Source organism: Mercenaria mercenaria, unplaced genomic scaffold (genome assembly GCF_021730395.1).
Source record: "Mercenaria mercenaria strain notata unplaced genomic scaffold, MADL_Memer_1 contig_1078, whole genome shotgun sequence".
NCBI classification, from domain to species: domain Eukaryota; kingdom Metazoa; phylum Mollusca; class Bivalvia; order Venerida; family Veneridae; genus Mercenaria; species Mercenaria mercenaria.
The window spans coordinates 1-67,604 of NW_026459049.1; the positions used below are offsets into that span (position 1 = coordinate 1).

At 34.4% G+C, this 67,604-nt stretch overlaps 2 protein-coding genes across 2 annotated transcripts; both read left to right on the forward strand.

The window, feature by feature from the left end:
- Positions 1–4,873: 4,873 nt before the first annotated feature.
- On the forward strand, positions 4,874–30,598 carry LOC128551424 (guanylate-binding protein 1-like; the record flags this gene model as incomplete). Its single annotated transcript, XM_053532275.1, is given in 7 exon segments — positions 4,874–4,941; positions 6,666–7,099; positions 8,082–8,356; positions 8,749–8,964; positions 15,874–15,970; positions 16,663–16,880; positions 23,029–30,598. Coding segments are annotated over 6 exon segments (1,269 nt in total), but the record flags the coding sequence as incomplete, so codon positions are not given.
- An 8,903-nt stretch (positions 30,599–39,501) lies between these two features.
- On the forward strand, positions 39,502–40,424 carry LOC128551425 (uncharacterized protein K02A2.6-like). Its single transcript, XM_053532276.1, has 2 exons — positions 39,502–40,029; positions 40,317–40,424. The coding sequence occupies exons 1-2, from the start codon at positions 39,502–39,504 to the stop codon at positions 40,422–40,424; spliced, it is 636 nt and encodes a 211-aa protein (XP_053388251.1).
- Positions 40,425–67,604: the final 27,180 nt, after the last annotated feature.

A 67,604-nucleotide genomic window follows, 5' to 3' on the forward strand; every position in this document is an offset into this window, starting at 1 on the left:
TTAAAATAGAAAGTTTTTCATGATACAAATTTTTATCCTTCTGCTTTCTGTTTCATACACTGGTAACGGCTGACCGAATCGGGTCCAGTTTTCAAAAGACCACCTCTGAATTTCCAGACTTCCAATCATAATTTATTCCTTCCTTCCCTGTGTAAAAAATACTAACAACAATACATGTATATATTTATATATAGTCAACATTAAAAAACACCATTATCATTATAACCAAACAATCATGACAATCTAATAGAAAGTTTTTCATGACAAATTTTTATTCTTCTGTTGTATGGTAAAAAATTTCATACATTGGTAAAACGAGATCTCATTCAGTTACCACGTGATGTTTGCGAGATTTGCTCTATGTGCCTTTCAAGTTGCGGGTCTGTTTATTCTTATAGGCTTAGCGCTTTGTTTTTAGGCAATGATTAGGAGTCAAGACTCCAGTACCAGACATCTAGACAAGTTCCATTTATCTCTGGACAGATGAATTAAAAATAAAATAATAAACAATGTTTTCTTTAGTATTTAGGACATGGATTGTGCTCATGAATTGTTGAATTGGTTTAAATAATGGTGACAGTCGTTAATTGCTGTTAAAATTTTCTATTCAATATGCCTCAGACCTTCGAGTGAGAGCAACATACATGTATTTATGATTATAAGATAAAAAAAATTAAATGAAGGCAATTTTAGTCTAGGCTTAATATACTCATTTGGTTTATTGGGATGACTTATTTTATGATATGATATTTTTTTATCCCTCTAAGCCTTACCCGTATCAGCATTTTAATGTTAGGAAAACGAGGATATTAAAAAATAAAAAAATGTCATATATATACTTGTCAGACTTACTGCTACAATACATTAAACATTAATATATTCATGTTGAATTTAACTAATAATTTTAAATAACAGACATAAATCTATATAGACATAAATCTATATAATATAATGTAAACAGGTGTGAGGAGATATTTACCCCGACACCTGTTTCAATACGCAGCGGACGCGAACGACACTAACTTGCAGAAAGAAAACACATATACATTAAAAAAATGTCAGTGATGCAATTTTCTGCTTTAATGTCGACATAAATTCATTATCAGAGATGTAATCTATACAAATACATTGTACATGTACCAGAAAACATTCACAACGAATTTCACTGGGGATTTCTTAAGTTTGGACGTGACGGGACAGCGACAGTCAGATTTATGTTATCACGCTGTCCCAAAACGTTCTGCTTTATGACAAGAAATCAGAACTTTTACCAGCAATTACCTTATACACAGTAATACAGTACATAATAAATTAATAGTACATGACTGTACATGTTGTATATTGATGCCCGGACTAGGGGTGTAGCGATATGCTTAGTCTCACAATACAATACATATCATGTGACAAAATTAAAAAAAATTAATGTTCCTTCTCTTGGAAAGTACTTGAAATTTTGCTTTAAAGTTAAAGAAACTGTAATAAATGATACATAAATTTGTTTAGTTGCTATCTTAAACAGTGATTGTATGGAAGTTTTCATTCAATGTCGATCTCTACTTTTCACTGTATCGTAAAACAGACCTATGATACGATACTCTTATCGCCAGACTATATATATAATGTATCGTGATACAGTGAATTTCGATATGTCGTTAATTACACCCTTAGCCCGGACCTCTAGACCTTAATGTATTTATTGTGTGAAGTTGTGCATTTCCGTTTTGCTAAATGAACATGTACTATGATCCATAAGACATAACGTGATGAAAAACAAAAAACTTAAAATATCGTAAAAAATGAAGTTTAAAGGTAATATTAAGCTTACTTATAGAAGTAACACATACCTGGATACCAGCTGCTAGTTACTCTAGTTGTTGGGAAATTCTATTTTAAAAAAATGATATTAAATCAGATGATAAATAGAACAGTAGGTTTTTATAGTCCCCTACAGGTGGAACACCGGAGTGGATTATAGGAATGACGCCTATTAGAGCGCAATAAGTAGATATGCATGTACTTGACTTATGCTTATAGGTCAAAGGTCAGTGTCACTATTGAAGGTCAAGAAAAATTTGTATCTGCTGATGGATTATCTAGTGCTACACAAAAATGTTCCCCATGATGAGACAGTGTGTCAATGCTTGATCTATGCTTGTCGGTTAAAGGTCAAGGTCACTGTTCAAGATCAAGTAAAAATTTGTTTCTGCTACATTAATTGCATCAAAGGATATTTTTAGTACTACACAGAAATGTTCCCCATGATTATGCTATATGTCGCGCACATGACCCATTGTTGTCGGCCATAGGTCAAAGTCATTATTGAAAGTCAAGTAAAAAAATTTTCACTGGTATGGGACTTATGTATTGCCACGGCTATACTCGGTCACTTGTTCATACAGACCTGGTGTCTCAAGTGTTTTATTTCAGGTATTTTTCATCAACTAAAAAGTTTTGTTTCTTTAAATCTCTTGTTTGATATTATTATTATATCAGATGCACATATTATCTTCATATTCTGGTCGGATGATTTTTCAAAGTTATTGTCCTTTGATTACATAACATAGTATACAAAAGTTCCATTTCCTGGAATTCATCAATCTTTTATCGAAGATTTACTCCGAAGAGGAAATGTGCATATTTCTTGATGTTCCAACATCCAGCCAGATGATTTTTCACTGACTTATTGCCCTTTGGTAATTCAACTTAGTTTACTATAGTACCATTTCTTGTCCAGAGTATTCCTCAGCAACCACTGGCTGGAATTTATAGTAGCTTCATAGGAAGCTTCACTGCCAAGAGGAAATGCACGTTCCAGTCAGATGATTCACTGAGTTACTGCCCTTTGATAATTCAACTTTAGTACACTATAGTACCATTTTTTTGTCCCGGACTGGAATCCATAGAAACTTTATCGGAAGTTGCATATTATCTTCATGTTTTGGTCGAATGATTATCACTGAGTTACTGCCCTTTGATTGTTCAACTTTAATGAACTATAGCGCCATTCTAGTCAGGATATTTTTTTGGCAACAAAAGGTGGTGCGCATTTTTAGCTCATCTGAGCACAAAGTGCTCAAAGGTGAGCTTTTGTGATCGCTCTGTGTCCGTCGTCGTCCGTCTGTCTGTCAGTCGTCCGTTGTCAACAATTTGACTGTTAACACTCTAGAGGTCACAATTTTGGCCTAATCTTAATGAAATTTGGTCAGAATGTTACCCTCAATAAAATCTTGGATGAGTTTGATATTGGGTCATATGGGGTCAAAAACTAGGTCATCAGGTCAAATCTAAGATAAAGCTTGTTAACACCCTAGAGGTCACAGTTTTGGCCCAATCTTAGTGAAACTTAGTCAAAATTTTACTCTCAATAAAATCTTGGAAGAGTTCAATATTGGGTCATCTTGGGTCAAAAACTAGGTCACTAGGTCAGATCAAAGGAAAAGCTTTTTAACACTCTAGAGGTCACAATTTTGGCCCAATCTTAATGAAACTTAGTCAGAATGTTACCCTCAAAATAATCTTGGACGAGTTTGATATTGGATCATCTGGGGTCAAAAAGCAGGTCACCAGGTCAAATCAAAGGAAAAGCTTGTTAACACTGTAGAGGCCACATGTATGACCATATCTTAATGAAACTTGGTCAGAATGTTGATCTTGATGATCTATTGGTCAAGTTTAAATCTGGGTCAGGTGGGTTCAAAAACTAGGTCAAATCAAAGGAAAAACTTGTTAACACTCTAGATGCCACATTTATGACTGTATCTTCATGAAACTTAGTCAGAATGTTAAACTTGATGATCTTTAGGTCTAGTTCGAATCTGGGTCATGTCACTTCAAAAACCAGGTCACCGGGTCAAATCAAAGGAAAAGCTATTTAACACTTTAGAGACCACATTTATGACCATATCTTAATGAAAACTTGGTCAGAATGTTAATTTTGATGATCTTTAGGTCAATAGGTCAGGTGAGCGATACAGGGCCTTCATGGCCCTCATGTATCTTCATCTTATGGTGGGATAATATTCCAGTGAGGTTCTAATATTTTATTAATTCAACATGAGTATTTTTAAAACTATATGTGCCCAGTCAGCGAATTCCACTTTTTAGCTCACCAGAGCACGAAGTGCTCAAGGTAAGCTATTGTGACCAGTCATTGTCCGGCTGCGTTCGTCATGCGACATGCGTCATCCGTCAACATTTACCTTGTTAACACTCTAGAGGCCACATCTGTGACACAGTCTTATGAAACTTTGTCAGAAAGTTTGTCTTGAAGATCTCTTGGTCAGGTTCGAAACTGGGTCATGTATGGTCAAAAACTAAGTCAGTAGACCAGATCAAAGGAAAATCTGGTCCTCTTGTTTCTTTTAATATGCAATAATCTTATTTTGGTGAGCATTCATTATTTTCTTGTTATTCTATGCCTTTTATTCTCGGTAAAAAAGGGAAAAGACAATCAAACAGACATGAACTCATCTTTTAGACGTATGTAACATTGCATTAAGTTGATATTCATGCGGATACTTTCGTCGGTATATGGCTTTTATCGTTTTGCTAACATGCAGATAAGAATAAAAAATTTGTCTAGTCAAATATGGAATATATAATGGATCCAATACAGTAATATATTGGACAGTCACGTGGTACAAATGTGATTCGCTGAGAAAAATATGTATTCAATGATATGTGTATATTCTAGATGCAAATTTATAATTAAAATTCAAAATCTCACAGTTTTGAGAAAGAGAAATTTTAAAATATAATCTTCCATTATATTTCATGTCTTCTATTTAAGCCCGCCGCATTCAGCACTTTTAGTGCTTTGATTTCTTTACAGGGAGACCCGGATCATGACGACAAGTTGTTCTGCCTTACCGTCCTGTTGAGCAGCACCATGCTTCTGAATGTGAGTGGCGCCATCAATTATGATACTTGGAGTAAGTTGGCGTATCCTTTGTAAGGATATTTAAGCGCATTGCAGAAGGATGTAAGGTTTTTGTTTCTAAAACGGGAGACCTATCAAAACATTTACAAAACATTAGTTGTATGCATTCTGGATCATAGTGTGTTCCAACGTAAAGAACATCAAGTACTTGTTAATAAGTTTATCAAGTTTTGGTTTCAATAATGTTATGTACATCACTTAAACAATCATAGAACACTTTTCTCGAAAGTCTATTTATTAATGAAATAAACAAAATGATGAGCAATGAAAAAAGGGAAAAAAAAGGACATCGGAGAAAATTCTAACGAGTTTGCCTAAATTTAAATGCAATTTCATGATTTCAATAACAGATAATTTGATATAATGACTTTAAATACTCATTTTTCTGTCAAACAGTCACAAAAAATAATTTTATTTATATTTGTTTTGTTTTGAAATTCTAGCATTTGTCGACTAATGTTAACTCTGTAATATGTGCAATGTGTATTTTCATAAGCATTTGCATTCAAGGAATATTTATTATAAAATGATCTAAAAACAAAACACCAAACAATTTTGAAGTGTAAGACAATTAATAATAATTGAAGCATAGTTTTAGATTTTTAACATGACCGCTTATTCACAGCAATTGCATTGACGGAAATCTAGAGAAAAACTATACCCGATGCATTTATGTGAATATCGTGGACATGACTGTAAATGAAGTTGAGAAATTCAAACGTTGAAACAACCTATAGAATGACTAAATAAAACCAATCTCTTTTTGTCTTTAACTTTTAGTTTTCATGCAGATGTCAAGAATATACACTCTTGTGGACACTTATCGTAGTTGAAATTTGTTATGGCTTCGCGTCAACAATATGAAATATATTAGTAATAATAATTTTTTTTCCAATAATGCTTCCTACAGATTAAGCTGTCGTTGCATATATATGGTGCTATTTGTATTCTTACATCTAATGAAATCAAACAGTGGGTCAGTTTCTTAACTTTATAAATTAAAACAAAATTAAAGTAAGAGCTCAATGATAGGATACTATTTGGAACTTACACGTTATTGAGTGTTTTTGTGCCCCTACCACTAAGTTGAGGAGTGTAAAGATTTGGCTTTGTCCGTGCGTGCGTCCGTCAGAAACAATGTATGTGACTCGCTTATCTCAAAAGGTATTTGATATAAATTGATGAAAACTTGCATGAGTCTTTATCATGATCTTGACTTGTGCACCTCCTATATTTGTCTGCCTGCGTCCCTATAATATTCAAAAATGCACGTTTTTAGCTGGTTACCCCCTATTATCTGTCCCGCTCAACCTCCTTTTTACAGAGTTATGGCCCCTGAAATAGTCAAAAATGTACATTTTCACATTGTGACGTACCTAGCTTAAAGTGTATTTGATGTAAATTCATGCATGAGTTTTTATAAATGATGTGCCTTGTACATTAGGCATTCTGTTTGAAATATATAAAGTGCTAGTTATGGCCCTTTAACAGGCCGAAATAGTGCATTTGTTTGCTTGTGATGCTCATAGCTTATGTGTATATGACCTTAAATAATGAACCTTTTTTATATTAATATGTTTGTCGAGAAGGCTTAACAACCTTAAGACTGCAAACATGTTAAATATTGCCTCTTACTTGTGACAAATGTACCAGTAAGGGCACACCCTGTGTTCTACAGAGTCTGACACATTTTAGTTTATTGTATATTTTCCTTAGCTAGGTATAGTTTCATTACAAACCTCACATCAAACGTTCATGTTTTAACTGAAAATGATGATCAACAATTCAATGCAAGCCATATCAAACTTGCGTCTCCACATTTGATCGTATGTGTTCGGGATTTTCATCTGGAAAAGATACGGGACAACAAGAAAATAACTGAAGATGAGTATTTAGAGGATAGCCTTAAAACATCAACGAAAAAGAACCAAGAAAAAAATAATGAGATCAAAACCAGTATCAAGAACTACTTTCCCAGCAGAAAATGTTTTACGATAGCACAGCCAGCCATGGGAAAAACATTGAACGCGATCGAATGTCAACCTGATGATCGATTAGAAGAGGAATTTATCGAAAATGTTCAAGTTTTGATTGACTATGTGAATAAATGCGAACCAAAGTATATTTCCAATGCAAGCAAGAAAACGATTGACGGAGCGGGTTTGTTTTTGCTTTCATTCTAAGGTTATGCCAATAATCTTACTACCAGCGAATCTCTATTGCTTTAGGAAGAAATTTATATTGCTTTATAATATCCATGCATCAAAGGTGTCATTGAAAATGATTTTGATCTTTGTTTAGATGTACAATATAGTTATTATTTCATAATTGAGAACAAATGTGATATACAAATGTAAAATCAGTTCCTAATATAATTGTGAATAACATTGTTTTTTCTTTTTTAAAAATACAAAATGTATTTGTATATACTACTAGTAGTATCTATGTTGTGCCGCAACCCAGTGACTATAATATCTAAATCTGAAGAAATTGAAAAAGATTAGTTTTCATAAATCTATTGTATGTTCTTCATACAACAATGCAGTACGGATATACTTTGGTTTAACTAAGGTACCACTCCTTTATCAAAACTATTTATGCCTGTTCATGCATTCCTTAAAACTTGGTCTTACACACCCCGTGTGTGTTGGGCGGTGTTCCACTGTGTTGCGTCTTCCTGCTTGCCCGTCTGTTTGCTCCGTGCATGTGTGTTAATGTACGTGTGCGTGTGTCTGTGTCTTTATCTGCTAGCAATGTGTGTGTCAGTGTGCGAGAGTGTTTGCCTTGTGAGCGTGTGTGTTTGCACCGTGTAGAGCGATTGCGTTTTAGAAACTTTGCTTTTCGTACTAGTATTCATCAATGTTTTCACCACATTTCACCAAACAGCACCTGCCTTAAATCTACCCCTTTGCACTTTTTATGTATCGTGCATATAACTGAAATGTTCTTGTTGTGGATTGTTTGAAGTAATCCGTCTACTATATGCGTTACAGTTTCATTTTGGTGCAGGTCTACTTTGCGATACATGGCTATATGGCTGCGTTTGGGCTGCTCCGTGCTTCCTTGTAATCTACTTTTGCCTTTTATATACATGTATTAATACAACTTATAAGAATTCGAAAGATATTATTGTTATTTTCAGACTTTGCGTCTTACGCTACCACCTATGTCAATGCTTTTAGAATGGGATCAACTATTAGCCTGAAAAAAGCTTATGACGCTGCAGCAGAGAGGCGAAACAGAAAGGTTTTAAAGGCAGTACTAGATGAATACCAAAAGACGCTAGAGCGAATAGAGCTTCCAAAAAGAAAGCAAGATCTTCAGACTAAATTTCTCGTCGCTTTTGACCAAGGACTTGCCAGGTACCGCAGTGAATCACTACCATATCGACAAGAGAAGTTTGAAGAAGAAGCTAAGGTAAAGTAATTAATGGCAAAACAGTTCCAGAGACATTCTTTACAAAACAACGTTTTAAAGTGTATTTATATTAGAAAACAGACTTTAATCCAATTGTTGTTTTCGAGGAAAATCAATTATAAGGATGGCGTACATATAGATAAACTTTTGTACGTTTTAGTTTTGTAAAAAAAGATGGTTTTATCAACTCTAATATAATATTTCACAGTGTAACAAAAATGTTCATGCATAATTTATAGCGTGTCATTCAATGTAATTTTAACACTGACATAGACATTCGTCAAACTTAAGTAAGTAACATATATCGCATAAAATCAGTTGTTTAAACTATCTGTGACATACTAAACTTGCAAAATAACATTAAATGAAAATATTGAGACCGAATATTGTAGGCAGAGATGCAACATCATTTTGAAGATCTTACGAAACGTCTCACTCTGAACAGTCAAAAAGAAGGGAAAAGAAAACTAGAAGTACTTTATCGAGATATGCTGAGCAAGCATGAAAGTGAGTACGATGCTAAAGACGGTTATGAACGCTATACAAATGACATGGCACAACTTGAAAAGGATTTCTTTTCAGAAATGAAAGACTACGATAAAGATGATGTGAGTTTATGTTTTTGTTTTTGCATACATAAGCAGTTTGCTTCCTTTTTATATTTCTAGTTCATTTTACAATTTTATCCTAGTGCAGTTATATATCTATTAGCTATTGATTGTCGGACTTGGATTCTTATTTCTGTGTCTTTTAATAATAAGCTCTTATTTCAATAAGTAAAGTGTGTGCTACATTATTGTGTATCTGTTACATATTGTTTACAAAATACAGTAGTTGAGTAAATCATTGGAAGCATCGAATGCAACCAAGAAAAAGACTCGGTCTGATTGTGCATGTTCATGAGAGGTTATGGAACCACCACTCACGCTCCTTACTCCGGCTTAAGCGGAATTCTTTTCATAGATATTGGATGGACTTCATGAACCCAAAGGACCAGACAATACAAAAACAACACTTAAAGACCTATTTCTAACTGCTATTGTCGCTTAAGTGTTGAGTAAAAAGATACAAAACATATGTTGTTTCTGTATTTTTAACGATATTCACAAATACCATCAGGGTGACACGATACTCTTGTAAAGCGCTTGAATGTCAATCTAAACGCATGGGGTTCGCATTCTGGTTCCGACATTTCCGAGATGCTCTTGTCAATGAGTGTTTCCCACCAAATTAAGATACCAGAACTGGTCATTTGCAGGAAGACGGTCTTTGTGCTTATTGGGGCACATTGTAAAGCAAGACGGTCTATTCACAAAAGTGGGCTACTTCAACTGGACACGCCCGTATACAATTTTTTGGTCTCTAAATTTCATGGGACTTTGTGTTGTTTTGTTCCTCCTTACTTGGCAGATCAGAATGTATCTGTATTGACAGATGATTTTACGTCATATAATCAATTTCGTTTTTGTGTATATAAAAAATCTTCAAATGCGTTTATCATGACAAGGGCAAAGTATAAACTTGGCATAACATCTATTACTAGAATACATATTTATTTATTCTATATTGATGTTATTTGCTATAATACGGTGTTTAATTACATAAATGAAAGATAATGCGAGCGAATTGGACCCTCTTGTTATCCTAAAAAGAACCTTTTCCTATGATCTATATTAAGAGTATTATTTAATAATAATAATAATAATAATAATAACTTTATTTAAAGAAGGTAACACATAAAGATATATAACAGTGTTAGAACATATTAAATATCTTAAGTTTCAATGTGGCCTTCTGTAATATTAATAAAAACAGTTCAACACACAAAAATAGATTAAAACTGATTATCTAATTATAATATAAGACAGAATAAGAATGATGAACATTTAAGTACAGCATTCACTCTTGACAAACACTCCATTTAATTAGAAAATCAGAAAATTTCATCCATTCGAGTTCTTTTAACATTTCAGATTTACTTGTCTGCAGTTCTTTATTTAAAACAATTCTAGCAACTCTTCCTAGAAGTGCAAAAATCTTATTTAATGAGCGCTTACTGCATGTAGCCAAATTGTACAGCAATAATCTAAAACAGACAAAATATATGCATTGTAGAATTTTTTTTTCATATCCTCTGTTAAAAAATAAATAATCCTCTTCAATAGTGCAATTTTTGAGTTAATTTTCAAACATATTTTATCTATTTGTATATTCCACGAAAGTGTATTGTCGATATAGATTCCTTAAACTTTTTGAACTGCTACATTTTCTATGATAGATGCACCAATAGTTAATTTCAAATTGCCGTTCAAGTTGCGCTTCTTGTGTTTTGTACATATAAGCATACATTTTGTTTTTGATGGGTGTAACAGCATGTTGTTTGAAAAACACCATTTTTCGATTTTATCTAAATTTTCTTGGAGTTTACTTTCAACAATCTTCATATCATAATCATATTCATATATTGTCGAGTCATCAGCGTATTATTAATGACATACGTTTAAGAAGCATTGTGACGTCACAACAAACACTATTCATGAATATTACTAAGTACCTAAATTAAGGCAGATCGTATAATTTTCTGTTAAAAAGTTGATCGAAATTAGTAATCTGATTCTTTTTTATGTTTGTTTATTTAACTCGTTCTACCCTAAGGCGTTATCTCTACTTCCACTCTGCCGATATTTATCTTTCAGACACCTAGGAGGTTGATAAGTCAATCTACCCCTGCATACTTAGAGATGTTTTGAGAGATAACATTGATTTTGCAGGTTTTTTTTGCTTGGGATATTGTTATTAATTAGTGACATATGACATCAAAGATGTGTTAATTGGTATGGAATTTGAACTCTTTGTAAGTAAATTGAAGTAGTTACACAACAAAGCTAATTTCATGCAGCTGTGTAGTACAGTCATTTTTAACAGACAGTTGAATTAAAGACACAAAACAAATAACCATAATCTCCAATCAGATTTTGTTTCGGCTAAACAACATTTATAAAGTTCTAAATGTTATCATGCACAAATCTAAACAACAAATAAGAACAATTCTTAAAAATAATTCTAAATAAATAATGTCATTTTCTAACACTGATTTTACTCATTTATGCGCATACGGGCAATCAAAACGCATCAAAATAAAGTTATTTCTCATAAAAAATGTGTTTGTATTTACTATGAAAATGTAATAGAATGAAACTAAGTGAATATTTCAATTATCGTAGAAAGAAAAAATGGGATTATTTTGGGCTAAATCCGATATGAAAATTTGAAATTTGAAACAATTTTGTAGAGTTTCTAAAGTATCAAAATGATTGAGTTATTATTAACAGTTTATTCTATAGATCAAGATTAGCAACAAATAAACAAATAAATAAATAGATAGATACCCATGAAGATGATTTTATTTTTTCATACACACATGAGCATTGTCATATCGCATAGGTAAAGATGAAAGATCTCGTGTGCATGAGTGGAAGATAGCTTAATCTTACATGTAAAAGAAAATATTTTAGTTTTTCTTTCCATTATGATATAATCCACAATTCTACCAGTTTTGTCCAAGATATGTGTTGTGTGCATCGTCACGACGAAACTATTTGACAATGTTCACGCGGTATGAAAATATAAAATAATTTTATGAGATTTTTGTTTGCATTTCGGTATGATTCTTACACATTCTTTTTGTGCGGTAATTATGTACATCTGTCTTTATTGAAGTGTATTTTTATAACAATACCCAATTATTTACAATTCATTTTTTTCCAGACTCGAATGTTTAGATCCAACGCCTTTTCTAGTTCCATAGCTGGGCTCTTATTTTTCTCTCTGCTAAATTTTGACAGATCTGAAGATCCCGCAGATGGAATTATTTGCCGTGTAGCGACGAACGACAAAGTTTATATTTTTGGGTTGCGTTATTTCAGTTGACATTGCTTAGTGAATCTTCGTTGGTATTTATTTATTTATTCATCTTTTTACTTATTCTTTTATGTTTCGATCATATAAAGAATCATCAGTAATTTTCAAGCTTCAAGAAATCACAAATTATAACTTGAACGACGCTCGCTTTTATAGCTTTCTTCAGCGAAAGCATTCATTATTTTCACAACATCCGCTTTTATTTATGTTTTGAAAATGTGATGCAACAAAAAATTTGATCGGTCCAATTTGTTAGAAAGAACTAAAAGGGTTTATTTAAGACCAAAGAAATGTGACGACTGAAAGCGTCACGCGGAATTCAGAGTTGTTACTATGAAGACGCATGTATGCGGCGTGCGGTTTCCAGATGTAGATAACAACACCGCCTAGAAGCGGCACGCGGTATACAGATAAAACTCGGCTGACGCATCAATGCGTCGCGCGGGCAGAATGAGTTAAATGAAATTATTCACGTTTCCAATCGTTTGCAAACTATCGTTGTCTTCGCTGGGGTTTCTAAGTTTTGAGTTACCTGATAATGTAATTTGTTTCATATTGATAGATAAATTTAGTGCTTCTTCTCTGCTTTGAAATCCAAATGCAAAGTTTTTTGTATCACAGCGAAGGAAATACTGAACCCTATCCGTTTGTTCATCCGGAGTCTAGGTTTAAGGGTTTGGGAGAATGGCAAGGCATTTGAATTGTTAGGAATAGTTTAATCCGTAGAAATCAATCTACAACAATATGTTTTGGCACCGATGGTATTTTGATATGATAAGAATTTAAAAATTACATCTAAAGGTTGACTTTTACCACACTTAATGCTATTCATCAAATTGTGTTTGAAAAAAAACCCCGCAAGCATTGCAGTCAATTCTCTAAAACCGCATTGAAAGCTTTAGCTTAGTACGATACAGGTTGTCTTTATGGAAATACGTAGTTTGAGGTAAGTATACTACAATAATGGTTGAAATTTCCTATCATGGCATTACTGTAATCTTGGACAATAATCCCTTTAACTGTAATACTGATCAGACTGAATTATGTTTCTGTTACCGTTTTCTGAACTGACCAGCAGTAGAACTCCTAACATCTAAAGCATTTTGCAAGATTATATAAGTATAGGTAGAAAGTACCGCCTTTGCCTGATGATCATGAACTTACCTTTAACGACAAATTTCACAATAAGAGTCGCCTCCTAAGAAGGTATCATAATTAAAAAGCAGACTGAAACGTCTATACAGATTAAAGATATTTTGATCGTTATATTGAACGCTACACGCACACCCAAGCTGAGATAGGAAGAACACATGGTTTGAATACCGGACGAGGCATTCATGTTCTCCTTGATGATTGGCTAAAGACAATACGTCTAAGATTATTCATTCTCCATCTTTGATTTATGGGGAGTTGTCAAGAATTTGTAGAGAACAGCTTAAGACTAGAAAGGAACCCATGAATACTTATGTAGTCTTATCACAAGCATGACCTTGTTTCTTGCAAACACCAACAAAGTTCTTTCCCATTTCGGTATACTAGATTGTTTTGACAATACTCCTGCGCAGATATTATTGTTTTTGCTCACCTGAGAAATGCTCAGGTGTGTTATTGTGATTGCTCGATGTCCGACGTCTGTCGTCTGTCTGTCAACATTTAGCTTGTGTATGCGATAGAGGCAGTATTTTTAACTGATCTTCATGAAATATGACTACAGTTGTATCTAAACTTGAAAAGGACTGGGTGCTGAAGAATGAGGGCCTTGGCAAGTCCGGTGGCATGAAAGACTGCCTTGATAAAATCTAGGCCAAGTTTGAAAATTGATCATCTGGTATCAAGAACTATGTCACTAGGTCAAATAAATGAAACCCACTGTGTATGCGATAGAGGCTGTATTTTTTCTATTGATCTTCATGTAATTTGGTAAAAATGACAGCCTTGATGAAATTAAGGTTAAGTTTGAATACGGGTCATATTGCGTCAGAAGCAAGGTCACTACGTCAAATCAAAGAAAAGCCTTATGTATGCAGTGGAGGCTGCATTTTACACGGGAGTATTTTAAAATTTAGAACGGTTGCCCTGATGAAATACGTCAAGTTCGAATATTGGTAATCTGGGGTCAAAACTAGGTCACAAGGTAAATGGAAGAAAAAACTTGTGTATGCGATAGAGGCTTTATTTTTTAATTGATCTTCGTGAAATTTTGTCCGGATGAAAGTCTTGATGAAATCTAGGTCAAGTTTGAATACGGGTCATCTGGGGTCAGAAACTAGGTAACTATAACAAATCAAAGAAAACTCTTATGTATGCAATAGAGGCTGCATTTTACACGGCAGTTTCATAAAATTTATAAGAATGGTTGCCTTGATGAAATCTAGGTCAAGTTCGAATATGGGTCATCTTGGATCAAAAACTATAACACTATGTCAAAAAAGGAATTACTTGTTTACACTCAAGATTTTTTCTCAAATTTTAATGAAAGTTTGTCAGAACATTTTTTTCCAAGAAATCACTAGGTCAAACATGTTTACACTGTTGTGGTCTGTTTCTCGGGTGAGCGACCTAGGGCCATCTTGGCCCTCATGTTAAGGCAAACCGATACAGCGGAAAAGCTGTTTAGTAGGAAGGTTCTTTAAATAAAATTGTTCTATATAAAATTCTCTTTGAATATATCTTCGAAAATGGCGTCATGAATGTTTATGTTTGGCTTAAGATATTGTAACTATCTAACAATACCTCAAGCTACGAGCACTTTACGAGGGCGTTAAAAGGTGTTTGGAGAAATAACTGCCCTAGACTTACCTTAGGTCTATCGTAAACCATACCTAAACTTGCGATATGAATTAGTTTTCGAGATAGAGTCCCCTTATTGGTCATCTTATATGCTATTTAATTATTCTAGATCAGATGAATTCAGATTATTACATGTTTCTGTTTCATAAGTAAAATAAAAGACATAACAGCCTTTTACTGTTTAGATTTTAATGAAAACCTAATTGTATGTTTGTCTAAAATTTTGATAGTATGTTTTCAGGGTGAGTTGTGTTCAACCATAAAGATGACAGCATTGGCCACATGTCTATAGGACACTTCCACATCGCACCACATCGTACCAGCTGGCAGTTACAAGAAAAATATATTTGTATTTTTTGTGCATTGGAATGCTATCAAATACTAAGACGTATATCCTGCATTTCTTGTTTGTTGTTTTTGTATTTCGGTACGTGAAATAAGTGAATAATTGATAATTAACTCACGACAAAGCAATTTATTTTATGTTGACTCTTTATCTTATACTTATTTTAAATTAGCTCAGAAGGGAGAGCGTTGCTCTACGGATCGCGGGGTCGTGAGTTCGATCATCGGGCGGGGCATACTTTCTCCGTGACGATTTGATAAAAGACATTGTGTCTGAAATTATTCGTCCTCCACCTCTGATAATTCATGTGGGGAAGTTGGCAGTTACTTGCGGAGAACAGGTTTGTACTGGTACAAAATCCAGGAACACTGGTTAGGTTAACTGCCCGCCGTTACGTGACTGAAATACTGTTGAAAAACGGCGTTAAACCAAAATCAAACAAACTTATTTTAAATTACAGTTGTATTTGGCTCTTCGTACTTTTAAAGAGAATGAACAGTCATCCAGAATGGTTTGGTACAATGATGAAACACGGAATAGAGATTCGAAACAATTCGGTTTGTAATTATTTTTAAATTTCAGTCGGAAACCCTTCGCAAATGAATTAAATACAATGTAATGACCCGAATATGTAGTTCTTAAAACCTAGCTAAGTATCTGCTATTGGCGAGTTCTGATTTCATCAAATGATACTTCACTAAAAACATTTTATTACGGTAAATACATTGTAAGAAAAGTTCGTTATTGTTTGTTTGTTTGATTTTTGCTGTGATTTTAACTAACGCGAATAAGGAAGTTGACTGTGAGTTATAAATAGTGTTGTTCTTATACGTTGCTACTAAATACATATATGTCGTTTTACACATAAACAACCATTTTGTTCTGCAAATCTGCATTGCTTCTACCAGTTACAAGTGCACATTGTAGGCACTTCATTCCCTTTATGATCAGTGATAGGAAATAATTAATTCAAGTATATAATTACATATTCATTTCTCGAGAGATTCAATACAAAACAAATGTATATTTGTAGAATATCACTCTTTATTGACTTTTCGGCCAGCAACGTTTATAATGAATGTTACAAAGCTGTATTAATGACTTTATGTTTATATAATGGATTTTACATAGCTGTATTAATGACTTTTTATGTTTTGATAAAGGCCAGATTATTCAATAAAGAGTGATATTAAACAAGAATTATATAGTTACTTCCCTATGGAAGATGTTTGAATGAATATACTTGTAGGGAAATTGAATGAGGAGTTCAGGAAGGCAATTACTGAAAGAATGGAAAAGGCTTATAAAGCGAATGCGGAAAGAAGGGAAAAGTATATGAACGAGCAGATGGCGAAACTAAAAACGGAGTACGACTTACGTTATTCAAAACTTCAAGAAAAGGAGAAGTCTAGTTGTATTATATTGTGAAGACAAGTCTGACGAAACTATTACAAAAAGAACTGACATGTATGTATATATGTTGCACTTACATATTTCAAAAGTATCCGATTATCCAAATATAAAGCCCAATCTTACACATGTGGGCATGTAAGATTATAATATCAGAACAAAAAGAATACATGTCAGGAAGTAGTATCAAGTATCGTTGGAAGTAAGTTCGATGTGAGGTCATATTTTGCATTTCTTTAAATCTAGACAAAAAACGCACTATTTTGGTTTCCTATTTAAAAAGTATTCTACTAAACACTGTTATCTCGATCGATAGTAAGATAAGTTTACATAATGTTTCTTTGGTTACCCTTCTTAGAATAACTACAAATGTACTTTAAAACTTTGCCGCCAGAGATAGGACATCTTATATTAGTCCCCTACTGGTTTCTTCCCCGACTTTATGATTAAGTGTTCCGCCCATCCAGACGTCCGTCTGCAATTTTATGTTGAGAGGTTTTAAAATTGACACAAGTTGGCATAAATAATTTCCATGATGAGACAAAGTGTTATGGGCAAACCCAGACACCTATATCAAAAGTCAAAGCCATACTTGGAATTCAAAGGTCAATAAGGCATTTCTTTTGTCCGCGCTCTTTAACTCGATAGGCTATGAAGGGAATTTAACATTACTTAGCACAATTATACCTCATAATAAGGCGACATGCTATGCGCAACACCAAGACATCCATCAAGACTTAATGTTCAAGGTCACACTTTTAGGTCAGAAGCCGATAGGTATTACCTGTCTTGTCCCTTACTATGTCATGTCATAGGTGGTTCAATGTTACTTGGCACAAATGTTTCCCATGATGAGACAACCAGTCTCTCGCAACAGGATAGTCCCTAAAATAAAGATCAAGGTCACTGGCAGAAGCCGAATATCAGTAGGGGCTTTTTGTGTTTGTTCCATATTTCTGTCAACTATAATGGTATTTTAATATTTATTGACATAAACAGTCTCCAAAATGAGACAATATGTCATGCACTTTACCAAGAACCTAACCGCAAATGTCAAAGTCACACTTGAAGGTCAATGTCAACATTGATCTTTTTCCTTTCAGTCTGTAATATATTTTAATATACGCTTATGTGTCATATGGACCCGATTAAATCTTATAATGTATTTACATCAGCACTTCTTCCCTTTAATATGATGATTGTTTACACTTATCTCATATTTTGTCTTAAATTTTTAAATAAACTTTTATCAACATTGACATTAAATACCATTTTATGCTCCAACATCTATTACGCTACCATATAGGATGGCTCCTTTCTGTACACCCCTATGTCCAGAAATCTTGTGTGTCTGACCTCAACCGCACTGTTAGCTTGATTTGCTTAAAACTTTCACAGATGCTTCGATACGATATGTAAATGACTGTAAAGGAGGAAACGTTTGCTGTGACTATTTTTATTACATTATGGCCCTTTGATATTTTTGCTACATGGAGTATAGAGAAAAATTGTTTGTCAAGATCCTCACACACTATTAACCTGACTTGCTTCAAACGTTCACAGATGTACAATCTCGATGTTCAGATGACTATTCAGGAAGGAACGTTTGCTGCGGCTATTTGTATTGCAGTTACGGCCCTTTCATAGTTATGCTATATAGAATATAGCAAAAATGTTGTGTGTTCAATTCTTCAAACACTATTGAAAGGTGAAAGGATATATGTAAAAGTTTCACAGATGACACGATCATGATGTAAAGATAACCATAAATAATGAACTTTGGCTTTCTTTTTTCCAAGAATTATAGCGCTTTCGTAATTTCACATAATTTGCATTATTGAAGAAATTTGATGTGTTCAACTCTTCATTCACTTTTTGATCGCACAGACTCGAAGTATTTTAGGTGGGCAACCATGGAGCCCAGGGACCCGACACGCTGTCGTTATTTCTTGTTGACAATTTACCAGTAGGTTGTATCGGGTGCCCATTTACTATTTGTCCACTATATTTGTTTATCTGGCAGACACAACAACAGTGTTACAGTTTGATCTTTTACTGCATTGAAAGTCATGAAAAATGATTCTTATGTCAGCGTCCTCGATGCAACTAATTTAAGTTGCCTGGAAAAGCTTTCAATTGTTTCCTCTTCCTGTTAACCACCACCAACGTCTTTCCTGTATTAAAGGGCTTGCATGATCAACACTTCTGATATACATCTAGCCAAGTCAATTTTGCATGCAGGAAGTGCTAAAAAACTTAGACCAGTTATTTGGTAATGGTGCATCCCTACTTTTCATTTAATTTAAACAAATTTATTTCGAAAATACATCAAGTTAAATTTTTACAGGTATATATATATAACACAAACAAGAAAGGGATTAGAACGAAAGAAAAACTTATATAGTTCCTTTCCATTTCGCATCTCACTAGTGTCAAAGATATGTCCTAGTGCGTTGTTTCCTAGATTTTGATTTTATAGAGTGTCAAGCACTATATACATCGATTCTTTCATAACTGTACCTTTGTTCAAACCTGCCTTATCATAACTATAAATCAGAAACTGACGTATATACTTCGTACTAAAGCTTGGCTATCCACAATGTATGCAGCCTATCCTTGTATTTTTATTTGGTCATTCATCTCAATGTTCTTTACAAGTTCTTCTAAGAAAATAAATTCCTTGCCCATTGTGAGAGTTCCATTTGCTTCAGAAATGGAAACAGAAATTGGTAACAACAGATGATTTAGCATATCCTCCATATTGACATACCTGCCTACTTTATATGCATATCTCTAAACAATGCCGGGTATTTTGAACTGCTTTGAATCTTTTGCCCTTTTCAACTGTTGACTTTGGTACTTTATCAATGTTGTATTGTACAAGTTTTTGACTTGTCAAAACATGTTCCAAGCTTTCATTATATACGCCTATAAAAATTAAAATGAAATCCAGAAACATGTTTTAACAGGTCAACTAAATAGTACAACTCAATGGAGCATATGCAGATGGATTGTTCTTGTTTATTTTCACGTATTGATACATGTTCACTGAGTTTCAAAATTATCAAGTCGTGTCTTAATTTCAGGGAAGACAATAGAGAATTTTATATTGTGTCCATTGCATTGGCTTTAGTTACTACACTCGGCAAACTTTCACCTTGCAAATGTTAATCTGCCGAACTATGTCTTTACATACATAATTTATACTTATTCTTCAGCGTGTTTGTCTACAGCCTTCTCTTTGATGTTTCAGTGTGCAAAATTGGCTTCGTCATTGACCTTGTAAATATACTTTGTCAGAAGGATATTTGATACCTCAGATTGTATGATTAAAACAATCTAGTAAAAAAACTGTAGGGGTTCTAGTTATACCAATTGTTTCTCCATTGTTGTTTTCAGCTGAATTAAAAATACCTCACTTTTACCTGGGTCAACCTGATTGCGTTTAATGTTTGACCGTTTTCCCACAACGATGTGCACGCAGCTGATGTCCCACGCAGCTGATGTGCATCGAACAAATAGACAATTCAGATAGTGCAACATTCGTATGATCATATTGATGAAATGAAAGCAGCAGACTCAGATATGCGTAGAGTAAAGATTCCATAGATCATCCCTTACAGTGCATTTGAACAGCAGAAGCACTAAAACCATTCCCAGGTATGTCCGTCAAAGATGCAAGTTAGGAATTTGATAGTTCTTAACAAAATTGTCTAAGTGGCTTCTAAATTTTTCGTTTTACAATTCAGGGTCGAGATTTTCTACGCTCTCAAAACCCTTCATTTTTATTAATGTCCAATTTATTTAATGTCTCTCCTAAAATGTAATTCAGTGATTGGGGAAAAAGCCATGTTCATAGAGCCTTTGATGTTGTCTTGTGAGCCCTCATTCTCATGTTGTAGTGCTTTACGGCCAATACCTGATCTGTAGCTATAGGACACAGAAAATCGGATTAAACCCATACATCATGTTATCCTGAATCTTTCATAACTTATGGTCACCTTTTATTTTCAAATAATTCAATATATTTCAATGATGTAAGCAAACAACACATTCTAGTAATAGGCAACAAAAAAAAAAAAAAAAAAAAAATCTTGTCAAAATATTATACAGGCCAAACTTGGCCTGTAGATAGATGGTTAGGAGACAAAGGTTGGGATTGCATTTGGGTAAAGGTCAAAGTCTCTGTTGCTAAAAAGTAAAGTTGATTTCCGCACAATAACTATAGTTTGTATTGATGTATTGAAATTTAAACTTGGCCTATGGGTAGCTTATAGAAAAAAAAAACAATGTTGGAACTGTATATGGGGTAATTGGAGTCAGGATAACTTATGTAATCTTCACACTTCCACGGTGGCGCAGTTGTCTAGAGCGTTGGACCAGTGCTACATTTTAGTCAGTAGGGCGGACGGGCGTCAGTTCAAATTCTACTAGGACCTTTTTTGTGATATGAGGATATTCTGCCATTTGGTCAATGTCTCTGTCCACGAAATCATACGCCTTCCTTAGATCAATGAAGGCTGTATACACATTGTCGTTGTTGTTTTACAATAGCGTTTAGAGTATAGACAGGATCCTCTCATGATCGGCCTTTTCTGAATCCGTTTTGTTCTTCTGTCAGACATTTGTTCTCTTCTAAATATGTCGAGATCCGCCTATGTTTAAACGAGCTATATAGTTTACTAATACATGTGTGAAGACTAATACAACGGTAGTTTAAGGGGACACTTTTATCCGAATTCGGATCTTTAAGAATAGGACAGATTACCGCTTTTCTCCATTCACTAGGTATCAGACCATTGTCAAATGTCAACTGAAAGCGTTTATGTAACACACTGATAACTGTCGGGAACTTTAAAACAGCACAAGGAATACTGTCGATGCCTGCTGCAGACTTAGAATTGGCAGCCATAACTATAGACGAGACCTCCACTTTGGAAATGTTATGGTTTAACTGGTCATTTGGTGTGTAAAGTGGGTCAGCTATATCGAGTTTGATTAAGTGTGTGTGCAGTTTCGCGCGGTCGTACATGTATAAACATATTTAATGTTGGTTTGTTTTGGGTTTTACGCTGTTTTTCAACAGTATTTCAGTCATGTAATGGCGGGCAGTTAACCTAACCAGTGTTCCTGGATTCTGTACAAGTACAAACCTGTTCTCCGCAATTAACTGCCAACTTCCCCACATGAAATATCACAGGTGGATGACAATTGATAACAGACACAATGTCTTTTATCAAATCGTCACGGAGAACATATTATAAGACCCGCCCGAGGATCGAACTGGCGACCTCGCGACCCGTAGACCAACGCTCTCCCTACTGAGCTAAACGAGCAAAAAAGAATATATCTGTTAATAAGAAAGTGGTGTTAATCATTTTCCAAATATCTTAAATATGTAACAAACTAGTTTAATGCAGATGCTTTTCCACAGTCATGTGACGTACCGTTATATATTGAACAGTTAAACTTCCAGTCACGATAGACGAGGTTTCAGAAACAATTACCTCAATGAATGAATATAAAGGCGCAGATATTTCGAAATTTTGTTGCTGATTTACTTTTATTTGCTCATATTTGTGGTGTTACATAATATGGCTAAAATATTTTCTTTAATACTTCGCAATAGAATCAATAAATGGTGCCAGTCGGAGATAGTTTAATCGATGTACAGTTTGATTTCAGATATTCAAGATCTACAGCTGATGCTATTTACATTCCTAATTCCCTTATTCAAGTTTTGCTGCAATTTCATTGTCCATGAAAAGGCGTTTGATACAGTTACATGATATGCTTTATAGATTTATCACTTTGTTCGTTTTGTACTTCGTCGGCTTCCTATTTGATTGTGTGTTCGTGGCTTTGCTTGTTGTGAGAGTTTGTGAGTTGGTCGTGTGCGCGCTCGCGTGTTGTGTTAACGTTTGGGGAGGCTGGTTATTTTTTTATTTTTTTTTTGAGCTTACCATTCCCTTTTTGATATACATCCTTGTTTTTAACTCACCTGAACACAAATCTTCATCCCCATACTTCATCCTCGTACTTGCCAGAATATGAACATTGTAATTCTATCAATTACAATTAACGACTGCCACATTAAACAAGATTTAACATTTATTAAAAAAGAGAATTTACAGGTTTCAGATTTAAAAGTCAGTGAATGTTTATTTATGAAAACTAAATTTAAATAAAATTCTTTTATTTTCAGAAGGAAACTTTTATACCGGCCAACTACAATTGGATGCCATATTTGTGAAACAATCCGGATTATTTTTTGACTGAAATAAGGCAGTGATTAATTTTTACAAAAAAATAAAACATATCATACAACTTCAGTGGTTAAATCAGGATCTAAAGTTATAATAAGACAGTGATTTGTTGATGTTTTAAAAAAACATACATTTATTTATATTTTTACATACATTGCAATTTTAATGCGAAACATTATTAAATGATTGTTGCATTTCTCGTAATTTTGTTTATTTAGAAGGTTACTTTTCAAATTTTTACGAATGTCTTGTACAAAATATTTGCTAAATGTTCTTTGCTAAATGCTACTCTCTGCATGCCTTAACGTTATGACGTCACTTGTAAAATATTTCTACATTTACTATTTATTTTAGACTGTCGTAATTGTGATGGCAGTTTAATAAATGACGTAAGCTTAAATGGCCTACACGATTTTGAACATTTCCAGATTGATGATATTAAATGGAAAGACAATATTGTTACCAACAAGAATGTATTTTTTTCAATACTAAATGTACTTGTTGTAATCAGGATTATTAATGTAAATATGAAGAATCAGACTGGCTGCTTTCGAACAAAGTGTTTAAAATCTCTTTCATTAAAATCTAGTGATTTAGAGAATATGTGTTTGTTTAAGTGCAAGAGCGAAATACATTTGAAGTGTGCAACAGTTGCAATATTTTACAAAAAATGTCGAATAAGGTGTTTGCGAAAAAGAGATAGTTCGACTTTACATTTTAAACAAACACAATTTTATTTCATGTTTTTTTAATATATGGTTTTGAGTTAATTACGCAAGCTTTACCCACACAACATGTGGCAACTTCACACGCAAAATCATGGTGACACAAAGTTAAAATTTGCAAAAAGTTAAATGATTCTCAGATAATTTCTGATTTCTTTTACATGTAAATATGGTGAAAGCACTGGTGCATATTATGAATTTGTTTACGTACTGATTTCATTTTATATCTTACTGATGGTAATTAGGAATAATTTGTAACTATTCATATTGTGCTTAATTCATTTTTTTGTGTTCAAATGTTTCATACTAGTAAAAATCATATAATGGAGATGTCACTGGAACAGTGGAAGTTTAAAAAACGAATCGTTATGTTTCATGAAATAGGAAATATAATACTGAATTAACACCTTTATAATATAACTTGCCTTATGCTTAATTTTCTTTTGTTGCCTTTGGATTCAATGCCGCCTGGCAATAGTTAAGCTTCCTAACCAGCGTCTTTGATTCTGTTCCAGTACATTCCAGCACACACATATTCACCGCAAGTAATTGTCAACTACTCAATTTGAGTCAGTGGTATTACCATAGAGGACTAATAGCTCTTTTATCAAATCTTCACGGACAGTATCGCACTTTCTCTCTATAGCTAAGCGGACGGGCTCCACTATATAGAAATTCAACTTAACAAAAATGGAATCAAAGATATCAGTTCAATTGTTTTACGACCACTATCGCTTTAAAAAAAAAAACATAAAATAAAAATAAAATAAATACACGGTTATTAATTTCTTTGTTTTAAACTAGCATATGTCAGTGATAACTGTAGGATGCAGACGTGTAGATATTGCATATCCCTTATATATAATCAAATATAGAATGAAAGAAATGCGTATTTGGTCTTAATCTAAATCGAATCTAAATGCAAGAAAAAGTGAAATTCACCGAAAGTATTAAGTAAACTAACAAGATATTAAAGACATTATGGTAGTTTTTACAAATTCATTGACTAATTATCTTTTGATAGATCTACAGATGTTTTATTTGAACAAAATACATTGATGACGACCATGTGCCTGTTAACTGGGTGTCTTGTTTTGTATTTGGCAAAGGTTGTCCGAACGTGAATTTCTCTGTTAGATAATTGTCCTTGCTTTTTGTGAATAACCATCTGCAGATTGACTACATATAAGACAATAAGTAGACTGCGTGTGATTTTAAGATAGGTTGCTATATTGATGGTCTTGAACAATTTTTACCTACCGGCTTCTTTGTTCCGATGAGGTCTATAGATACCTTATAGACCACTTAAGAGGTCTCTAACAGTATCCAGACAATTTCCATACGTGTCCTACCTCTACTGTTTACAAGAAAATGACAAATGCCTGAATCGAAGTCGAGTCGCTCGGATGATAGTCCAATGCTCTAACCACTTAGCCAACTTGTCGACACACTTACGCACTTGTCAGAGATTAAATTTAAAGTTATGCGTAAGCGACCGATACAATGCAGTAGAATCATGAGAAATCCGTGCCTGTCATTTAAGGTGAACGCGTGATTGACTCTGTAAATATAGTATCATTTGTTTCAAAAAAAAAGAAAAGAGTACGATTTAATTGAGAAATTTCCGAACAGTTTTACATCCTGAAGGTCTTGATATTTGTCCGAAAATTAATACGAGCCAACTCGTCCGTCTAGGAGGAGAATGCTTCATGAAACAGGACATTTTATATTACAATGAAAAATAATAACAATGATATAATTGCAAAAAAAAAAAAACAACAAAAAACCCCACAAATTTCCTCCTGGTTAATCATTAATCTGCTATTGTAAGTTGTGACGATTTTCTGTACAATCAACATGGAACATAAATTAAAAAAATAGCCCAGTTTAATGATCGTGATACATTCCAAACGTATCTGAAATAAAACTGACAGTTTAAACATATTTAAAGGCAGTTTTTAGGTAGTGGTAATTAGTGGGTAACTGGTCAAAGTACATTTCTTGTTTTCTGAAAAATGTTCTTATTTTGCTGAATGTCATATCAAATTAACAGTTGACATTTTATGCCTTTAACCTTTCGCCCACTAAATTTCTATAATGGACTAGTCTATCATATAATTTGGGCAGTGCCATTTATTATTTGAACGGGCTCATACTGAAAATGAACTGACTGAACAGTGCAGACCATGATCAGACTGCACGGATGTGCAGGCTGATCTTCGTCTGCGCTGGTCACAAAGGCAGGATCATTTCCCGACAGCAGGCTAAAGGTTAAATATTTATATGTTATTAGCTTTGTATCGGGAAATACGCACGAGTTCTTCAGCGGAAATAATGCGCGACCTTAGGAGCGCAATATTCTTCCGCTGAAGAACGAATGCATATTTCCCGATGCAAAGATAAAACCTTTTAATTACATACGCATCTACACGTATAAATATAATGTAAATACCATAATTTTGTTCAATAGCCTGAATAGGATTGACAATACTGAACTAAACAGAAGAAAAAACAGTGCAACAACACGCACTGAATTACGTCACGCACCCGATATGAAATTCTGGCGTCAGTGTATGGAAAAAATATTGACGTTCCCGGTACCAGTTTAACTTAACGGGGAATAGAAACAAGTATTTAATAAGATAAGATATTTTGCACTGTACAAAGTTTTGCCGACCTGACAGTCTTCCATTCGTGTAAAACTGACAGTTTCCTGGATTCTATACTTGTATTTACATCCACAAGTATCTGACAACTTCTCACGTGAATCAGATGTGGAGGACCAGAACGACTATAAACTATATGATATTTATGCATTATCATTATCATTGCCATGTCAATTTAAACAGAGGCCCCGAACTACAAGCCTCTTAATTAGTTGTACTCATTACTTTCATTGTCAATAGACTGAAGGTTTTTATATCTTCTAAATGGTGTGCGCGCAGTTTTTTAGCACATTTCTTAGAGACAGTACCTAAGTTTTTCAAATCATAGGTATGAATTTAGAAAGCTTTGAAATGAAGACAAATGTCCATATGTTTCTCAAAAATAGATATATTGACAATATTTTAACCAGAAACGTAGAGTTACAAGCATTTAATATCTTCATGTAAAAGAAAATTTTGTGATCAGGGAAATGTAACTCTTCTTGAAACTTGAGAGCAGAAACATCAAAGGGACATAATATAGCTAATATTTTCTACTTGGGTGCATTTGATTTAACATTCAATTGTGATCTGGATTTCTACATAATGTGTGCTAAAAATATAGAACAACTGTAACAGTCCTTTAACAGCAAAAAGATGCTGTTGCAGAATGCAATTTGTTAAGCTCTAACCAGGACTCGAACCCAGGACCTCTCACACCTAAGGCAGACACTCTACTACTTCCCTATAACAGCAGTAGCTATAGCTAGGCAGTTTAAGTGCACCGATTACATGACGTGAACTGGAACAATTGTGTGACAACAACATCATTGGAGTACTCCGGATTATCGGCGTATTCGCTTTGTTACCTAACGGCAATTTTCGTGTAAAGAAAAAATATAATGTAATGCTGTAAACGTTTTAACCGGTCAAAACTGCCCAAATTTCTCTGACGTGTTTTTTTGAGAGTATGAACTTACTAACTGGTAGTACCAGTGAAATATAACTTACACTGAATCTTATATATTTGCCTTTTTAGCAGCTGGCGAGTGGCAAATATAGTGGGCTTTGTCCAAATATAAGCAATTACATTACCAGTTTCGAGAAGATCTAAATTAATAGGGAATTACAGTTACAAACTAAATACCTTTCTGCAACACATGGAGTCATTAGCATGCACTGTCAATCAGTATTATGACTAAGATCGACGATCATCCATTCATTCAAATAATTTATAGACAGAGTCCGTTGTTTACATTTTAATCGTACCCGGTGCTCTTGTAAAAAACACTTTTTTTTTTGAAAAATCGAAGAATGCGAAAAGCTAAAGTACGGTCTCTAAATCATTTCGTTGTGTCTTCATGGAGTGTGCTTGATCTCGTTATATAATGATAGCATTTCTTGTGATAATGTAATGATAAATCTATATCGATACTTTTGTACACGGCAATGTTGTTTAAGTAGTAAATTAAAGAACTAAATAAACTAACAGTTTCTTATGATAATGATGAAAAACAAGAGCTGTCACTATTGGTGACAAATGCCCCCGAAGTAGGCCCCAGAATGCCACAGTTGTATGCGCAAAAAATCACGTATCGTTTTGTGACCTTGACTTTGCCTTAAGAGGCCTCAGTGACACATCTCAATATAGTTAACATTTGAGTCAGATTATTTTCAAATCCCTTGATAAATGGCAGAGTTATGGACAAAACAAGAAACACTTTTGACTTCTAAGTGTGATCTTGACCTTGGAGCTAGGGGTCTGGGTCCCGCGAAAGACACCGCAGCTCACTATATGGAACAATATTATATGCCAAGTTATTTCAAAATCACTTCATCAATGGCAGAGTTATGGACCAGACACAAAACATACCCTGTTCACCTTTGAATTATAAGTGAGCCCTTTACATTTGGAGCTAGGGATCTGGGTCTTACGCATAACACATCGTCTCATTATGATAAACATTTATGCCAAGTTGTTACAAAGTCCCTTTATGGATGGCAGAGTTATGATCAGGACACGAAACGGACCATGTTAACCTTTGAACTTTAAGTGTGACATTGACCTTGGAACTAGGGGCCTGGGTTTTGCGCCTGACACGTCCTCTCATTATTGTAAACATTTATGCCAAGTTATTACAAAATACCTTTATGGATGGAAGACATACATCCCGGACATGAATTTACCGGACAAACACACGGACGGACGGACGGACAGTGCGATTTTTATCTGCCCATCATGCGGGCATAGAAAACTTAGAAAATACCATTCGCGTCAAATTCTGACTAATTGACTAGATACACATTGATGATTTCAGAAAAAGACTATAATCTTCCGAATATTTGCCAAATGTGCACGGATTTTTCATGGAAAACAAAATGTCATCTCCTAGTTACTGACAAATATATTTACAGGTGCGTAGCAAGTTGGGCCTTTTGTTAAATTAATAGTATCCGATAAATTGTAGCACATATTGTCTTGTTCCTTCTTCTAACTAATTGTTTGTAATCATACATGCACGTTACAAACGTTCTTCAAATCCGAAACCAATCTGGACTATGTACAAACAAAGAAGCATGTACTAGGTAAGTCAGTTATCATTCTCGGAATAGGTTTGCATAGTGTTTATAGACCTGTGAGGTGATTTGAAAACCTCGCTCGCTACGCTCGCTTCGTTCACAAATTCCTCACAGGTCTGTAAACACAATGCAGACCTATTCGTCGAACAATAACTATTACTTAATGAAACCGGATTTATACCATGTTGAGCTTCACTTACTTGCTACAGTTTTGACCGTAATCTCTCCTTGCGTGTCTTCCTAGGCGTGCTTTTGATTACTTTTGTCCCCATTGCCTACTAAATAGTTTGCTGTTGCTGTATGTCGAGAGCTTTTGACATTTCAAAAATATGTACGTGTCAGTTAAAGAGGATAACCGTTATTGAAACTAAAAGACGAAAATTGCTTAAAAATATTGCTTTCAAGGTGCTCCGTAAGCTTTAGAGGCGTTTCAGGAGAAGCTATTAAAATTTTCAAGATCAAGCGTAAGTGTTGCTGTAATGATGTTGGAATACATCGAAAAATTATTCAGCATATGCTTTACTTTTCTATTTGTAAACCAACAGTCTGATTAGTTACTTAATTACTACCCGCCGTATAAAGGAGTCACCATACGGGTTGGTAGTTATATATGAAGAAGTCGAGTGTCACATTTTTATAGAGATTAGTTGAAATTCCATACGCATTATCACAGTGCAAAGAAATTTGACAGTGGTACATATAGTTATAGGTCAAATTATTGTTTTTAAAACGATGGTGTGAATTTCCTTTTCAGTGCTAAAGAAATTGTATCAAATCTTCACAAACGATTGCCAAAAGTATAGAAGTATGTGACATATATTTCCAGAGTCGGGGCAACTTTTCAAAGTTATGAAAACTTAGATTTTAGGTCACATATAAAAATTGTACACATATTTATGTTTTAGAATTGCTTTCACCATTTTATATAAAACTTGTTATGCTTTATCACCAAAAAAAAATCACGTCTGTTGAGGCATTGCATCCTAGAATTTTGACGAATGTTCTAATATGCTCTTACAAAACGGTTTTCGAAAGCATCAGTCACATTCGGTGATGGTTGTAGTTAATTTTAGAATGTTTATTACATATGTATACACTTGATACTATAATGATATGGTTTACAAAAGTCTTGTCATGTAAAATTATGCTTTTAAAAGACTAACTTTATATGTGTAAACTGGTGTGATCGCTTCTTTTGTATAATTTACACATTAATGCTTCTAAATTTTCTAAACTTCATCAGTCTTGTTTGAATATATAAAGTTTCAGACTTATGAAATAGAATAGATTTTATGTATATAAGTGTAAAATGCGCTCATTGCTGAAAATATAATTACTTCAAAATATTACTACTTGTTTACAAATGTATTAATCAAATGATTCGTGTTGATAGTATCATTATTCAATATGCCAACAATATCCCCTGAATACATTTTGGATCATTTATTTGACATTTATAGAATAAAAAGATTAAAAAAGTTATGGAGATTGTGAATCAATCAGTATAATAAATGCATGCAAGTCTATCAATAAAACGGATTATTTAGTTATAAAATATTTGTTTTTGTTGTTGTTGTGTTTAACGTCACACCGACACCATTATTGAATATATGGCAACATTTCAGCTTTGATAAAAGAGGAGAATCCAAAATGACCTTTGGACATTTTTTAAGTACGGGCTTGCACCTTGGAAGAACCATAGATCTTTCTTAATGCAACTGGATGGATTCTTCACATCAAAAACTTATTCACTCCAAACGGGCTTCAAACGCACAACGGTAAGGAGCAAGTGATGGATCTTAAACACACAACCATTGAGGCCTGTAGACTATAGTCGCTTACAAGGACCGAGATGCCATCCCTCTTTTACAGAAATGATCAGAGCGAAACGCGTTTTAACAGTTTTACATTTGGCAAATTGGTACCAGATACCAATAACATTTGTAAAGTCAAAGTATCAGCCCATGAAAGACCCTCGAATATTTACTAATAGGCGAAATATTGTTCTACAGTTGTAATAAAATTCTGTTTGAAAATGCGCATTATTTGAAGTTGGTGATACTTTCTATTTTTGATAAAAAAGATAAATTATTCCATGATTAGTGTTATTGTATCACTTTATTTATGTCAACTATGATTAATTGTAGGGAAACAACATATATAACTTATAACTTGCGTTTTTTGAAGAACGCACCCAAAGGGATAATTTGAAGACATCGTGTCTAAATTATTCATTTTCTACCTCCGGGTTATAAGCAAAAATTGTAAGTTACATGAAGACAAGCAAGAAATTTTACACAAACACTGGTTAGATTAAGTGTGTGTGTGTGTGTGTGTGTGTTTGTGTGCTTGTGTGTGTTCGGGTTTAACGTCTTTTGAAACAATTTTTCAATCATATAAACGACGGTGTCTATTAAGTGGCCGTAGGCATAGGACTGGAGTACACTCAACAAAATTCTTAATCGGTCAGTTTATATTTGTATCACTATTTTGTTAATAATGCATGTATTTACACGAAATTTCACATGCCGACATTTGAATAGGTACTACAGCTAATTATTAATTTATTTTTGATCGACTCAGTTACTTTGGGGTGAGTCGGTCAAAAAATGAATCAATAATTAGCTGCAGAACCTATTTAAATGTCGGTATGTGAAATTGCGTGTAAATACATACATTATTAACAAAATAGTAATACATTAAAAACTGACCGATTAGGAATTTTGTTGAGTGTAATCTTTAAAAAAATTAAAATACAGGCATCTATACAGATTTGTAACAAACGTTGTTATATAAATGAAACATTTTTTAAGTCAGACAACACTAAAACATTGGGACAAGTATGAATGTAAAATTTTTGAAACTCCTATATGATTTTTTGTTTGTTTTTCAAATGTTGGAATTGTATTATTGATTACAGTACTAATCATGTTGTGGCAGTCACTGAGTCCTGTTGCAAAGTTTTATGTTTTTATACATAAAGATTTGGAATTTGTTAAAAATACATCTAAAAGAGAGGGACTGAATTTTTTGTGAAACAGGTAGCCTCCTTAATAATATTGTTTAGACAAAAACGTTCACAAAAATCTGAGATATTTCTTCTTTTGGTTTCTGACAATAAGTCACAGTTTAGGTTAACCCACGACTGCATAATGGTCATAAAAATTTATACATTTATCCAGTGTTTTGGTAAGATGATCAAAGAAAAATTCATCATTTTGATTTGGAGGTCTATAGACATTTAGAAAACACCATTTTGTTTAGTTCAAGTTTACCTCTATAACAATATTTTCTAAGTGATCTGATTCTAAATCTTTCTTTCTCCTTGATGGAATGTCACTTTTGGTATATGCTAATAAACCACCACCATTTATATTTCTATCGCGTCTCTCCAGTTTGTAGCCTGGCACACTTACAGTAGCATCAAGAAGTGTTGTCCAGTTCGTCGCTGAAAGAAATAACAAGTCTACTATCATATAATTTAAGATCTCAGATATTTCTAGAAATTTTGATATTAAGCTATTAATGTTCAAATGTGCCAGAATAAATATTTTAGGATGTTTAGTTCTCACTTCCCACAGTTCATGGAAAACAGATGTTTGTGAATTTTCTCTTGAAGAAGATGAATACGTAAGGTCAATAAATGAAGAATGTTCTGATTCCAAAGAGTTGTTAAAAAGGAATCTGAAAAATTAAAGAAGTTGCATGCTGGACATAGCCATGGCTCATCAGAGTTGCTTATTAAGTTATATTCGGATGTAGTAATATTAGCACCATATGCCACCATTTGTAGCAGGCTTCACAGTACACTGCTCGGTGTATTTTTGCAACTGGTTTGCAACAGTTTCCACAAGGATACTTTATTTGCCCTGGATTTAGGGAGATGTCACCACTAATAGGAATCATTATTATTCAACTTTACAATATAACACACTGTATAAGATCAATTGCAAACATCATATGAAACAGACAGAGCTAATACAAAACCAACTGAGCCAATATGAGAAAAACAGGGCCAATACGAGAAAAACAGGGCCAAAACGGAATTCAAGCATTTTGATTGGTTCAAAAGAGAGGGCTAATACGGAGAAGTCACTTCCGTTACATTTTAATTTTGTTTTACATCAGAGTTATAGATTACATTTTTTTTAAATTTTGACAAAAAATCATCTTACATGTTCATGTAATAACCAAGTATGATTGAGCGGGATGTACCTCTCCAAAGATTACAACGATACTTTCGCTTATTCGGTATTGTGTAAAATGCAAGTGTTTCCTGTCAGAAATTCTGGTACAAGGAAAATAATGTAAAAATACGGAAACTCAGATTAATTAAAAGGATGAGGCTTATCTTTAACAGACATTTTGATAGTGTGGAATATTTGTGCAATGATAAATAGCGATTCAAATGCTGGAAAATGGATGAATAAATTGGCGAACAAGAGTGTCAGTTGTGAACTGCAAACAATTTCGGATAAGAATTAAACGAGGCATGGGAGTGTATAATTTGTTCTTGGTTGGTTCTTTTATCTTGATCAACACATATGTGTACAATTTTGTGTCTCGTTGCCTGCAGCCAAAAAGGAAATGACTTTTAAAGAAGTTTTTATCACAGTTCAAATGCTAAGATAACTCACTAAAGAAAATAAATAGGAATTCAAAAATAAGGTAAGTTCTAGTTACTCTTGATTATGTCACATCAAAAATATCTCTCAAAATTATTCTCAAGTACCTACATACAAGTCATTCTGTTTTACCGGCTAAAATGATTATGTTTTCTAAAATAAGTCTGAACAACTTGTCAAGTTTTTTCACCTGAACGCGCATAGCTGCAATAAGGTATCTCACAGAGTTCTTATACTGTTACCACCAACAGTCGGAAGTTGAATAATAATAATATCATTAATCAAGCAATGTCATATTGGCCTAGTTATTTGTCCTCGGGCAGTCGTATTGGCCCGAGGCAATACGACTGCCCGAGGACAAATAACTAGGCCAATATGAAATTGCTTGATTAATAACATTATAATATAAAAATTTGATGAATGTTTTGAGAACATCTAATCTCTGGTCTACTAGTCATTTTTCTGTTGTGTTTTAAATGATACAAAGCTATTAAAGCATTGTCAGTATCCAGGTCTGACGAAAGAAGAAATGATATTAGGTTCTCATTTTTATGCCTCAGCACAAACTTTTCAATAGTACAAATTTGCCAGTTCAATTCAATCTGCCCGTTCAATATTGGTACCTGATCATTTTTATATGATTGTGGGGGCGATGTTACAACATCATTTTCGCCTGTACATGCTTGTATGAAACACAGAATAACAAAAATCTTCAATATTCTGGTGATAGCACTGGTTTTCAACATGCTTCCGGGTTTATGAATTGGCGTCAAGGTCATAATTGATCTTTGGTATTTCTGAAGCTTGAGAGATTAGATTTTTTTTGGAAAATCCACCTTTGGCACTGAATTTGCTTTCCTGTTGAATGAAAAGTCGTACTATTGGTTTCGTTTTACCAGATTATTGTAATATAAACCTTCTGTCTTTGTTTAATATATTAAATTTTATAAAATTTTGACTAAGAAATTTTGGCGCTATTTACGCAAAGAGGAAAGCGTAGCGTCCAACTGTAAAAGGGCTGAACACCAAACATGCGGTGTGTCTCAAACAGTTGGGTCACAACATCTTTTAATAAAACGTTTAATGACTTTACTAAATACAATTGGAAAATTGCCATGACCCAAAATCTTACGAATTTTGTAAACCACATCCCCATAAAAAATGGGTTTTGATATACCTTCTCGCAGAAGTGTCTTTAAATTGCTATTGTATTTCAAAGAAACCAAATCTGAATTACGATAGTAAAGTTTAGCAAAGTATTTACGTAATTTATTATAACGATAGCCCTGCTGAAGAAGCTTATTTGTTATATATTGGTTACGTTCATTGAAATCCTCAACATGACTACACGCTCTTGCAAACCGAATTAACTGAGAAATATATATCTCATAGCCTGGAATACATCCAAATGGGGGAAATTTACATTACTGAAATTAAAATCATCCCTCTTGTCATAAATTTTGATATGTATAAACTTGTCGTAAAAAGAGAGATGTAAATCTAGAAATTAAGCAGTAGTATCCGAGTTGTTCGTTTTATATAACTGCAGCTCCCGGGGATCGTCAATGTGATGAGAAGTTGACTGACCAAAAATCTCTCACTTACAGCGTTTTGGAAGTGGAAGAATGGTACAAACTATGGAATCCCCTCCATTTGATCTTCAGGCATACCAGCCTCCAATATCACCATGGAAACTGGTGAAACAGTATGTACCAGATCATGAGAGGGAGGAAATCAAGAGCATGCTGGGAGAATCTCTCATAGATCAGAGCATGGAGCTCCATGAAGAGGTGACTTCTTTATAACAGAAAGAAGGAATAATTTGAAAAAGACATCATAGTTAAGCTCTGATGTTTGATATCCTCCTATAGATAAGTATATTGGATGGACTTAAAGAGAGAAATAACCTTATACTTATATCAGTTGTGAAATATTGTTAAGGAGTCAATCACTCACTTGGATTTTGGGAATGAGCTTATATGAACCATAAGTACATGTACATGTACCTTCATTTGTGTGTATTCAAGATTATATATTTATAGTTGTCACAAGTAATAGATCTGTATGGATAAGTTCAGAATGTTAGTACCAGGTAGTTGTAGGTATTTACATATGGGGCAGAGGCCACCCAAGTTCTTTTATATGCAAAGCATCCAGGACACTCGGAAAAGATACGTTTTTAGCTCGACTATATGAAGTATATGGAGAGCTATCCTACTCAACCCGGCTTCGGCGTCTTTCCGCGACCCCACCTTGGTTAAAGTTTTTTTACACTTTCTCTTTTTTCTCCTTATCTCTGTAATTACTTGATGGATTTGCTTTAAACTTAAAATAGTTATTCCTCATCATCACTCACATCATATGGCACAAGGGCCATATCTCTCACACCAATATTTCATGAATTATCCCCCCTTTTTACTTAGACTTTCAGGTTGAAGTTTTGATGCACTTTCACTCTATCTCAGTTATTCCTAAATGGATTTGATTCAAACTGAAAGTAGTTGTTCCACATCATCTCCCACATCATATGACACAAGGCCCATAACTCCGGTACCAATTTTTCATGAATTATGCCCCCTTTTACTTAGAATTTAAGGTTAATTTTGATGTATTTTCACTGTCTTAATATTTAATGAATTACGCCTCCCCACCCCCCTTTTTACTTAGAATTTCATGTTAAAGTTTTGATGCACTTTCACTGTCTCAGTTATTACAAAATGGATTTGATTCAAACTTAAAATAGTTGTTCAACATCATCACTCACATCATATGACACATGGGCCATAACTCTTGCACCAATATTTCATGAATTATCCTCCCTTTTTACTTAGAATTTCAGGTTAAAGTTTTGATACACTTTCACTCTATCTCAGTTGTTACTAAATGGATTTGATTCAAACTTAAAATAGTTGTTCCACCTTATCACCCACATCATATGACACAAGGTGCATAACTCTGGCACCAATTTTTCATGAATTATGCCCCCTTTTACTTAGAATTTAAGGTTAATTTTGATGCATTTTCACTATATCTCAGTTATTACGAAATGCATTTGATTCAAACTTGAAGTAGTTGTTCCACATCATCACTCACATCTTATGACACAAGGTGCATAACTCTTGCACCAATATTTTATGAATTATGTCCCCTTTTTGCTTAGAATTATACTTATATAGTGTTTTGATACACTTTATCTTTACCTCTGTTATTACTTAATATTTTTGACACAGACTCGAGCTATTGTGCAATATCTTCGTCCACCATTGGAGTCATTAAACACTCCAGTGACAGCTCCAGTTTCTTCAGATGTGCCAAGTTTCACTATCCAGCATCGAAATAGTGGAGCGCGCTGTCTCCTGTGACAGCTCTTGTTAGTGTTAGCAGCAAACCTAGCATCCAAGTTCCACAGTCCAGTGTCTTTATCACTTGACATCATCGAACATATTAACTGGGCAACGAGTCCATTCTTTGGTAGAAATAGGTTGGTTTGTTGTCTTTTTAGCTCATCTGTCACATAGTGACAAGGTGAGCTTTTGTGATCATCCGTCGTCAGTCCGTCCGTCCGTCAACAATTTCTTGTCTGCACAATAGCAGCTTCATTTATGATTTCATTTTAACCGAACTTGCACACAACTTGTATCACCATAAGATCTTGGTTCCTTTCTTGAACTGGCCAGATTCCGTAATGGGTTCCAGAGTGATGGCCCCTGAAAGGGCCAGTATTAGCTATTTTGACATTGTCTGCATAATAGCAGCTTCATTTTTGATTTGAACTTAATCAAACTTCCACAAAACTTGTGTCACCATAAGATCTCGGTTCTTTCCTTGAACCAGCCAGATCCCTTAATGGGTTTCAGAGTTATGGCCCCTGAAACATTATCCTCCAACTGAGCAAAATAAAACGGATTATCCGTATTAAGTATATAATCTAGAGAGCGTGATGTACTATTAAATGCAGTAATAATGCCTGCCTGTGTATCTGGACAAAGGCCCAACATAAAATCTCTTTCATAACAATATAAAAACAAATCTGCGACAAGGGGTGCACAATTTGTTCCCATGGGAATACCAATTACTTGTCTGAACACTGCATTCCCAAACCTGACGTAAATATTGTTCAATAAAAAGGAAATTGGCTTTACAAACTTCGTCACAGGTCCACATAGTATAATTCTTTACAATGCAACTAGTAAAAAATGCTTTATCGAAATTGCAAGCGAGAAAAGTAGCATTTTCTCTGGCAAAAGTCTTTTGAATTAGAGCAGATATTTTTTCATCTATTAAGTTATGTGGTAAAGTGGTATACAAAGTAGAAAAATCGTATGTTCTGACTGAAGACACCTTGTAGTTATCAATTCTAAATTTATCCAGGATTTCGCCATAATGTTTTACCGAAGCCTTTTTCCAATGTTCAACTGTAAATCCTGTACCAAACTACCTCCAAGGATTGAGAAATGATAATGTAGACTATGAACTTGTATATGAGCCAGGCAAAGATGTAGCAGATCCAATGGATTACTTATCACGACACACTCTCCCAGATACCGAAACTGATGACACTGAGAAGACAATAAAGTTGATAGTCATAATTGAGCATGGAGGTGTCTTAAAAAACATAAAAGAAGCCACCTGCGGTGCTTCAAGATGTCATTAAGAGAATGAGATACCTAAAACAGCAAGACATGCATTATCGGCTGTTTTTGGAGAAGCATATCCAGATGGTCACTGCAACCTTGTAGTGATAGATAAAACACCCAGATACCCTGTCGTTGGGCAGACAACATCGACAGCCAGCCGGGTTACTTGTGACAAATTGGGAACCATTTTTGCAACACATTGAATACCAGAGAGACTGGAAATTTATAATGGATCCCCTTTTAATTCTGCAGATATGAAAACATTTTCTGAAGAAAAAAAATGGGCTTCCGACACCACAGAGTAATGCCAGAACATCCCAGGGAAGGACACAAGAAAAGGGCCGAGATAAGACCATACTATACTCGGTAAAAAAAAGTTCTGCACACATGGATGTTTTGGGTGACTATATTTTTATGATATGACACACAACAAACATAAATATATCAGGTTAAACTTTAATCAAAGCTTAACACAGAACTGAAAACGAAAATAAAATTAAAGTATCCGTTCTTGAGTAACTCATAAATGAGGTCCTCAAGGGTCCTCTGTCAAAAATGGTTAAATCACTGTTTTACTACCAAACACTTATAATGCGGAAAATGACACTCTGCTTGATACCGCTGATTAAGACAAACAACAGTACTCCGGTGAATTCCAAATATCGCTGCAACATCCGGTAGTCGCATACCAGCTTGTAAATGTCCCAGGGCACGAGCCCGGCCTTCATTAGTTAGTCGTCTTAACAGACGCCTTGGCAGTACATTAGCCATTACTGTGACGGTGGCCAAACTTTGAATATGGATCGCAAGTTTATTTTCCTTTTTACAAACAAAGAAATTAAGTAATTAAGCTACTAAGTGTTTGATTGATCAACAATAGAATAAATTACTCATATTCAGGACTTTGCCTGTGTGTATGGTCAGTGTGTGAGGAAAGAATGCAAGCAAGACTGTTCTGAGCACTTTTCAAATTTACTGCTAATTTTGCCATTTTTGAAGGCTTACCCCCAGTGCATATAAACTGTTATAACTTGATCATTTATGTATCGATTTTCATTCTGTTTCGACAAGTGTCCTTGTAACAGATATCTGTTGACTATGGTAAATCCAAAAATGCATGTGATTTTTTATTTTGCGCTATAATAAAGAATACATCCAGCTGTGCAGGACTTTTTTTTTACCGAGTATATTTAGTTAGACATGAACTGTCTCGAGCAAAAGGACTTATCTTTCGATGTAACCAGAAAGTTATACCAGAGAAACTGCAAAAGCAATTCAAGGACGAAACAGATGCTACGGGTAAAATACTGGTTCCCAGACAACGGTACGGTTGAAGATACTATATCAAGTTGCTACCAGTGCCAGATCACCACTGTTGAACGTAAACAGGAGCCAGTGAAACCATCTGAGATACCTAAAACAGCTATGCATGCACTATCGGCTGTTTTAGGAGGACCACATCCAGATGGTCACTGCAACCTTGTAGTGACAGATAAAAGAACCAGATACTTTTTCGTTGAACAGACAACATCGACAACCAGCCGGGTTACTTGTGACAAATTGGGAACCATTTTTGCAATACATGGAATACCAGAGAGATTGGAAATTGATAATGGATCCCCTTTTAATTCTGCAGATATTAAACATTTTCTGAAAAAAAAGGCTTCCGACACCAGAGTAGTGCCAGAACATCCCAGAGCAAATGGGGAAGCAGAAAGTTTTACAAAGGTACAGTGTTCCTGGATTCTGTACCAGTACAAACCTGTTCTCCGCAAGTTACTGCAAGCTTCCCCACATGAATTATTAGAGGTGGAGGACGAATGATTTCAGACACAATGTCTTTTATCAAATCGTCACGGAGAACATACGCCCCGCTCGGTGATCAACCAATGGCGCCAGACGGAAATCAGATAAGCGTACTATTTATAGAGATGCCTCAACATTAAACAGTGACTTGAATCCAGGAGTGAAAACTAAAGAGAAAGGTTATTGCGCTCTCCAACTGGTATCAACAGACTGCTCCAAACAGAACAGAAGAGAGAGTACGCAGAGAACAACAGGGACAGGACAGAATTACGAAAAACAAAGAAGTGGAAGTGATCCAAGAGGAAAACGAAAATTAAGAACAAATTACAGAAACGGGACATACACGTCAAAAAGAGAAATACATCTTTACAGGTATATTTTAAACAACAATACAGACACCATATTAACAAACAGATGTTCAAACATTGCCAAGAAAATGTTGGAAGCAATTTTATTGATGTGTTTCATGCAGAGGCTAAAACATTTCTGAAACGATTGTAAATTCTCCACAGGTATCATGTCAATTTTCATCGAATGCTGTGTATATTTTATGGAAGAGCGATTTTACATGGTTAAAGAGTTTCGCGACAAATCAATTTAAATGGGTCAATATATGAATGTCACATCAAAAGGAACAGAAGTAGAAAGTAACTTCCAAATGGGAACGTGAAATTAGATAATAGTTATACTGTTTTGTTCTATAGTTGAGTCCATTTGTGTTAAATAGCAAGACAAGAATTCACTAAAAGGAAAAGAGTTCTTTCATTCAGCAATAGTCCACATGAAAAATTATATTACTGTTTATTATTATACAGTTTTGAAGGGTTGTGAGTTTAAATCCCTGCGCGGTGACGGTGTTTTTGTTTTGATTATTTCTAATCTGTATACTACTTTCAATTACAAAAATGTATGTAAGATAAGTATTATTAGATAATTATCAACATTATTCTATTTTTTATTTACATTCAGTTACGATGTATCATTGAAATATCTTCATCAAAGCTTTTGTTTTATTTCACGTCCCTTTAAGATGCACTATGCTCAATTTTTACGTAAATATTTCATTACATACTGATAAATCTAGTAAATCCTCATAAAACACCTTTAACTATTCAACTTTAAATATATAAACTAACTGTGTATACTGCACTCACAAATAATTATCTATATAGAAACAACCATTTGTTTCCAACTTCCAGAATTTTAGTGGGTGGTTTATACACATTAATTTCTATGTAGTATCTAAACGTTGTACCGTTTATACTCACAAACATGTTTATTATTTCATTCCATAAATAATATGCGGTTATTGTTCATATATTCAGATATTACATTTGGGCATAATTATCTTGAAAGTGGAATTATGAGCATTTTTCAAGTAAACATCTAGCTGAAATAAATGTGTGTGTAAAACGGGGGAGGATATTATAGCTTTTAACCCAATATACGGAACTCTTCCTGTTACCAGTACGAAATTATAACTTTCCAAATATGACTTTTCTTATTTTGACTGCGGCAATCTTTTCAAGAAAAGCCAGACTCCACGCAGGAGTTGCTTTCCGTCAACTTCAGAAATCTCTACCTGTTGGTAAGCGAGATCATTCCATAGAAGACTGAAGAGATGAACTTTTATTTTATTAGTTTGATTATTATTTCTAAAGCATCAATTTCAAATATTTATGCGGCATTATAGTTGATTTAACACATTTAAATGCACAGCAACCGAAAATTGCTTTTATAAAACATTTACCAAAAACACACTATGTGCATTAAGATGCGCATACTGCCACTTTAATTTTGTATAAATTACGTTTTTAAATAACATTATGGGAGATAATTATGTATTTGTAAGATGTAAAATACAAAAATCCGCCCTTAAAGCATAAGAAAACAAACAACTCCAATTAATCTTTTCAAAATGTTGACAGGTTTAATTTAAAAAATGGCTGCGATTTTGATGAAGTCATAACTCGATCCAGTCGCAGAATTCAATTTCCAATCACCCGGGACCCAAAATATGGCTCTTAGTGAACACACCAAGATTCAAGAAGTTTAAATGCTGGGGGCGTGGAGCAAAAACTTGCTTATCAACGGGGGTGCGGGGCGAAAAGTCAGTCGAGATCTTAGAACTCTAAATACTGGATTTCAGGTCAAAATAACGCTTATTGGCGTCTTTTCGTTCCGCGACTCCGTATGATGTGTCTTGAATCTCGTCTTTGCGACCATTTAGTAAGTTTTGCAATTGAAAAAATTTAAATATCGAGTTTCCGCAGTTAATAGTCTGAATGATAGGGTCGCACTGCAAAAACACCATAATTGGCGGGTTCGCGCATGAATTTCGTCTTTTCTCTTAGCGCCCCCACTAACTGGGCCGGATGACGTCACGTGACGTTGCCATGAGGACTGATAATATTTCTCTTAACTCGATGACTTAACAGAAGATATAACACCAAGAGAAATACAATTAAGAGCACGATGAACGTAGGACACGTATCAAAGCCGTCCGTCCCTAGAGATGGATATAAGAGCTCAAAATCTAAACATTAATGGATATGGACACAGGATACAAGTTATCTCTCATTGAATCGACTTCAACTTTTTTTGCTATGCAGTTGGAAAAGCGACATTCCAAGAACGCTCATTCCTCCAACCTTAATCCTATAGCAGTGAATGTATGGACATGTGTATAAGTAATACATATACAAAAATAAACCTTTGTTTCTATTTTTGTTTTTCCATTCTCCTTTTGAGACTTAGTACTGTATCTGGCATTAATTCGAGCATATTTAAGTTCTACAAAGAACAGAATCACACTGGATAACCGGCTATCCTGACGCCCGCTAGAAATGTAACCCAGCTGGAAATGTAACCCAGCTGTAAATCGGTAGGTAAAGTTTTTCATTTATTTCTATTAAAACGAAACCAATTCTTGCAAATCAACTTGACAGTTTTGTCAAGGAATGACCATGGCTTACATTTACAATTTCTGGGCCAAGAACGATCGTTATGTTTTGAGATATTCGCTAACAATTTCTTCAGTTTGAAAAATCGAGCAAAAATCCAAAGATTTGCGCAAATTGTTTTGTTTATGAACAATCTGTGAAAACTTTTATCATCTGGTTTAACAGATGTGTCCTTTCGGAACACCTCTGTGAAGTTTCCGGGTTCTACGTTATTCCTGAAAAAGTATATTAGCCGTTAAATAGGCATGATCGAAAACGGCCGCTGTATTTGAAATAGGCAGTCGTTGAAGTCAGCTGTCGGCTATCGAGAATACAGCTGTATAAAAGTAAAAAAAACTGTCTTGTAGACATGTTATATGCCCCGTAGTGTCTCTTCTTTATGTATATTTTGTATCTGTTTAGTCTGTCTGTGTTTTTGCGATTCCTTTCGTCTTTCATTTGTGTAAAATGTGTATACTTGCAGTCAGTAAACAGTTTGTATTATGCTTATGTATGGTCCTTATTGCTATGTCGAGTAATTCTTGTTGATTTCATTATCATTGTCCTTTTGGTGTAGGGTCTAAAAGTTGCTTTGTTCCTTTCGTCCGTCCTTTCGTCCGCCCGCAGTGTCTTGACCGGGCTCTGATTCTTTAACATGCATGGACTGATTTTTAAGTATTGATTTTTAAACTTCAAACATGTGTTACCAATGATACGAGTATTAGTGAGGCCCATTTATTAACGACCACCTCCAATGTCAGTATAACAAAAAAAATAATCTTTAACACAGAGCTATAAATAAGTATTTTGTGTCAGACTGGCAATTCCTGCATGCATTGACAAAATTTTAAATATATTGAGTCGTATAGTAGAACTTATATTTTCAGCGGTTTTATTTGATAGCTGCCTATGTAAGATCGTAAACAAGCAAAGAAATTTCCGATCTACCGTGTTATATGTTGATTAAAGCTACATGTGGCTGCCATGCTAAGAAATAACTGATTAACAGTCATGTGAGATTTTGCAAAGTTCTGCTTATTTAGATTTGAAACAATCGTTTTCAATCGTTTGCTTCTATACATCAACAACTTGCAGTTTTAGACCATGAATAAACTGCTATTTGTTGAAAAGGTATTTATGAATAAAACAAAATGACAGATTTACATTAGGAGCAATTAAATGATTATGCATGAGCAAATAAGATTATACACCTATCAAGCACCGCACTAAGAACACTTTTCAAAACAAGAACGGGCATTTGAGATTCATTAAAGATACTAAATTCTTCAAACGAAATTCAAAGGACTGACGACCAGAAGCAATCATTTAACCCGAAGTTAAATTACTTTCTGTAGTAGCCCGGAGGCACCTGTAGTGGTTTTCCTCCACCATCAAAAGCTGGCAAAATGGCAATATGTACTAAATTGCTTCGGTGTAAATGCAAAAAATATATGGTTGGCTTTCGCATGGCGGAAAAATGGCAAGAACGCGTGAACTAGATTAAAATTCAGCCCGGGTGTGAAGGAATATAGTCCTAAAGCCTCTTGAAATGAAAGTGCCATTTTTAAAAATAATTATGTTTCCGCCAAATCACTGCAAGTAATACTTTTTACATACAAAAGTATTCAAAATCATCGGGGTTAATGGATAGTCTATAAATGTTAACATCCGAGCTCAACGACAGCACTAGCGGCCGTTTTCGACAGTCTTTTTCTTTCGACCATGCCTATTTAACGGCTAACATACTTTTTCAGGAATAACGTAGAACCCGGAAACTTTACACAGGTGTTCCGATAGGACACATCTGTTAAACCAGAGGATAAAAGTTTTCACAGGTTGTTCATAAACAAAACAATTTTCGCAAAACTTTGGTTTTTTGCTCGATTTTTTCAAACTGAAGAAATTGTTAGGAATATCTCAAAACGTAACGATCGTATTCGGCCCAGAAATTGTAAATGTAAGCCATGGTCATTCCTTGACAAAACTGTCAAGTTAATTTGCAAGAATTGGCTTCGTTTCAATAGAAATAAATGAAACACTTTACCTACCGATTTACAGCTGGGTTACATTTCCAGCTGGGTTACATTACCAGCGGGCGTCAGGATAGCCGATATTCCAGTTTGAGAATAGAATAACACATCTGTCAGTCGGTAATGTTGTGTGTGCTAAGCATATTTGGAAGGTAATGTCCCGCCAAATATTGAATTTTGCACGGGAGTCACGACATAGCCGTGAACTCGGACTGTTCCCGTGGGAAAGTATATTTAACAATTTAAGGCCCGTTATAGTGATTTTGGAGATAAAAACGTAAATTGCTGAAGTTTTAAAAATTATAAACTTCCTTATTACTGAACCGAATTTAATGAAAAGTTTACATGGAAATCTAAATTATCAAATGCAGAAAAACATAAAAGGTATTTTATGAGACAAATCTGACATTTTCCTCAATAACTCAAAAATTTACAAAAAGAAGATGCAATATCTGTCTTTATACTACAGTTACTCTGAGGCCCGTATGTCAGTTTGTGACAGACTTTGGCTACAAACCACCACTTTTTGATGTAGTTACTTAAAATGGTTTCCAAACACAATTCTGGCCACAAAAGTATCAAACAACATAAAGGTAAATCAGTATTCCATTTTGTGTACAGAAATTAGTGTTCTATTGTGTACAAAACTTTATACCCCCCACAAAACGAAGTTTCGGTGTGTGGGTGGAGGGGGGGGGGGGGGCGGAAGTGGGGAGGGGTGGATGGATGTATATAAGATTGAGCTTGTCTGCCGGTCTGTCGGCCGGTTCGTTGGTTTTTCAAGGTTTCCGGACAATAACTCATGAAATGCTTGGCGGATATAAATAACTTTTGGTACACAGGTGAAACATTATAAAATACAAGTCAAGTTTAACTTTGCGTTCAGTAGGTCAAAGGTAAAGGTCATAATTACCCGTAACAATTAAACAGTTTCCGGATGATAACTTGAGAACGCTTGTGCCAACTTGAAGGATCTTAAATTTTGGTACACAAGTGTTACAGCATAAAATACAGACAAGTTTGACTTTGAGGTCATTAGGTCAAAGGTCAAGGTCACGATGACCTGGAACAGTTAAACAGTTTCCGGATGAAAACTTGAGAATGATTTGGCATAGGATAATAAATTTTGGTACACAGGTGCAACATCATAAAATACAGGTCAAGTTAGACTTTGAGGTCAATAGGTCAAAGGTCAAGGTCGCAATGACCCGGAACAGTTAAACAGTTTCCGGATGAAAACTTGAGCGTGCTTGGGCTTAGGATCATGAAAGTTGATAAGGAGGTTAATCATGACATGCAGATGATCTCTGTTGATTTTGGAGTCAGTTGATAAAAGGTCAAGGTCACAGTGACCTGGAACATTTAAACCATTTCCGGACGATAACTTGAGAATGCTTGGGCCAAGGATCACACATTTTTGTACACTGGTGTAACATCATAAAATACAGGTAAAATTCGATTTTGAGGTCAGTAGGTCAAGTGTCAAAGTCACAATGACCCAAAACAGTCAAAAGATTTCTGAATGATAACTTGAGAAGGTCACAGAGACCTGGAACAGTTAAACTAATTCGGGACGATAACTTAGGAGCGCTTGGGCCTAGGACGATGAAAGTTGACAGAAAGGTTAATCATGGCAAGCAGATGACACTACATTTTCATCTCACCTGTCACAAAGTGACAAGGTGAGCTTTTGTGATCGCGCAGCGTCCGTCGTCCGTGCGTAAACGTTTGCTTGTGACCACTCTAGAGGTCACATTTTTCATGGGATCTTTATTAAAGTTGGTTTAAATGTTCATCTTGATGATATCTAGGTCAAGTTTGAAACTGGGTGATGTGTGGTCCAAAACTGGGTCAGTAGGTCTAAAAATAGAAAAACCTTGTGACCTCTCTTGAGGCCATACTTTTCAACGGATCTTCATGAAAGTTAGTCAGAATATTTAACTTGATGATATCTAGGTCAAGTTTGAAACTGGGTTACGTGTCTTTAAAAACTAGGTCAGTAGGTCAAATAATAAAATACCCTTGTGACCTCTCTAGAGGCCATATTTTTCATGGGATCTGTATGAAAGTTGGTCTGATTGTTTATCTTGATGATATCTAGGTCATGTTAGAAATTGGGTCATGTGCAGTCAAAAACTAGGTCAGTAGGTCTAAAAAGAGAAAAACCTTGTGACCTCTCTAGAGGCCATACTTTTCAATGGATCTTCATGAAAGTTTATCAGTACGTTTACCATGATGATATCTAGGTCAAGATTGAAACTGGGTCATGTGCCATCAAAAACTAGGTCATTAAGTCAAATAAAAAAAATGTGACCTCTCTAGAGGTCATATTTTTCATGGGATCTGTATGAAAGTTGGTCTGAATGTTCATCTTGATGATATCTAGGTCAAATTCGAAACTGGGTCACGTGCGGTCAAAAACTAGGTCAGTAGGTCTAAAAATAGAAAAACCTTGTAACCTCTCTAGAGGCCATACTTGTGAATGATCTTAATGAAAGTTAGTCAGAATGTTCACCTTGATGATATCTAGATCAAGTTGAAACTGGGTCACGTGTTGCAAAAACTAGGTCAGTAGGTCAAATAATAGAAAAACCTTGTGACCTCTCTAGAGGCCATATTTTTCATGGGATCTGTATGAAAGTTGGTCTGAATATTCATCATGATGATATCTAGGTCAAGTTTGAAAATGGGTCACATGAGCTCAAAAACTAGGTCACTATGTCAAATAATAGAAAAAACGACGTCATACTCAGTTCAAAACTTAGTCACGTGGGGACAGGTGAGCGATTCAGGACCATCATGGTCCTCTTGTTGAGGTTAGTAGGTCAAAGGTCAAGGTCACAGTGACCCGAAGGAGTTAAATCGTTTCCGGACGATTACTTGAGAACGGTTGGGCATAGGATCAGAAGCTTAATAGGGAGATTGATTATGACCAGCAGATGAGCTCTATTGATTTTGAGGTTAAACTTTGATCTTAGCTTACTTCTGTGACAAGGCCGTATTGTGGTATAATTCGTTACTCCTATGACAGCTCTAGTTTTTCTATACATAAATTGGTATTTATTTTTTTCTGAAAACATCCAAAAAATCATTTTGTCTTTGAAGTAAGTCTATAATCAATTATTTCCAACCTTACATATTCATTATACTATTAAAACAAGATATTTACATAATAAACTGTATAATAACTGAAATCATTGTCTAATTATAACACTAGGCTCTTCCACAAACACTCGTTTCGTTTTTTGTACCTTCAAGTTTCACCATCTTGTGGCCATTTCTTCCATATGGTTGCCATTTTTCTGTGACAAGGCTATAGTTTGGGAGTATTGTTAGTAACTCCCTTGACAGTTCTAGTTTTATATATATTTTTATTTCACATATTTATTAATAGAAACTTTATACATACAGTCTGCTTATGTTCGAAGAATGGTGTCCATAACATCATTTGTAGTATTGTCAGGATACGAGTTATATGACCCAGGGAAGTGCCTAAGCCTTCAGTATCTTGAACAATGAATTGGGTCCAATCGCTAAGGTGACTATGTCTTAGACTAGCTGACAAACGATATAGAATGTCCTTTGTTAAAAACGTAAAGCTGGTGAGACCAAATATCTCATAGAATTTTCCTCTGGCTACCTTGCCTAAATGATTCGTGTATCAATGATTTGTAAATTATTTCTATTAGGAGCTAAATAATTTCAGGGATCAGGCAAATCACTAAATGTTTCAAACTAACAATCTTCAATTAATAATAATAAGCTCAAACTCCCATAGGCTGGAGACTCTATACTTGACTAGTCTTTTTTTTTGAAGTTCCCGTCAGACAATGTCTTTGAATCAACAACATACGAGTCCTATCGCATAGATGCTCGGCTTCCGTCCTCTTAATTGAAGTTACAACTCAGTATGATCGCCCTAACTCCTGGATGCTCAGCGCCTATATGCTATCACACGTAGCATTCAACTACCATATATGTATATTCCCTATGCCTTGGCTGTACTTCGCCAATAACGCTGAACCTTCCATAAGATGGAACTCTCCTACTATCTCAGTAGATTACCAAACTCTGGGTCTCTGTCTCAGCTTTCCGATGCTCAGCCTATATTTGCTATCGTCTATAGCATCCAACTACCCTTAAGGTAAAACTCCTATGCGCTGGCCCTATTGCTCGAAACCTTCTTGAAATTCTGCAGCTCTTCTTTAATTAGTCAATGAACTTCAAACGTCTTCTTTTTAATAATTTATCCGCCCTGACAGGGTAGTTGCAATTACCTCCTTATCAAAGGTACTGGGATAAATTATTAGTTGAATCCTCGATGTGTCTTCTTCGATCGCTGGATACCGAATGAACTCTCTGTCATCCATCTACCTATTTATACCCTAGCAGACGTGCTATTTATAGAACTTGTTTCTGATTGGTCCAAATTTATACATAGTATTTTACAACTAGTACTTGCTCTAACAAATATCTGGTTCCTTTTAACTGTTGTATATGACAAAATGTGTGATGCTGGGATCCAGCTATCAACATAATGGACCCAAATTAGCCACAAATGACCCAACTCCTATTATAAACAGCAATTCGACAATAATTATAGCAATGATAGCATGAAAAAGCAGTCAAGCACTATCTGTGCTTATGTGTTACGTTATCAATATATGAAACATACAAATTATTCTGACAAGTATTCCTGAAGCCACTGCGTTTTAGTTGGGGAATTTCCATGGTATTTATGCGAAACAAATACACATTGAACGGAAATGTATATCTGACTTATTTATCTTCTTGAAATACTTAAGCAAGTGTCCTTTCTTTGTAACAAAACCCATCAAAAGTATTGTTCTGTTCCAGTTTACGTACAAATTTACATATTTGTTTAATGTAACACTTAAGCCATAGTTAAACTGGTTTTGTAAATTACTTTTAAATTAGAAACTATCCACAAGAAACCCGTTTCTCTTTCCATATCTACTGTTCACCTCAAACCGTTTTCTCTTTAGATTCACCTGTGTAGAAGTTTTTCATAAGGTAACATTGAAACATAAAATCTGTATATAGACATGATTGTTATGTCACACAAGTCAGAATATAATTTATTTCCTTTTTGTCGCGAGATCGATCTGGTCGTGCCTCATGCCATCTTCGAAATTCTGTCAATCAGGTTGGTGTCTCATTTTTGTTCAACTGGCTGCAAAATACCGGTGGATTTCAATATCAATGCCATTTATAATTATTATTCTTATGAATAATTATATTCACACGTTTATCAAGGCTTGGCTCTTGGTGTTCTGAATTTTGGCATCACAAAGCGTTCTCGACGTTTAAGTTCATTGAGACCACGTGTAATGTGCCAAAATAAAACGATACCGCGGTCAGGTTTAATACGGTAAGTAACATTTCCCGGATGTAGGTGTTATACTGTCTGCTGTATTCTGACCACCATTGTACAAAAGTAAAAAAATATCAAGAACATGGCTCATTTCATCTGGAAGGTATTTGCCCTGTATACATTCATGTAATTTGGAATTAACTCTTGATCCTGCGCTGTTATGATTTAAACAAAATGTCTTATCTTTCTAACTTCTAGTTGAGTGGCCGTAATCAAGCAGAAAGGAAATCGACATCTGGAAGTGTATTATGTGCATGTATAACTATTTATACTAATTCGATACCTCATTCCTGATGCAGTCCATCACCACCAGGATATAAGAGAAGCCAGTTTCCCTTTTAATGCTGGTAAAAGTAGTGTGTCAACCTTTGTTTTGCTGTTAAATTATGTCCTAAAAACTAACGATCATGTATGGAAACAGGTAAAATCATCTTACATTAACCTTATGATTATAAAGAGGATATAAAATAAAGTCGGATTAGATCAAGCTGTGTAGCCAGTCCACACGCGCAACAGCCAAACGACTACACGGCAAAAAGAAAACTTGAAACTTGTTGAAAATCTGATCTGATTTACATTTCTGTGCAATAATTGTGTGATTCTATGACACACACAGTATAAATTTCAAAATCGAGAAACGGCTTCTTTTACTGACGTTTAAACGATAGTGTTTGAGTTTACAATCTGTGATAACAACGTTTTTACAATTAAATAACAGAAACTTTGCCAGGCATATGAAGTACTCCCTTAAAATCTTTGAAAATGATATTTGTATATTGATAAAAAGGATATTAAGTTTTTAACAGACAACATGCATAAAACCCAGAATCCTAGATCAAAGGTTAAGGTCACACTTGGAGGTCAAATGTCAAAATGGCTTTTTGTTGCCTTTCCGGGATGTAAATAAACAATTCATAAAGGGTGGCACACATGTTTCCCCATAATAAGATGACGTGTCACCAGACCTATCTCAAAGGTCAATGTCATATTTAGAGGTCAAAGGTCAATAGGTGTTTTTTTTCCTGTCCGGTCCATAACTCTGTTATCCATTAAGTGATTTAAATATTACTTTGCACAAATGTTTCCCATAATGAGATCATATGCCTTGCGCAAAACCAAAATTCCTAACTCAAAGGCCAAGGTCAAAGTCAGAGGTTGAAGATCAATAGTTTTTTTCCTGTCTGGTCCAGAACTCAGTCATCCATTTAGGGATTTTAATATTACGTGATACAAATGTTCCCAATAATGAGAAAATGTGTTATGCGCAATACCCAGACCCTTAGCTCAAAGGTCAATGTCTCATTTGAAGGTCAAAGGTCATTATTGGTCTTATCCTGTCCAGTCTGTAAAATAATCTTATATAAGCTCATATGTCATATGGACGCAATTAAAACAATTGTCGGTGTATTTCCTTTAGAATTACTTCCCTTTAACGTGATGACCTTTTACATTTTCTCTCATGATGAAATGTTATCAAATTGAAATTATTTTTTTTATACTTTTTTATATTTATAAATGTTACGAGCGATCAACAACTGTAGAATTTTATAAATGCAAATTTTAATCCAAACTTCGTTTTATAACATATTGTATATATAGTATAATACTGTTAATACATCTTCGACATAAATCAATTCATTTTGTTACACTGCAGTAGAGAAAATTAGTTGCCTTTAAGTAAAAGACTTTGTTTTGCATGACAATACTTCATTCACTTGTTTGTGTTATGAAATGGCAGCCTAAGTCACGAACAAATTTGTTGTTGTAACTTTTCTTAAACACCCAGATGTATTTAAAATTTATCGTCCAATATTACACCGGAATTTACCTTTAACAATTTAATGATTTTCTTTTTGCCGAACGTAAATAGTTATATAAACATGTAATTATACGAGATCGACCGTTATACAGGCGCCACTGTCATATTTCGTGTCATGTTTTCAAAATAACACAGATTTTAATCAAAGATAATACTATCTCATATTAGATTTAATCTGAAATATATACCTTATCTCCATTTACATAGAATTATAAATTGATTTGTCCTCCTACGTTTCGAAAAAACTGTGTTTTTATGTAATACTGAACAATATATTTCAATTTCTTGTAAAACCTTGAATTGCTTAAAAGCTCTTTATGCGTTTCTTTCAATTCAGTTTTCATTTCTTTCTTTTTGTTTCGCTTTACGGGCCTCCGTGGCCGAATGGTAAAGGTCGCTGACTTCAAATTACTTGCCCCTCATCTATGTGGGTTCGAGCCTCACTCGGGGCGATGCATTTTTCATGTGAGCAAGCCATCCAGCTGGCTTGCGGAAGGTTGGTGGTTCCACCCAGGTGCACACTCGTGATGAAATAATGTACGAAGGGGCACCCGGGGTCTTCCTCTAAAGCTGGAAAGTCGCCTTATGACCTGTAATTGTGTCGGTGGGACGTTAAACCTAACAAAATGATAAAATTGTTTCTCTAGGAGAAATTTGTTTTTCAATCAAACTGTAAGTTCATGAAGTTATTAAGAATGTTTCATTAACAACACCTAAAGTACTCAGAACTAAATTCTTTAAGTAATACTTTGCAATATTAGCATAATTTCATGACATTTGGACTGAAGTCTAAAGTTCATACGCACATGTTAAGTTTTAATAATTGTATGAATTTGAGACCTATTTCGTGATGGTACCTTAAATTGAACTGTATCTGATATTGCTTTCTGAGTAGAGCAAAATGTTTAAGGATTTATAAGAGTTAGTTTGTATTCTTCGAGTTTCATGATAATTGCCAATATTAACTGCGAAAGCAATTGATTGTATCTGGCAAAATGGATCACGTCATATATCTGGAATAGTCGGTCATATGAAATAGCTCGAAATGGTCAAGGACTGGAAATGTTAGGGTCTAACGAAAGATAACTCTTCCATAACTGGCTATTTATAGATCAGGATGTGTTCTCAAGACCATAGTCTACTATCTTTCACTACTGGATGCACATGCCATAAAAAGGGTCATGAAATTGGCCTTAATTTTTTCCAACGTTTTTAACAGATCACCATTAAAATTCACCCTTACTTCTTACTATTTAATGGGATTTTCATGACCATAGTTTTAATGCCATACATTAAAAAGCCATGAAATAAGTATATTAAAACATTGGTAAAATATACCTTGTTAATTCGACTTTGATGGCCATGAAAAGCTGCTTAAAATAAACCATTAAAATAAGTAAACAGGCTCCTTAAAACTCATGAAAAATTTTAATTGTCATGAAATTAATGTGCCATTAAAAAAGTACCCCTCAATTCCACATTAATTAGTAAGAACTCATGGGGCCATTAATTTTTTAAATACTCTGTTAAAGGCCGTTAATTATTAAAAAATTGATAAATGGTCTCATTTAATATGTCAAATTCAATTTTAATGGGTTAGTAATATTTTAATGGTATAGCAAATTAAGGGTCATGAAAATTTGCCATCAGAATTAGACATCTAATAAGATAATCAACTTCATATTGATATTTGCCGTATTGATTTAAACTACGTATTACTACACATGTAATAGTATCTATACATATGTACTGTTTTGTAAAATGCTAGAAGAATATTTGTTTCTTCTCTTTTCTCTCATTATTTTGTAATGTAAACACATGTAACAGGCTCGTACAAACATTTGTCATATTGTATCGTTATCCTGTCATATGTTCGTATGAAATGAGAAAAAAGATGGATATGGTATTGTATTGTGTTGTACTGAGAAGGGTTTACAGGTACCGGTTTAATAATCAAGTGACCATGTAGGTAGTTTTAACTATTCAACATTATAATATTGACAGACATTCTGACCAAGTTTTTATTGGTACAGACATTAGGCATCAGGTGTATTCAAAAAGCAACTGTTGATGACAATGTCAGCGCACAATGGGCAATCACAATTTAGCCCTTCTTCAGTATTTTGTGCTCAGGTGCAGCTAAACAGCTAAGAGCAAATGTTTGAGGGATTGCATCACAAGTAGCTTCCCCCCACCCCCCCTCCCCAATCAAGCGTACCACACTCTTTGATTCATTGAAACGAAGATATTTATTTATTTGTTTATTTGGGTTTTACGGCGCACCAACACAGTATAGGTTATATGGCGCCAAACAGGACTACAAATATTGGTTCCACGTCTCATTTACATCGAAATAAAAATATGAGGTATGGAATCAAAATTTGCATACCTGCTGGAATCACAGAGTTACTGCAAAACCAAGTGTTAAGACCCTATTAGTCGCCTCTTACGATCATGCAAGGGTAAGGCAGTGGTTCCTATTCTTTTCATAAACAGATCGTCCCAGAACCACATTGATCTGCCCATGCCCCAAACGAATTTAAATCAGACTGTCAATCTTCACAATCATGTGTACTGTTCACTTCTCTATAAACCTTAGTTTTTATTCAAGGATTGGAAAATTTGAAAATCTAAACTGGTCTGAACACATTTTATAATGTAAATTCCTTACCCCATCCATTTTCTTATACAAATGCTGATTATTTGGACATGAAAAACAAACAACAGAGAAAGTGGCATGCATCAATTCGTATTTACCCTTACCAAAATAATGTTGATTGATGTTATCAAATAAATTGATATGTTTTCATCCAACTTTCATTGAAATAAATCCGATTTTTGTAGGAACACAATTTGGAAAACATTTGAAAAAAATGGCGTAACTGCATCAAGGAGAAATAACTTTAATGCAACTAAATATAACATCATGATATATTATAGACGATGTGTGCGTAGTATGTATTTATTGTGATTAAAATCCATTTTAGTACAATATGGGACTGGAATTATAAGCATTCAATGGGAGTGCAAACCAAAAACAAAAAAAAAAACGAAGAAAATATACGAATCACATTTACAGAATGTAGGATATAATGGGCATCACATTGCTGTTAAGGGCCATTAATTTTACTCTTAAATGAAATCGTACAGAACCTGAACATTTAATGGGCATTAAATCAAATTTAAGGGCCATGAATAATCCTGTTAAATTCAAAATATACAGAATTTCAGTATTTTTTCAAAGCCATTAACTTTTTAGCTACCAAACTAAATTTTTAATGGCATGATTCATGGTCAAAAAAGGGTCTTTTAATGGAATTTTAACATGTAACCCATTAATATTGTGAAACCTGTTAAATAACGTGATGCAAGAATGAATGGGGTTAATCAACGGTTTTTCCTATTTTAATGGATATTTTACAGGGTTTTAAACCATGTTTAATGATATGTGCATCCAGTAGTGTTTTGGTTATTATAAAAACAAGCATCTTACAAAATCTTAATTTTTTTAAAGTTTATTACCTAGCGGAAAAAAGATATTTACTATAATATAACTACTGATAATTTACAGGTAAGGCATAGACGTAGTGAACACCATTCATAAAGAAATAAAAACATATAGGCTATAGAATTATAGGTTATCAAAACCCTTTGCGTTTTCTAAGAATAAAGAGCTCACAATATATCATTGAAACACAGTGATTTATACATGCATGTTCTATCCAGTTATAATAGTCTGTGGCAAATTGTAATCCTGTGATTTTTTTCCCTATATTTTGAAAAGTTATGTTTTTTATGAAAGCTTATGTGATACTTCTTAAGAATTCCACTGGAAACATTTTTTTCGGGCATTAGTGTGGATTTCAAAATAGCTGCTATATTTCAGTTAGTATGCCCTTATTTATTCAATCTAGCCTTCAAATAAACCTGTTTTTCTAATAAACAAATGAAAAAATATATTTCTAAATAGTAAGGATTGTATTTATAAGGTTTCTTTAAAGTTTTATTAAAGTATTGATTTTATATACGTGAAAAACATAATTTTCAAATGAAATTATAGGTAGAAAATCGTCTTTTTATACATCTAATTTTTAAATGGTAAAATGTGGTCATTCTGTAAAAGAAATAGTATATTTATCCAAATACATGCTTAAGACATTCATCTTAAACATAGTATCAATTATTTAAAGACATTGTATTTATAAATCTGAATTGACAGGATGTAGAAAAAAGTCCTTGCTGCAACGAATACTATTATAGTGTAAGAAAACACAAAATGGATAATGGAGATGAAATTAGAGTTGTTATCTGATTTTCTTTTCGTTTAAACATCATTGTAACTAGAACACTCTTTACACGTAAGAGTACAGTTTTTCCAAAGCCTGCTACAAATAAAATATGATAGTGTCATAAACTGGGATACTGTTGTAGAAGGCAACATAAATTAGCATTTCCTTTCTATATCGTATTTACCAGTTTGGTTAAACTATTACTTGAAATGTCGACTATCTATTGAGACTAGAAAGAAAATGCCGCAGGACAAAACTGAAGTGTTGTATGAAATTCCTGAGATGAGGAAAAGTTTTACTACTCATGCTGATATGTATAAATATTTTCATTTCTAGTTAAACTTGACTCTGGCTGAGCATCACTGAGTTTTACAGTGGTACTTTACTTTATTCTTTCAAATTCAACGCCTTTGGTCTTCTTTTGTAATTATATATCATTCATCTTGGCCCAGTTAATGTCGAACTTTTTCTACATTTTAAACGGATGTTATTGACATACGAATTGAATACCCAGTTATATGTAAATAATTTACTACATGTATTAAAAACTGGAAACCATTAATGCAAGAAAAGCAAGAGAAATATCTAGCTACTTATGTAGAATCTTATCTGTTTTTTAAAAATCATAATTAACTCATTGAATAACACATTACATTTTACAGAAATGTAAATAATGTTTTATTTTTGACAATCTAACTGGTCATCTAGTACAGTTAGCAAGGTACCACCAAGTGGTGAAGGATGTCGGTATCAAATCACTAGACCATAGTCTCTGAGGGTCCGAGCCCTGCTTTGGTCATAATGTGAATCATCCAGCCTGCTTTCCGAAGGTCAGCGGTTCAACCAGGTGCCCACATATGCCCGAAATAATGTCAAGAAGGGCACATGAGTCTTCCTCAACAATTACAAGATAGAAAGTTGCCATTTATCCTGCACTGTGTCAATGTGATGTAAAACTTTAAACATAGATAATTATGTACAACATAAGAGTTGTCTTCAAGAAGTGGGCCATGAAGTTTTGTTTAATTTTATGGTTTTTGTCCTACAAAACAATTTAGGAATATGGCAATTTTTCAGCTCTGAATGGTAAAGGAAGGCCCAGGCGCCTACCATTATAGGCATGGGTAGATGCCCGGGTAGAACCAATAATCTTCGGTAAATAGCTGCATTGCTAACTTAACTGAAACAATTTTACGTCACTTGAAAGATTTCAACCCAACATAAGTGGTGGCAAAGTGATTTGAAAGTCAATTTCCAGTTTTGAATGGTAATAGAAGGCCTTTTAAGCACTCAGTCATGCATTGCTTTGAGACAGCCGCCATTTAATAAAAGTATAACACCACAAAATGAATATTTGATAAAAATTACAACAATTTATCTATAAATTACTTCCGGTATTTCCTATTTATTTTATTCAAGTTAAAAGTTTTATAATAAAGCATTGTATATCATAACTGAAGTTCCAAAATGGAGAAAAATTGGTACAGTGTGAATGTTCATTCTAAACTATCTGGATACATTTCTCACATTTTGTATTTATCCCTTTTAATAAAACCAAAAAGATAAATACTGATAATAAGACACAAAGTTTACCTAGATTTATTTAATGTAATAAATGCAATCGCTTTGCTGATAATTGAATAATTTCAATAATATAGGATGCCAAGAAGAAAATACACATTTTTGCTTTTTACCTCCCTTTACTTTGTCTTTATCATGTTATCGTTATGCTTTAAATTGTAAAGATTAACTTAAAAGACATACAGTATGGTCGATTTAGACATATTTTGTATAAAGATATATATTTCATTCATGTCATATCTGTATTGTGAGGATATTGCAAATTATACTAAATTTATAACAATACAGGCGAATTATCTCCCTTTAAGCACCAATTACTCCGCTTTAAAAATACAAGATAGTATTAAATGTTCTATTTAAACTTGTTTAATACACTCTAGCATTTATGTAACATACAAAGTGCATACAGTACATTTTAGAGAAATTTAAATTGTAAAATAATGGAAAATAGCATAATTTGAGGCGGCCATTTTGAAATCAAGATGGCCGCCAAAATAATGATGATAAAAACTATTACCAATGGATTTTGAGAGGTTGTGTGTTTAAACTTTCAAAAAAACACAACTTCGTAAAATATAGCAAAAAAACCCACAAACTCTTATTTTCAGACAATTCGACACAGAATATAACAGCAAAACTTTACCAACAAATATTTTTCCACTAGCCATTAAATGTGCCTATCGACTAAGGTGTTCTAGGAAAAACAGGAACATTCTTTAGTCGTATTCTTTCTTTTACCTAAATACCTAAAAGTCCTATGATTCATTTGTGTACTGGAGCGGAACCGTTTGCAATCAAAATGGTCAACAGTTAAAAAAATCTATATAAAAGAACAGCTATGTAAGACCATGGATGATAGTAAAATAATTACTAAACGGCGCAGTGGTAGTTCAATTTGAGTCAATGACAGTATGACATGACATATCATTTTTAAACTTTAGAATATCTCATGTTTTCTTATTAAATACTACTGGTAACTATTAACACCTTAAATCTTGGTTTCCAGTCTCATGTGTCTGTTTTAATTTTCTGTATAGTTGTCAAGATTTCATTTCATGCTGTCAGGATAAACGACGCAAAGTTGTCACATTAAAATGATTAAATAGAAAAGTATAGCAAAATTTATGTTTGGTATTTTAGATTGGTTATATATTTGTACTTTGTCTACATTTCGCTGTCACTTGATATTGCAAACATTAGATGTCAGGAAAATATGCTTAATACTAACAGACATTGAACTTGTGTCATTTCACCTTATTTCTATCATTGTCGTATCCGATTTCAAATACTGATGCAAACGTCAGACAATCTGAATTTTTGCCGGATATAACAGTTATACTTACAATTTATGTAAGCATCTGCCAGACATAATGACATACAGGAAATAAGTTTCGGAGAAATGAAAGACAATCTCCAACAATTTTATGGTTTGCTGTCGTTTTCATAAAACTATTCAAATTTAAAACTCATTTAAATCATTAGTTTACATTCTGTACTATGTTATTTGCATTTTAGAATAAAATGAACAGTAAGAGCAGAATACGAGGAAGTACTGAGCAAGGCAAATCAGAAACTGTGGTGGAAAAATGTCTCAGACGGAGTGCTCAAAAACCTAACAACACAATACATTTCAATTATAGGAAAAATAGAAAAAAGGTGATGGGGGTAAAAGGGGTGAGGAAGGGGGTCGCAAACAGCGGGGGCGTAAAAAGATTAGGGAGAAGTAACAACCCAATATGCAATATAGATAAAACGTACGGAAAAAGGAAAGTTGAAAATAGGGGCATCGCCTTTGTGCGGTAAGTAACCTGTATATTTTTTGAGGGGTTTAACGTCACAAAAGTAGGTCACATGGCATCTTTTAAGCTGCCCGTGGTGGAGGAAGACCCCAGGTGCCCCTCCGGGTATTATTTCATCTCGAGCGGGAACCTGTGTAGAACCATAACCTATGTAAAAGGAACTTGAATGGGGGAGTGATTAAACGTATTTTGGCAATTCCAACCTTATACTATATTTTCAACTTGTTAGACGAGACAGTGTATATAAAACAATCACCTATTGAGACAAACTGTAACATTAGGGACAAACTATCTAACTGTGTACAGTAGAATATAATTATGTGGTTTAGTTCCGTTACAGCACGACAGAACGATGGCGATCACACGACAGTACGATGGCACACCCTGACAGTCCATCGTACTGTTGCGCTTTGCCATCGAACTGTCCCGTTCCGAGCTTCACCATTGTCGTATCACTATCGTACGGTCGCACTTTGCCATCGTGCTGTCGGGCTTCACCATCATAGTGTCACCATCGTACTGTAGCGCTTCCCCATCACACGTCGCTTCACTATCGTACTGTCACTTTCCTGTCAAGCATGGGCAAGCAATTCACTTAATCAGCATGGCTTTGACATTTTTAACACTAATTGAACAAGATTATTAGTAAATAAATCCAAAGCACTTACCTTCGTCTGACGGGATTATTTTTTCTGGTCCTATGGATTAGGTGACGTGATTTGGTGTTGCACATTTCCTTACCTCTCAAGAACAGACTTAATCAAAGCGAGTCTGCTATTGTGTTTCTTGGCTTACAAATTGTATTTTCAAAGATTAAATTAACTATCACAACAGCAGACTTAAGTGCCGTATGGCGGCTGTTAAAAGCCCCCCTCCCACCCCGTACTTGGGGCTCGGTCTTATTATATTTTCTGGTCCATTGGTCTAGGTGCGATGAGGGGTGTTGCACATTTCATTACCTCTCAAGAACAGGCTAAACCAAGTCTTGCTATTGTGTTGCTTGGTTGCGTTTTTTGCTTACAAAGTATCTTCCAAAGATTTTATTAACTGTCACAACAGCAGACTTTAAGTGCCGTATGGCGGCTGTTAAAAACCGCTCCCTCGTACTTGCGCTCGGTGTTATTATATTTTCTGGTCCTTTTGGGCTACGTGCCGTGAGGGGTGTTGCACATTTCATTATCTCTCATGAACAGACTCAGTCAAACCGAGTCTTTCTTTCTGTTGCTTGGTTGCGATTGTTTTGGCTTACAAAGTATCTTTTCAAAGATTTTATTGACTATCACAACAGCAGACTTTATGTGCCACGTGGCAACGGCAAAATGGCTCCCCATAATTGGACTCGAGTGTTGTTATATTTTCTGTCCTTTGGAATCATGGAGAAGATTAAAATTTACTATAATAAATTTCTACTGATAGGTGGTCAGTTACATTTAATCAACATTTTGTAACATTTTTAATGTATTCTGTTAGAGATTTATTTCATGAACAAAATACCCTTAACATAGATCCCAATAAGAAATGTATGGGTGATGTTAGGTTTTTTTTATGAAATTTTGTAATTACTTCCCTTAATATGAAAGTATTCAAAAAGAGGACTATTTCTTTTGATTTCAATAGAATTTCTAGTTTTACATATCCGTTTGATACATGTTGAGATGTTTCAACAATATGAATCTATAGGCAGGTTCTTGGATTTACAATCTATCCAAGGAGGTAATAATATTTTTACAAACTTGTATTTCTAATGGATTTCGGCTAAATACAATGTATGTGTTTGTTAATGTAAATCTATAATAAGAAATAAAATACAAAAGTTCTTATATTCATATCATTCCTCAGGAAAAGTATGTTATTTAAATTTATACGTATGCTAAAATAACTCTTATCTTGGTTAGGCAACCAGGATAGAAAAATCAAAATTAAAAAATACTTCCAGTGAAAATCTAACATGTGATAAGCATTCATTGAACACAAAATAAGTGTAAATAATTTATTAAATTTTCGAACAAATCCATTGCTTGATTTACCTCTCATGAAGAAACTCAATCAAATCGCGTCTGCTATTAAGTTACTAGTATTTGGTTGCATTCTATGCTTCCAAATAATCATTTCACAGATTTTGTTAGAAATATAGTTTGCTAGTGTCGCTATGTCCCGTGTTTTTTTTCTTGACGTGCCATAATTTGTGTTTATGTTATAAAGTTACATTTGAATTCAATAAACATGTTATTAATATCCATTAAAGTTGTATATTCTACAAATGCACTAATCGAACGTCTAGATTTAAATTTCTAACAGATACTATGATGGGATGACTCACTCCGATGGCGTCGCCCACTAAACAGTCCTGACTAACTTGAAAAAAATAGAAATAGTAAAATCGTAAAGGTTAGAACCCTGAAAGTGTAAGTACATCTTTTCAACTCACAGACTTCTGCTAATAACAGAGAAAAATCAAAATCATGTCAGATTGGGTCCAGTGACGTATAAGCACAGTTTATTCATAATGCAATTAAAGAACACTAATGACTTTTTTAACTGAACATATAAATAATTTTTTACTGAATATGTATAGAAGTTTAGAATACAGATAGAAAGTATGGCATATATTTAAAAGTTATCGAATATTAATTCAGTTATGCATATAAATAAATATTGTGGTATATAAATGACAAATCATTGAATATAAGTATAAAATTACAGAATACAAATACATGTTAACTTTAAATAGATAAACATTATTGCACATAAATAACAAGTCGCTGAATATGAATAACAATTCTGGCATACAAATAAATGATCACATAACAGTGAAACACTGGACACGTCATATTAGAAATCCTTTAAAATTTAATTTGTCTAATGTATGCCATACCAAAAGATAATAGGTAAGGGTAGATTTCTCGGAAGCACAGAGCACAAACTGCACTTTCTTAAACACAAATGCACGCTTTGCAGAAGATGTCAGAAAAACCTGATAATAGGTATAATTAATTTAATATGTAAATTAGAGTTGTCTGACCATCTTGTAACTACGGTACTGTCTCAAAAGTCCTATATTAAACTAAACTGAACCAGGCACTAATGTAGACACGAGACATTGTCAATTCCTAGTATGGCAAAACAGGAAACGAATCTCATAGAATAAAATGAATGGACTGGTGTAAACCATAGTGCGTGCCAGAACAAAAGCCGAATTCTTTACGTTGATGACCTTTTGCGGACAAAAATTATATTGACATATCTGCGTTTATTTTACCAGACGTTATCGCTGAATGTCGTGTTTTGTTAGAACGTTCGTTGTGCAAACAAATGCCAATTATGACCGATTTTTACGTTACAGAAATTAACATAAGAAAAACACTAGACATGAGAGAGAAATCTGTAAATATAAGTCTTTTAACAGTAAATGGAGTAACTTATTAAATGAAGAGCAGGGAGATTGTATATTCAATCCTAATTCTCCACCTGCCAAGAAAGATATATGATGTAAACTTAGTTTATGCACAATCTTAAATAAATAAATAACTCCCTTTATCGTTACGTACAGTGACACAGATTGTTTGTGAAACGATATTAGAAAGTATTGGTTATAAATCATTTACTGACCTTCTACTGTAATTAAATAAAGTCTTGCTGTAAGGCGCACAGTGAAGTGAAGCAAAACTCTTAAAAATTGTATAAATTTGATGTCCGCGTTTTAAAAATCCCGAAAATATCTTTAAATCTATTTCTAACCTTTACAAGTTCTTAAAAAGTCCTTAAATGTGGTATGAGTGGAGTTTAGTAAATGTATTCAACTGAGTGAATGAAACAGAGTCTATTTTGGGGAATTAAATCTTGTTGTGGTAGTGTGGTCGATATATAACTATGTGTGAAGGCATGGCAGAACCGAACCATCAAACTCTAATCATCTTTATCTTTTCGGTTGTGAAAATGAATAAAATCAAGAAAGGAAAAGGAAAAGGAAGATTTAATAGCAATCTATCTTAGGCGTTATCCCAACCCGGCATACGATATTATTTTTCTCAAAAATATGAGAACTGCGCACCTTCAACGTCAAAGTAACGTCAAAGTAAGAAAAGATGAATCTATTATAACTAAACATGTCAGCAAAATGTGAGAACTATCGTTTCTGCAATTATTTTATTTTTTCGTCCACAATCTCTTTAATTTTTATTATACTATTAAATACCGAACACGATGCGTTTCATCATCAGTGATAAGAGCATATTGGTACTTGCACAATACAGTTTAATAAATAACTGTCAAGAAAACTTTCATTTTCAATATATATGAAATATAGCAAATTGTAACTCTTGGTTGAAAAAGGTTTGCTACAGAATAATGCAATACAGTCTGAAAAATACAGTAAATAAAGGGCAAAGTATTTAAAGTACAGCTTAGTTTACCTGATGTACCTCCTTTTGGAGACGTGAGTCATCAGACTCCTGTGCCCCCCGCCCCCCTCTCCTCCCGGTTGCGTATCCAGCCCCTAGCTCCGGGATGGACCGTATACTTAGTGTCTCCTATAAAATCGTTCAATCTTAACTTAAATGTATTTAAAGATGGCGCTAAAACTATTTTGGCAGGCAGTAAGTTCCACTCTCGGACTGAGAAAAAAATGTCTCCTTAGTTCGTATTTGCTTGCTTTCTCTATTAGTTTTTTTCTCCATTTTTCCTAGTAGATTGAGTATTTAGCACAAAGAACTTCTCAAAATCTATGTCCTCTTTATCGTTGAGCAGTTTATAAGTGTCTATCATGTCTCTCCTAAATCTCACGTAAGCTAAACTTGGTAACACAATACAATAGTTTTGTTGACCTCCTTTGTACACGTTAAGTTCAAATAAATATAAGAAAGTATGCAACCATAATTATATCATTCCACTCTAAATGAGAAATCTAACGTGAGCATGTCTTTACTTCTTACTAGGAATCAAGAAAAATACCATGTAATTTAAATTTAGTATATTTGAATGTTTATTTATATATAATTATTTTGAAATATAATTATATAAAAAATAATACTGAGATGGTGTATTTTTTTGCCCTATGAACAGAATTGCCTTAGATGGGAAAATGACTGCTAACAACGTAGTCTATGGTACAGTCCGAATTTATGGCGGCATTAAGTATTGTTTTTTGTGCCCTGTTGCGTAGAAACCACTTAATATCGGTTAATAGTATTCCGAAACAAGAGACTGTGGTCATTTCCAATGTTTTCATGAGCGCATATTAAGTAGTCTCTGGTCATTCTAAGAGATAACAAATGAGCTGCTAGAATGTCTGGTTCTCTTCTAGTTACTAATATCATACAAATAAGAGGAAAAAAAGGAAAATAAAACGAATTACAGAGATTAAATTCTAAGTAAATCAGTCTATTTAGCTTCTATGCATGATAATATATTTTTTTGTTTGAGTTTACATAGTATAACCATGTTTTCTTGTTCCATAACGTTTGGAAGGCATTTACTGCCCAATAACATTGAAATAAGAGTCAGGTTAGATTTCCCATTATCATGCCTAACTAAAACAGGGTGATAAATCACGTAGTATTTCAAGAAAAGTTACTTTGCATTACATCTTCCTCAAGAATAGGTTTTTAACAATTTGTAGAAAAAACAATTACACCCAGATTTAGTCAAACATCAGTTTTTGGAAAGGCGGCCATTTTGAATGTTTAGAAATAGAATGCTGAAAGCTGTTATCTTGGCCGTTACAGCCAAAAGTCTTATTTGGTCAAAATACACCTAGATGACCCCTATTCTTTTGGGTGTCGGTTATTTGATGGTCAAAGTCGAAGAGACTACGAAATGGAAAACTGTTAACTCTAAATTTGATATTTAATACTTCCGGCGTATGCTTGGACCCTTCTTTTTATCAATCAGCTTCATTCAGGAAAACGTTGAAGGGGAAGGAGTGCCTAAAGATAATTGATCTTATATGAAAATCGTCGTCCAACCAGTGATGACACTAAAAGGTTTTATTTTAAATCGGACTAATACTGAAATGGATATCTAAGAACATATCATAAAGGAGGTCATCTTTGGTATTTATGACGTAAACTGCACTCTGCCGCAGGCCCTACAGCGATTGAGTTTTTACGCTATCTAACCGTCACAAAGGTCTAATTTGGGACCACAACCATGCGGCCAGCGTTGGCAGAACGTAGTGTTTAGTGATGAGTCACGTTTCAACTTTGAACGTCGTACCCGTGTTTACAGACGACGTCGTGAACGCTACGCTAACAATTGCGTTCAACAGCACAATCCTTACGGTTGGGGCGGAGTTATTGTCTGGGCAGCCATCAGACATAGGTTTAAGGCCCAACTCGTCGTGTAGCAAGGTAATCTCACAGCCAGGCGTTAAACCGACCAGACATTATGTCCTGTCGTTGTCCCTGTATCCCGTCAACGTCAAGGTTAGTTCTTTCAGCACGACAACGCTCGACCTAATATTGTACGTGTCACCAGGAACGTTTTAGAGACGAATAACATTGACATTTTGCCTTGGCCGGCGTGCTCATCGGACTGCAATCCAGTTGAACACGCCTGGGATAACCATGGACGGCGGTTACGTCAACGTAATACGCAGCCTGCGAACGCCCAGGAACTGATAGCAGCGCTCCACAAGGAGTGGGCCAGAGTCCCACAGTTTTTGCTACGTAACTGGTACTGATTTATGGGGCGACGTCTTGCTGCTGTGGTTGCCAGTAGAGGTGGCCACACGATTCCGCTACCGATTCCTCTGACCCATCTATTTGAAATTCAAGATTTGAAACATAATGCAACCATGAAATGCTGTTTAATTAACCATCAATTCTTTTAAATCATCAGATTTGCGAATGGAACTGTTCTTTTTAAATTTTGATTTACGGTTAATAAAATGTTGTAAAATATTGTACAATGAGTTTGAATGAGGCGTTTCCTTTTTCGTCAGTGTACATACTGGCATACTGACTTTTGCTAGGAATATTTTACTCTTTTGCCAACATTAAGTTAGGCACCACGTTCTAACAGCAGAACCGATTCGGTAAAAAGAAATGTTTACTCAAGTTAAAACGCTTATCTACACAGAGAAATCTTCACACCAATAAAACGGCGAAAATTTAGCCAACACGACTAGGGCTTAAGAATCTTAATTTGTAGCTGTTAACTTTTAACCCTTACCCTGCTAAATTTTCTATAATGAACTTGTCCATCTTTCAATTTGGACAAAACCATCAACTGTTAAAGTGGGTGCTTACCAAAAAGATACCGTCAGAATGGTGAACAGTGCAGATCATGATCAGACTGCACGGATGTGGAGGCTGATCATGATCTACACTCGTCGTAAAGGCATAATCAGTCGTGTTCAGCATGATAAGGGTTAATATATATTGGATCGAAACACGCAACTTACATTAACATATTATATAAACACAGGAATATCTTCTCGTAAATTCTACATACAAGTTTATTGTCATGATTAACTCGCTTCATGTGAATTTAAGAACTATGAAATAATTATTACTAAAATTGTGCATTTTTGTCAATATCTTATTTGCTGCATTACTTTTATATGACTGCTTATGGAGAATAAAAAAAATCATAAAGATTTTCTATAAAACAGCTAATTGTAATACTCATGACATTGTAAAAA

Excerpts from the sequence above, each read along its gene's own strand:
- LOC128551425 (XM_053532276.1), top strand. The coding sequence starts at position 39,502 with ATGAACTGTCTCGAGCAAAAGGACTTATCTTTCGATGTAACCAGAAAG. Across the intron at positions 40,030-40,316 it reads AAGCAGAAAGTTTTACAAAG|ACTGCTCCAAACAGAACAGA; the intron begins GTACAGTGTTCC and ends TGGTATCAACAG.